We start from the raw sequence: 72,089 nt of genomic DNA on the forward strand, positions 1-72,089 counted from the left end.
TTTTTGTATGTGATTTCTACTTTTATAAACTTGTTTTAAAATAAAACACATTTTTATAAAAAAAAGAAAAGAAATAAATATGCTTACCATCATCTGAACAATACACAATGTATACATATATCAAAACATTTATGGCATAGCACGAATACATACAAAAATTTTATGTGTAAATTAAATAAGTGATAAAGAAATTATGAACAAAGATTTAACTGCATTTCTCATTAATCTTACTAGAAAAATAAATTCCAAATGTACTGCAAAAATCAACACAAAAATGAAACCATGAACCCACCAGGAAATATATACCTTGAGAAAGAAAAGGAAAAGATTTGCTATAAAAGTCCACAAACTGTCAACAAGGAGAATAGAGACAAGAGTTGTGACTATATAAAAAAAAATTGTGTTTTTAGGAAAAGGAAACATTATGAACAGGAAAAAATTAGGAAAATGTAGTTGTGCCAGTATGTTTGCAAAAACCTTTCCCAAGATTTTGAAGATCAACAAGACAATAAAACCAAGATAAAAACTACATTCTAACTGAAACATGGTCAAACAAAGACCATCACATCTATATTCATAAAGAAACAGCAATTCCAAAAGGAAAGGGTGTGTGTGAAGAATTTGGAAATGAAAATGTCATATTCAGTTAATAACAAAGATCATTCCCATCATGCATCCTCTCCTGAGGATATTTCTCAGAGCTCCTTTCATATCCCGATTCCTCAGACTGTAGATCAAGGGATTCAGCATGGGGGTGACCACAGTGTACAACACAGACACAACGACATCCTCGTCTTTACTGTTATTGGATGAGGGGACAAAGTAGAGTGCAATAATTGCTCCATAGTACAGGGAAACCACAGAGAGGTGGGAGCCACATGTGGACAAGGCTTTGCAGATCCCCTGGATGGAGGGTCTTCTCAGGATGGTGGCCCCAATGTGGCCATAAGAGACCAGAACACATAAGAACAGCAGGATAATGACCACAGTTCCTAGTGTGGGGATCACCAGCTGGTTGATGGTGGTGTCTGAGCTGAACAGCTTAAGTAAGGCAGAGAGGTCACAGAAGAAGTGGGGCAGAGTGTTGCCTCTAAGGAAAGAGAGCCGGGCTAGGAGGAGGGTGTGCACAAGGGCAATGGCAGAGGACAAGACCCAGGACACCACCACTAGCAGGAAACAGAGGCTCTGTCTCATCATTTGTGGTATAGTGCAGGGGGTGACAGATGGCCACATACCTGTCATAGGCCATGGAGGTCAGAAGGAAGCTGTCAAGAGTACCCAAACAATAGGAAAAAGTATGCCTGGAGAAATGCAGCCAGCATATGAGATGGACTGAGTCTGCGTCAGCATGTTCCATGAGCATCTTTGGAGCTGTGACTGAGGAGAAGCAGATGTCAGTGAGGGCCAAGTGGCTGAGGAAGAAGTACATGGGGGTGTGGAGGCGAGAGTCCAGCCTGATGAGCAGGATGATGAGCAGGTTCCCCAGCACCGTGGTCAGGTACATGGCCAGAAACGGCGTAGTACATGCCTTGCTGCTCTGGCTGGATGGGCAGCCCCAGGAGGAGGAACTCGGACACGCTGCTCTGGTTCCCCCTCCTCATGCTCTTCTTTTCTTTTGCCGGAGATGAAAAATATAGGAAAATGTTAAAGAATGAGAAGTGATTGTGACTATTTATGTAATAAAGATTGGTTTTCGACTGGTTAGTGTGTGCATTGTAATTGAATATGGCAAAATTTTGACACACTATCAACTAGTAATGGCTCAGATAAAAGGATATTATTTGTATACCTAGAAACCAACACAATATATTTTTAAGAAGAATGAAGTATCTGAATATCATCAAATCTCACCAACTTGAGGAGTTCATGATGGAAATGTGAGATTAGGGTTAGTTTCAAGGCCAGGTCAGTAACTAGTTAATAGAAAATTGTAGATAAACTCCAATAGTTTGTTGACCTTTCTTAATCTTCTCCATTCCTCTTAAACATATGTTAGCTAATGCTTTAATTCCAGGTATCAGATCAAATAAAGAGAATCCAATCTGCTGCTTTGGATCTCTAAGTTATCAGGAACTGCATAGCTGCTGGATTTATCATCTGTAGCAAGTCCAGGCAAGAGCTTTAAGGACATGAATCCCTCTCAATAACATTAAATGTCTGGTGACATTCCTTATAACAAACCCATCAGTTCTGCCTTTAAGAAAATTCTTTCCCACTCGACATTTTGATTCTATAGGAATTTTCATGGAATAAGGACAAAAACTTCCAAATTCCCATTGTGTGTTCCCTTAGCTCAAAAGGAGATCATTCTTATTTTAAGTACTCAGAACACCAGGAAGTATTTAACTTTTCCAGTCACATCTAGGATTTGTCAGTGAGGAAGTTCTTTTTAAATGTCTATCTAGAATAAGAAAATAAAACCTTCTTCCTTTATTTCATTCCTAAACATTCATATGAAAGATTCTTGATTTTATATTTCTTCTCATAATTCTAACATTTCTTATCTTATTTCTTATACTTTTCTGCTACTTCATCTCTCTTTCTCCTTCAAGTCAGTTTGTTTTACACCTATTCATTTGAACAATCATAACATAATAGGAAAACCAAACAGGATGTGCTACTAAATATAGAATCTCTCACTGTGAGCATCTTTTGTCTTTGAGAGCTGGAGAGATGTCTCAAGATGAGACTCATCACTCGTTTGAGTGGTTAACTAAACTTTGCATTAATGTACCAATTCTCTCAACTTGATTGAAATTCTTTAAAGTTTCTACATTCTTCAGCACAGTAGGTTAAAATTTTTGTTAATAGGCTATTGTTACCTGAAATTAATTATACATTGAGTTATGTGACTGATTACCATGTTAGTAACTATAAGTTTATCACAACCAAAATCACAATGAGCTATTGGATGGACATGTAGGTTGTTTCTAATATTTTTGCCTCTTCTAACAATACTGATATAAATAACATTGTTCATATGAAATTGTAACAATTAGCATATATATCCACAGGATAATTTACTAGAAATAAAATTAGAGGGAATGTAGAGTCATGACATTGAAAGACATTGAATTACAAGAGGCCAAGCAAACTAGGAAGTGGAATCCTATGTGTACTTTAAAAGGAGTTCTTAATAGAAAAAAAGGCACATAACATATATAAAAATGGGCACTTCCAGTTATGTATTTGGAAATGAAAGAGCAAGAACCCTTGATGGGCCATGAAAGGATTATGTCAAGATTATGGTCATCCTGGAAAAGTTATGAAGTGGGGAACCATTCAGAACTAGTTATAAGGCTTCTTCTGCTAAAATAGAATGTTCCAATTCCATTCTCAGGGAACTAGCTCACACAACATAAGGTTTAAGAAAAGCAATGAAAACTTTTAAGTAACTGGCTGTCTAATGGTTAGAGATCAGACGACAGCAAGGTAAGAGGATCAACAGGAATCTGAATAGGAAGTTCTGGCTGCAGTTTAGACACAAAATGAAACCTGGATGGTGGCAGAGGATATGAGTAAGATTACAGGGATTTGGTATAAAATTTCAAAGAAAATCCCAAAAGACCTAATGACAAAAGGAGAACTGTTTTTAAAATATGCTTTCAAAAATGAAATATAAGGGCTGGGGAGATAGCTCAGTTGGTAGAGTGCTTGTCTTGCAAGCACAAGGCCCTGGGTTCGACACCCCAGCACTGCAAAAAAAGAAATATAAAATCAGTTAGAGATGAACTGTTCTGCATGGAGACTTGATTTTGCCTTACCTTTTCAAAATTTAGATAGATACTTAATTCAAGATAAATTATTCCACAAGGAACTGTATATAATACTCTGTGTGAGGCTCGGTGGAGTCTAGAAATCAGTTTTACTCACTGACACGGATGCACACACACAGATAGAAAAACACATTTATTCCATCAAGATAGAGGAAAGATTAGTAGATGAAGAGGGTTGAGGAGGAGGGAAAGGGGTCAGGAAAAGGGAAGAGCAGTGTAACTAATCTGACTGAATTTTCATAGGTACATGTATGGATGTGGCACTCTGGGCCCCAGTATTGGGTGTATCCACAGCACACTCTTTAAAAAAAAAAAAAAGTAAACTGTAAATGGATTGAATAGAGGTTGTTGGAGTGGAAGGAGAGGAGCAAGGGTTTAGGGGGAGTTGTGGGTATTGAGTGGGTTGAGTTCCTTATCTATGTGACAATGTCAGGGAATATTCTGTTGTTGTATACAACTAAAAAGAATTAAAAGAAAGAAACAGAGGCCACATCAGTTCTCTGGCCATTAACATAATCAAACATTTCTCATAAAGACAATAGGCCCTGACTACTTTATCTCACACACACACACACACACACACACACACACACACACACACGGGACGAGTTATGGGAACGTCCTTCCATTTCCCTCTAAAAGTCATGAGATGCAGTGAAGGAAGTGGAGTCTCCAAAGGGCTCAAAGTTCCGTAGCAACATGCAGAAGAGTCACCCCTTCAGAGTGAACCAACATAGTCATAGAGATAAACACCGGTCACAGTTCTGAGAAATTAGTGCGATGATTTTACAAACCATGGACGGGTCCTGCAGGCAGTGCCTCCATCCCCAGCTCCAAATTAGAGACAAACAGGATTTAACAGCTTCATTTCCTTTGCTTCCCTTGGGAGAAGAACTTCCTAATGAAGTAGGCCTAAGAGAGTTCACCTGCTGACCAACAATGGCAATAGCCACAGAAAAGCCGTTAGGAACCTAAGGATCCAAAGAGCCTTCTCAGCTTGGTCTGGGGGTCATCATAAAGCAGGATAGAGGTTGAATGTGACAATACAAGCGTCTTGGTTCTGAATCCCATGTATTTTAAAAACACTTGGAAAACTCTATCACCTTTATTCTCTGATGAAAAGAATAATGGAAAAAATATATAATGGTGACCACTGGGTCCTGGGAAATGAAATACAGTTTCTACAAATCCCTCTTGTCAAAACCTACCGTGTCAGTATTCCACGGGTACAAGATTCTTACAATACCACAAAATAACAGCTTTCAGTTTTCATTCAGTATCACCATTCAATATCAGCTTTCTACCAAGCTCCTTTCAGAATTCTTTGCAAATTCATTCCACACATCAACAACTCCATTTCTTCATTGTCCAGTGAAAATAAATATCATGTGCTAATTATTCAAGGGTTAAAGATATATGAATTTTATATATATTATTATTTGGTTCTGTTTATATTAAATTAAACCTATAATTGAAACTGGTATTTGAGTGAAGGAGTCCGATAATGTATTTAGACTCCAGGAATGGCTTCTCAGTCCTTTAGATCGTGGCTGACTATCTGTCTCCATGGTGATAATGCTCCAACCAACCTGCCTGTTTTCCTAGAAGCAAAGGGTTGATAACATTTCCTTCTCAAACCAAAGACATCATTACATCTCCCTCTTTCCTTATATCTATAATGATTAAAAGTAAATCTATGACTGCAGGATTTCTTGTTTGATTCACAATATAGGAAAAAATATCTCATTGAATTAACAAATGTCATTACTATTTTCTCAGGTACCAGATATCATTTACCAAAAAAGACTGCTCTGTATCTTCTTCCACATCAAGCTTCTCTGGTTCTTTTGAGTCCTGGAAAATTTTTCTTGCATAGTACCCCATAATCATGTGGGTTATTATACAAGGGATGCAAAGTTGGTTCATATTCAAATCACTAAATGTGATTCTTCACATAAGTAGAATTAAAGATGGACAAGAATCATATGATCATCCAAACAAATGTACAAAAGGCATTTGATAAAATCCATCATCCATTTATGTTAAAAATGCTAGAGAAACTAAGAAAAGAAGGACTGACATCAACATTATGAAGGCTATAATTAACAACTTCAAAGATAACATCCTACTGAATGGAGAAAACAAAATGAAAGCATTTCCTCTAAAATCAGGAAAAAGACAAGGATGTTCACTCTCACCACTTCTATTCAATATCATTCTTGAAACTCTTGTCAGAGCAATCAGGCAAGAGAGAAAATTAAAGGGATATAAATAGAAAATAAGAAGTCCAATTAATGTACAATGAATCAAAACGCAGTCTGTAAAAACTAAAAAAATTAATAAATAATAAAAAATAAACAACTTAAAAACTAAACAAAATAAATGAAGAAACTGCTTTAAAAAAAGAAGTCAAATAATTTCTGTTTGCTGATAACATGATCCTATGTCTAGAAGACTCCAAAAATACTACACAAGAAGACTTCCAGAAGTGATAAATAAATTCAGCAAAGTTGTAGGGTACAAGATCAACATTCATAAATCAATAACATTCCTATGCTCCAACAGTGATTATGCTGAGAAAGAAATCAGGAAAATGATCCTATTTACAGTAACCTCAAACAAATTGGGAATAAATCTAACCAAAAAGGATAAGGACCTTGGCCATGAAAACTGCAGAACATTGAAGAAAGAAATCGATGAAGACCTTAGAACATGGAAAGACCTCCCATGTTCTTGGATAGGCAGAATCAGTATTGCCAACACACACTACCAAAAGCAACATACAGATCCCATGCAATCCCCATCAAGTACCAATGACATTCTTCACATAACTAGAAAAAAACACAGCTCTAAAATGCTCAAAGCAACCCTGAATGCTCAAAGCAACCCTGAAGAAGAAGAGTAATGCTGGAGGTATCACAAGACCTGTTCTCGAGTTACGCTACAGAGCATAGCAACAAAAGCAGCAAGGTGTAGGCACCAGACAGACACGAGACCACCACAACAGAATCAGAGGCACAGAGACAGACCCACACAGTGACAGTCACCTACATGGAACAAAAGTACCAAGAATATATGTTGGAGAAATGGCAGACTTTTCAACAAAGCCTACTGGGAAAATTTGATATTCACACACAGAAGAATCAGACTAAACCCCTATCCCTCACCCTGCACAAAAGTCTCATAAAAGTGGATCAAAGACTTAGGAATTAGAACAGAAACTTTCCAGAACCTTTACATGGAAACATACAGTCAACACTCCAACATGTTGACACAGGCACCAACTTCATTAATAAGAACCCTGAAGTTCAAGAAATAGGACCAAGAATCAGTAAGTGAGAGAACAACAAATTAAAATCTTTTGTACAGCAAAGGAAATGATTAAGAGCACGAATAGATGAATTTTACTGTCATGTATAACAAAAAAATTACAACAAAAAAGCATGAATAGAGAGCTTATAGAACGGGAGAGCATCTTTGCCAACTACTCCTCTGACAGGGGATAAATAAACACAATATATAAAGAATTAAAAAGCTTAACACAAACACACACGCATGTGCAGGCATGCACACACACACACACACACACACACACACACACATGCACACACCAGTCAATAAATGGGCAAAAGAACTAAACAGACACTTTTCAAATGAACTACAAGTGGCCAACAACTATATTCACTCCATAAATCTTGAAGGCATTAAGCAACAAATGGAAGCCATTCTCCTGCGAAGCCTTCACAAGTCCAGAGTAGCACCTTAATCTATAGCTATGGGAAAACGTACCACCTCCTCTCTGGACGTCATGAGTAGGTCTTATTTTCCCATTGGCACTATTCAACCAAAAGGTAAAATATAGCCTACTCCAAACCCACATGCAGCTGCACACACACCACTGAAATTTTCAGCACAAAACTTTACACCAAAAATACAAAGAACCCAATCAATAAATGGGCCAAGGAACTGGACAGACATTTTACAAAAGAATACATACAGGCAATTAATAAATATATGAAAAAATGTTCAACATCTCTAGTAATTAGAAAAATGCAAATTTAAACAACTCTAAGATTTCATCTTACTCCAATTGGCATGGCTATTATCAAGAACACAAACAATAGAAGTTGGCGTGGATGTGGGGAAAAAGGCACTTTTACTTTGCTGGTGGAGTTGTAAATTGGTGCAGCCACTCTTGAAAGCAGTGTGGAGAATCCTCAGAAAACTTGGATTGAACCCACCTTTTGACCCAGTTTTCCCACTCCTTGTTTTATATCCAAAGGACTTAAATTAGCATACTACAGAAACGCAGCCACATCAATGTTTATAGCAGCTCAATTCACGATAACTAGATTGTGGAACCAACCTAGATGCCCTTCAACAGATGAATGGAATATTTTCAGCCATAAAGAATAATATTATGGCATTTGCAGATAAATGGATGGAATTGGAGAATACCATGCTATGTGAAATAAGCCAATCCCAAAAACCAAACACCAAAGGTTTTCCCTGATAAGTGGATGATGATATATAATGGGGGAGTGGGGTGGAGTGAGAGAAGAATGGAGGAACTTTCGATTACATAGAGGGAAATGAGAGCAAGGAGGGGGCGGGGGTATGAAAAATGGTGGAATGAGACCGACATCATTACCCTATGTACATGTATGATTACACAAATGGTATGAATCTCATCGTGCACAACCACAGAAATGAAAAGATGTACCCCATTTGAGTACAATGAATCAAAATGCAGTCTGTAAAATAAATAAATAAATAAATAAATAAATAAGAAATAAATCTTCAGCAGCTGTTAGAGGAGCTTGCTCATTTCACTGTCTTGGTTTAGGAAAGGGTAGGACAATGCACACCACTGCGGTCAGCCTGACTTAAACTTCAAAAAAGATGCTTCCCTTGGACTCATATCTGGCCCATCTATTCTATACCATTGGTCTATGGGTCTATTTTTATGCCAATACCATGCTTCTGTCAACATGATAACTTTGTAGTGTACTTGAAGTAATATATTGGGGTACCTTCAGCTTTTTTCCTTTTGCTTTGGTTTCTATTGGTATTTTGTGGTTTTATACACACTATAGCAATTTTTTCCTTTTTATGTGAAGAATATAATGAGTACTTTGGTAGGAACTGCATTGTCTGCAAGTTGTTGGGGGTAGATTGAACAGACAATTTAACAATATTAATTCTTCCAATCCATGAACATGGGTATTTTTTTTTTATTTCTACAGACTGCATTTTGATTCATTGTACACAAATGGAGGTGCATTTCATGTCTATGGTTGTGCACGATGTAGATTCACACCATTCATGTAATCATATGTGTACATAGGGTAATGACGTCTGTCTCATTAAAAAATGGTGGAATGGGTATCTTTCTATTGTGTCCTCTTCAATTTTTTCATCAGTGTTCTGTAACTTTCATTGGAAATGCCATGAGTTTCCATAGTTAAATTGATTCTGAGGTCATTGATCATGTTTCATTTTTGAAGCTAATGTAAATAAGATTGTTCTATTTCTTTCTCAACAATTTCATTATTGGTGTACAAAACAGTTACTGGCTTTTAGTTTTGAATTCTGTATACTGCTACCTTACTAAATTTGTTCATCAGTTCTAATTTTTTTAAATAAGAAGTATTATGATGTTGTGCAGGTTGCTCTCAAACTCCAGACTCAGGTGATTCTCCTTCCTCAACCTCCCAAGTAGCTGGGACGACAGGTATGTAAAACTGAACCCAGATTTAATAGCTTTTTTATGGAGTCTCTAGGCTTTTCTATATATAAGACCATTTTGACTGAAAACAAGGATAATTTGATCCTCCTCTCTATTTGGCTGCCCTCTGTTCTTTTTTCTTGTCTTGCTTTTCTAGCTAAGCTTTCTTACACTACATTGAAAAGGAATATTAAAGTGTGCATATTTGTCTTGTTGCTGGTCTCAGAGAAAATTATTTCAGCTCTCTCCATTCTCAGTGATATAAGGTGTGGGCTTATCATATGCAGCCCTTTTTGTGATGAGGTACATTAATTTTGTGTCTAAATTTTTGAGATTTTTAAATAATAAAGCAATGTTGAATGTTGAATGTTTTTCTTCATCTATTGATTTGACCATGTGATCTCTCTATTATGTTATGTGATGTATTGTGCTTATGATTTGTGGGTACTGAACCACCCGGCATCTCTGCGGCAAAGGTGTGTAACCTTTCTTCACATACTCTTGGGTTTCATTTGCTAGTGTTTTATTGAGATTTTTGCATCTAAGTTCTCTAGGGAGACTGTCTGTAGTTTCCTTTTTTGTTGTTTTATTGTCATTGTTGTTGTTGTGTCCTCGTCTGATTTTGATATCACACTAATGCTGGTCTCATAGAATGAATGTAAAACATTTCATCCCTTTCAATATGTTGGAGTCATTTGAGAGGAATTGGTGTTAGTTCTTTAACATTTTGGAAAATTCCACCATATGACCCACCTATCCCACTCTTTGGTATTTATCCACAAGAACCAAAATCAACATACTATAGTGATACAGGCACAATGATGTTTATAATAACATAATTCACAATAGCCAAGACATGAAACCAGCCCAGATGCCTATCAAGATGAATGAATAAAGCTAATGAGTAAATAATAAGTATATACATTCATACACACACAATGGGGTCTTACTCAGCTACAAAGAAGAATGAAATTTTGACATTTGCTGGAAAATGGATGGAACTGGAGAATGCCATGCCAGATGAAATAAACCAGTCTCAGAAAGTCAAAGGTCAAATGCTTTCTCTCATATGGAGAAGCTTGAGCAAAATTGGAAAAGGTAAGTGGGGACACCATGAAAATGGAAGTAGATCAGTGGAACAGAAGAAAGGGGTAGGGAGAGGGAGAGATGGGAAAGGGGAGGAACAGAGAGTAATGGGGACCAAATTGTGTTCTATGTGTGAATGTACTATGGTGAAGTCCACCTTTGTATCAACCTATGAAGAACCGATTTATAAAAACACTATATAGATGGTGGAAAGCCAGTGGAATAGTGGAGGGTATGGAGAGGAGAAGACGAAGAAGGGAGGAGGTACCGGGACTGAGATGGAGCATATGTACTCCCTGCATATGGGATTATGTCAAAATGAGCTATTACATATAGTTATGATTTACTAATGAAAATATTTTCAAATTTTGTTGAAATTCAACTGCAAAGTCATCTGATGCTGGGCTTTCTACATTAGAAAACTTTATATTATTAATAAAATCTTTTAACTCATTATTGATCTGCTCTTGTTTTCCCTGCCCTTAAAGTTCAATCTGGGTAGGTTATGAGTGTCCAGAATTTTGTCTATTTCTTCCAGATTTTTCAATTTTGTGCCATGCACTCATTCATAATAATCACTAATGACCTTTTTTTCCTGTGTGATCATTTTTAAATTCTCCTTTTTCATCTCTTATTTTATTTATTTGGATCTTTTTTTAGGCTACTTTGAGATGTATCGGTTTTGTTTATAATTTCAAAAACAAAATACTTGATTTTGTTGATATTTGATTTTATTTACACTCTACTTCATTTATTTCACCTCTGATTCTGGTATATTTTTTCCTCCTAATGATTTGGGGTTTAATTTGTTTTTGAGCTTCTTGTTCATTGAGTTATAAAACTAGGATGTTTATCTGAAATCTGCCTACTTTTTATGAAGGCAATTATTGGTTTAAATTTCCACTTTAGTATTAACTTTGCTATATGTCATAGGTTTTGGTATTTTTTTGGCCATTTTCATCTGTCCTCCCAAATTATTTTATTTTCCTTTTGTTTTTTGTTTATATATTGGTCATTCAAGAAAATGTTGTTTACTTTCTATGCATTTATAAAATTTATAAAGTTCCTATCATCTAATTCCTGGTTTTATTCCATTGTGGTCAGAGAATTACACATTATTTCATTTTAAAAATTTCTTGAGAGCTGTTTTGCACACTAACATATGGTCCTCCGCATGCCCCCCAAGATTGTTCCATGTACTGATGATGGAAGAGTATTCTTCTACTCTTGGATTCAGTAAAGGTCTGTTAGTTCCTTTTCTCTATAGCATATTATATCAGATTTTCATGCTATCCATAACTCTTGAATATGTTAGAGATTAAATTTTACCTCATTTAAATATCTCATCACTAATTATAACCACAAATTCTATTAATGCTGTGATTTCTTTTTGGTAAGTGTATTACATAAAGGATTATTAATTAATTACACATTTCCTGACTATATTCATTGAGGTATAACTTCTACTTTTTCAGCACATAAATTTTAAATTTCCATGTCTTAACTTTTTCATTTGTACACCTGTGATGATTAATCTGGATTGCCAACTTGACTGAAGATGCCTAGTATTGAGGTTTAGACATGAAGCATGCCCCAAAGCTCATGTATGAGACAGTGCAAGGATGTTCAGAGGGGAAATAATTAGGTTTGAGAAGCATGAACTAATCAAAGGCTTAATACACCCATACGGATTAACTGGGTAGTAACTGCAGGCAGGTAGGGTGTGGCTGAAGAAGGTGGGTCCCTGGGGACAAGCCTTTGGGGTGTATATTTTGATCCTCCTAAGTAGAGGACTTTCTCTTTCTCTCCCTCTCCCTCTCCCTCTCTCTTTCTCTTGCTGTCCATATCCCTCCCCCTTCTCCTCCTCCTCCTCCTCCCCCTTCTCCTCATCCTTCTGCTCCCCCTTCTCCTCCTCCTCCTTCCCCTTCTGCTCCTCCTCCTCCAACTCCAACTCCTCCTTCTCTCCCTCTCACTCACCTTTTTTCCATGTTCTGCCTCACCTCAGGCCCAGAGCAATAGAGTTGGCCATTCATTGGCTGAAACCATGAGCCCCAAATAAACTTTTCCTCCTCTAAATTGTTCTGTCAGATCTTTTGATCCCTGTGGTTATAAAGATGCTTAGGACTAAGATTTCTGGGTGTGTCTGTCGGCATGTAGAACAGCAAACCCCGGGGGAGGGACCTCCCTGAGTGTGGGTGGCATTGTCCAAGAGGCTGGGGGCCCAGATGGAATGAGGTGGAAGGAGGGAGCCAAGGTGGATGCGAGCGGATTCCTGCTGCATGGGCGCTCTGCCGGCTTGCTCCGCCCCTGGGACGTCCTGCTCTGCCCCTGGGACGTCCTGCTCTGACTGCGTCACTCCTCATACGTGGACCTGAGCAGCGATTCCCTGGGGACTCCAGGCTTTCAGTCTCGCACTGGGGCTGCAGAATTGGTTCCTCGTGTTCTGAGGCTCCAGCCACTTGCCCCGAGCATCTGCAGGTTCCTCCAGCTCTGCAGTATGCGACAGCCACGGTGGGACTATCTGGCTTTGATAATGCAAATCTTTCTAACAAGTCCCCTTTTATCACCAAACGCACACAGATCCGACTGGTCCTTTCCTCTAGCTAAACCTGACTAAGGTAACACACTCAGGAAACGATCACTCAGGACAAGATATCATTTCCAGCATCACAGAAAGCGTCCTTCTCACAGTCAGTGCCTTCCCAAGGCAAATGGTCTCCTGATGTCTAGCATCACTGATGAATTTTGCAGTTTTCAACGTCATCTAATAGAATCATTCATTAGTTACACATAAGGGTTTCCACTCAACCTTGTGAAAGTAATAAATCTCTATTTTAAATATCAGAGGTTGATTCTTTTCTGTGTTATTCGATATTATTCCACAGAAGGAACTTATGACAACCTAGTTACTCTTCCCCAGCCAATACATCTTCAGATTATTTCTAGTTCTTGTTTATCAAAAATAAAGTTAAACTGGGTATGGTGACGCATGCTCATACTCTCAGCAACCTGGAGTCTGACAGGAAGATTGGGATTTTGAGGCCAATCTCAGCAACTTAATGAGACCCTGTTTCAAAATAAAGATAAAAAAACTAAAGTAAAAGGCGCTGGGGATGTATTTCAGTTGTAAAGTGCCCCTGGGTTAAATACCTAGGGCCAAAAAATAATGATAAATTTGGAGGATGACTGAATAGAGGCACCCAGGCCTCACCTGCTCCTCCACAAAGAAAAACCAAAGCAACAAGCGTAGAGCTGCTTATTGAGGTGAGTGATCATGCTAGAAGACCCAGAATCAACAGGAGAGAAGTGAAAACGTGAAAATCAGATACCTGTGATAGCAGCGTAGTAAGGAAAAGAAAATATGTTAGCAGCTGAAGAAGAAAATAAAATAAGTAAAGGAAACAAAGTATCCCAGTACCCAGAAAACTTCCAGGGTGCTACAGCCAGGAACCATCTTGGGTAGAACCTTTCTGGCTAAATTTGGACTGCTCCAGGGGTCAAAACCCCTGAATATTCCCATTTCTGAGACCCCACAGATAATCCACTGCCCTGGCTCAGCGGGTAGCCGTGAGATGAACAAAATTCAGCTCTGTAGAGTAATGGCACAAACCCACTGAGAGTACTACACTCAGCAGGTGTCATGTCACAGGTGGGACAGAGGGTGCCGCCCACAGCAACCAGAGGATCAGGAGCCTGCCCTGCAAGACAAGAGGCATGGTCAGTGACGTGGGGTTTCATGCATGTGCCAGGACTGAAGGAAGCTACACGCAGCTCTCAACGCCCTGCTCTCAGAAATTCAGATGGTACCTGTCTTAACAAGGCAGAGAAAGAACTGGGTGGTTTCCCTGATCCCCAGTCCCCAGGGGCCTCCTGGGCAGTCTTGAGCACAGCCCCACCTGTGGCTGTCAACCTGTCCACAGGGCACCCAGCTTAAAAGGTCTAGAGAGAAACTGCCTGGTACTAATGTGTTCCTCTCCTGGCTGCTCCTGCAACTACGTCAGCTGGGAGAATTCTGCCTGGCTACAGCCACAATCTATTTCTGCTTGATCCCTATCAGGTCTACAACTGAAAGAATCAAGAAATAAAAGCCCCCAACCACGTCCCATTAGAAATCAACCACAACAGAAGTTTTAGATTTGTGCAAATACATGGATAATAAACAAGACACTTCTGAGTAAACAGTGGGTCACTGAGGAAGTCACATGGGAAAATTTAAAATTCCTTTAAACAAAAGAAAATAAAACAGAATATACCAAAACCTGTAAGACACAGCAAGGCAGTAATCAGAGGAAAGGTTATAGCAATGAGTGGCTACATCAAGAAAAAAGAAGGATTTTGAATGAGCAATGCGATGATGCATCTCAGGGAACTTAGAAGAAGAAAATAATTCAGAATTATTAATAGGAAATAAATACTAAAGAGCAGAGCAGAAAAAATAAAATACAATGAATCAAAGAAACAAAGACTTGGGTCTTTGAAAATATAAAATTGTAAAATTTGCCAGGTGCCATGACCACACCTGTAATCTCAGAGCTTAAGAGACCGAAGCTGGAGGATCACAAGTTAAAAGCCTGCCTTAGCAACTTAGTAAGGCCCTAAACAACTTACCAAGATCCTGTCTCAGAAGAAAAAATACAATGTGTTAGAGATGTAGTTCAGTGGTTAAGCATCCTTGGGTTCAATCCCTGTTAAAAAAAAGAATTTTTTTTGACAAGCTTTAACTAAACCAACAAAAAAGGGAAAGAAAACCCAAATAAACAAAAATAGAGGTGAAAAAGGAGACATTAAAACTAATAACAAAGAAATTCAATGAATTAGGGATTTTGAAAAAATGTGTGCTGAAAAACTGGAAAATCTGGAAGAATTTGACAGATTTCTGGATATATATAACTTACCAAAATTAAACCAAGAGCATATAATAACCTAATAGACCAATAATAGTTAATAATAAAAATCAATAATTTGAAGTTTTTCTTTGGAACATCACAATGATACATACTAGTGGGATTTATTCTGCCTTATTTGCACATACACATAACATAATTTCATCAGTCTCATTTCCCACTACCTTCCAAAGGCTCCCAACAAAGAAAATCCAAGCACTAGAGGCTTCACTGCAGACTTTTACCAACGCTTTGAAGAAGAACTATTACCAGTGCTTCCCAAAATATTCCATAGAATTAAAATAACCCTTCTAAATTTGCACCGAGGTGAGCATTACTGTTACCAAATCCTGAAAAAGACAACAAAATAAGATGAATATTCTTGATGAACATATATGGAAAAATCCTGAACAGAGTACTAGGAAACTGAACGTAACAGCACATCAAAAAGATCACACACCATGATCACGTTGGTTTCATCCCAGGCATGAAGCATGGCTCAATAAACACAGAAAAAGTAATGCACCATATGAATAGAAAGAAAGATAAAAATCATATGATCATCTCAACAGATGCAGAGTAACCACGTGATAGGATTCAACACCAATTCTTGATAAGAGACCTTATTATGATGGGAACAGAAGGGTCACACCTCAACAGAATGAGGCCTGTGTACGACAAACCTTAGCCAGCCGCACACTGAGTAGAGAAATACCGAAAACACTTCCTCCAAGAACAGGAGCAAGACAAAAGTGCCCACACTCACTACATTTTCCACGCTCACTACTAATTGCAAGAGCAATTAGGAATGAGAAATAAATGAAAGTCATGCCAATCCTGTTTGAAGATGATGTGATTCTGTACATAGAAAAGCCTGAAGACTCCACCAAAAGACTATTTAAGCTAATAAATAAATGCACTAACGTAGCAGGATATGAAATTGACATAGGAAAACTATATATACCAACAATAGAGGTACTGATAAAGATATTATGAAAGTGATCCCATTCACAATAGTCACAAAACAACGTAATAAAACACCAAGGAATAAACTCAACTAAGGAGATGAAAGAGCTCCACAGTGACAATTCCAAAACACTGAGAAAGTTGAGAAACACTAAAAGGTGGAAAGGTCTCCCATGTTTATGGATAGGAAGAGTGGACACAGTTATTGTCCAACTTTACACGCAATCAGAGATTCAATGCCGTCTCCAGCAAACACCAATGGCATTCCTCACAGAACCAGAAAAAAAAAAAAGAATACTAAAATTCGTGTGGAAATACAAAAAAGCCTGATAGCCCAAGCATCCTTGAAGGCAAAAAAAAAAAAAAAAAAAAAAAAAATCACAGTAGCTCATTTCAAGACATACTATAGAGCAGTACTAAAGTCATCCAATGTGTTATTGGCACAAAGACAGACACATACACCAAGGAGACAGAACTCAGAAGTAAACCCATGTGTCTAAGTCAACTGAGTTGCAACAAAGGTGCCAAAACATGGCACTGGAGAAAGGACAGCCTCTGCAATAGGAAGTGCTAGGAAACCTGCATCCTTGTGAACACACACGTACACAGGACAAGACAGCATCACACACATACATGGGACAAGACTGCATCACACACGTACACATTTATTTAAACTGTGTATCTTATATACATTATTTTGTTTACATATAATAACACGGGTTAAAATGTTGCTTATGTTTGAAAAGCATTCAAGTGACTTATAGGTCTCAGAATTGGGTCATGCACACATGCAATTGTTTAAATTCCACTCCCACCAAATATTTGTTAGCATAGCAGCACTTGGCTAGTTATTACATCTTTCTTAAATCAGAATTTCCTCCTTCACACCAAACAGTAAAGTCAGGGAAATAATAAATCCAAAAAAATTCTGTCACTGTGATCAATTTATAGCAATGAAGTGTATCACCTTTACTTTGAGCAGAGGCAGTTTCTCAAGACCTAAAGACAAAACCTTACCATTTCATATGGAAACATAGGATAGTACATTTATGTACTTGGCCAAGGAAAGTATCTTTTTAAATAAAATATAGTTGGATTAAACTGAAATGAAGACATGCTTGAACTCATTTCAGGTTTCCTAGAGTTCCTGCATCCTGCCTGGCCATTCTCCAGTCCACACCCAGAAAGGTTGAGCCGTAAGAATGGACTGCCTGTGCAAATCACATCACCCCCTAGATGGACCTTTAAAAGTCTCTCATTGCTGTATCACATGTCCAGATGACCTTCCGAGGATCTGGACAGCTCCCCTCACCGTTTTGTTCACTGCTGGGGAAATGGGTCTCTTCTGTCTGGACCGTTGTCTTGGCCTTTTCCAGGAAGACAAATCATTTCAATTTGTGCCTGGGTCCTCTCAAAAAGAAAAAGTTATCATCATCTAACACAACAACAAAAAGAATTAGACAATGGATAAGATAGTAGGAACTGCTTGGGAGCATAAGTCAGACAGGGATGGGGAAATGTTGGTTAATGGATACCAAGTTATAGCTATATAGGAGAAATAAGTTCTTAAGTTCTAATGCACAGCAGAGTTACTACAAGTAAAAATAAAGTTATAAATATTTCAAAAAAACTAGAAGAAACTATTCAGAACAATTTTATAGAAAGAAGGCATATATATTAGAAGAAATTTGTATGCTTTTCTATATTTCAACATTATGCAATTCTAAATGTTAAAGTAAATGTCACATGGTTCCATACATATGTATATATATATATGTAACATTTTATGTGTGCACTAAAAATAAATGCAAATAAATAAAAATGCATAAAAACAAAAGTAAAATCAGGTTTCTAACTAAGGTCACTCACAAAAACAAATTTGACATTTATTACAAAATTATACACAAAAATAAAATCATGAACCCACCAGAAGATATATTTTTGTTATCTTGAGAGAGGAAAAAAAATTGATTTGAATGTCTATGGCTACACACCATCCAGTGATAAAAATGACAAATGTATAAAGATTTAAAGTCTACAGGAAAAGGGTACTATGGGAAAAAAAATGTGCAAGTTGATTTGTTGAGAACTTTCCCATGATTCTCATGACCAATAAGACAAACACAGACAGAAACTATATCCAAGATGAAATAAACGCTGAGGGGAAAGAGCCACATCAAGATTCACAAACAGCAGTTCAGAGAGAAAAGAAAGTATGTGCAAAAATGAGGTCCTGTGCCCAATTTATAAAAAAAGACAAATTACATCATGCTGAAAAGCCTCCTCTCCTGAGGATGTTTCTCAGAGCTCTGTTCATATCCCGATTCCTCAGACTGTAGATGAAGGGATTCAGCATGGGGGTGACCAGAGTGTACAAAACAGACACAATGACATCTTTGTCTTTAGTGTTTTTGGATGAGGGGAAAAGGTAGAGTCCAATAATTGCTCCATAGTACAGAGAAACCACAGAGAGGTGGGAGCCACATGTGGACAAGGCTTTGCAGATCCCCTGGATGGAGGGTCTTCTCAGGATGGTGGCCCCAATGTGACCATAAGAGACCAGAATGCAGATGAATGGCACAGCAATGACCACTGATCCTACAGTGAGGATGACCAGCTGGTTGATGGTGGTGTCTGAGCTGGACAGTTTGACTAAGGCAGAGAGGTCACAGAAGAAGTGATGCAGAGTGTTGTCTCTAAGGAAAGAGAGGCGGGCTAGGAGAAGAGTTTGCACAAGGGCATTGGCAGAGGATAAAACCCAAGACACAATTACTAACAGAAAGCAGAGGTTCTGACTCATGATTCTGGGATAATGCAGTGGGTGACAGATGGCCACATACCTGTCATAGGCCATTGAGGTCAGAAGAAAGCTGTCGAGATCCCCAAAAAATACAAAAAAAAATTCCTGGGAAATGCACCCAGCATATGAGATGGACTGAGTCTGCATCAACATGTCCATGAGCATCTTTGGAGCTGTGACTGAGGAGAAGGAGATGTCAGTGAGGGCCAAGTGGCTGAGGAAGAAGTACATGGGGGTGTGGAGGCGAGAGTCCAGCCTGATGAGCAGGATGATGAGCAGGTTCCCCAGCACTGTGGTCAGGTACATGGCCAGGAACAGGGTGTAGAACATGCCTTGCTCCTCTGGCTGGATGGGCAGCCCCAGGAGGAGGAACTCAGACACACTGCTCTGGTTCTCCCTCCTCATGCTCTTGTTATCTATTTCTGGAGACAAAAAATAGATGGAAATGGGAAAGAATGAGAAGTCACTGGGAATATTTTACAACAAAATCATGGTTTTGGACTAGTCAGTAAGTGCATTTGAACCTGAATATCTTGAGCTTTTGGTCACTCTAATTGTCTAGCGATGGTCTGGACAAAAGATTTCATTTGTCTCCCTACGAAACAACTGAGCATCCTTTGGAGAAACCATGAGACATCTGAATGATTGTCAGATCCTACCAGGTTCAGCTTGAGGAGTAATGATGAAAATTTGAGATCGAGGTGGAAGACCATGTTAGTAATAGCTAATAGAAAGACTAGTAGATGATCTCTATGGTTCGTTGGCCTCATAACCTTCCCCATACCTCTGCAACACACTTTCACTTTTGTTTTCAAGCCTTTGATCAAGATAAGAGAACACAGTGGGCTGCTTTGGATTTTCAAGAGAGCAGGATCTGGAGAACTGGGGCAAGAGTCATCTGCGGTGGTCAAAACAAGGAGTCAGGAGCATGAATGGCAGCCAATAACAAAATATCTAGTGACAAATTTCACAGTGCACCCGTTGCTCATTCCTTTAAGAAAAGACTTCCCCAGTAAACATTTTCAATGCCCTGTCATCCTTTCTCTGGGAATTTTCATTGAATGTGCAGTAATAATAGGTTCTCTTTCAAATCCTACTTCCTATATTCCCTCAACTTAAAGCAGGTCATTTTTATGGAAGTCATCAGAACACTGGGAAATACTTAACCTGCCGAGCCATGTCTTGTACCTGTGAAAGAATTACTGTGTCTGTCTAACAAAAGCCAATGATATTTTCTCCTTTCTCACATTTCCTAGCCTAGGTTTTATGCCAAAGATTCTTAGCCTGTATTTATTGGTCAGGTTTCTAACATTTCTTCTATGTTGCTTATACTATCATTCCTTTTCCTCTCCTTCAGACCAGACCTATCCATGAAAGCAGTCACAAAGAATAGGAAAACAGAACATGATAACCTGGCTACTAAGGAATAGAGTCCATATTCTATGTAAGGACTCCTTAAAAGGAAATTGTTCTTTGAGAGCTAAGATGTCTTACTATCTCACTCACCCCTCCTTTGGGTGATCAACTAAAATTTGTATCAACATACTAATTCTCCCAACTTGATTGAAATCATTTTTAAAACTCCTACATGAACCTATGTTTAAAATCCTATTAATGTGAAATAATAACCTAGATGGATTATACATTCAGCTATGTTACTGATTACCATGTTGGTAACAATTAGTTTATCACAAGGAAAATGATAATTACCTGTTGGTCATAAAGGTTGTTTCTATAATTTTTCTATTTCCAGAAATATTGTAATAAACCAAATTTTTCTTGTGCATTTTGCTTACTAGCAAATATATGTGTAGGGCAAAGTCTCAGAAATGAAATTGGAGGTATCACTATTTTGATAGCCTGTGAAATTACAAGAGACATGGATGAGAAAACCAATTGTTTATGTGTTCACCAAAAGGAGTCCTTAATAGAAGAACATACTGTAGGAAGATTATGATAATAGGCACTTTTATTGGGAGTCTGGAGAGGACAGGGGTAGGGCATCTGAGGAACAGAGAAAACTCCACACCATGGTAAGCCTGGGAAATTTATGATTTGGAGAATTATCAAGAAACCCAGTATGCAAGGCCTTTTCTGTTATCAGGTATAGAACAATAGTAAAATAAACACAAACAAGGATTAAGTAAGGAGGTGCCTAATAATTTCACAAGGCTTCCTTTCTACTCAGTAGAGATCAAATTATAACAAGGTGAAGAATGTCAGCAAGAATTTGAATAGTAGGCTATTCCAGTAATTTAGCTACCAAGTATATTTGTTGCACCTGGATGGGGCAGTAGAGATGGACAAAATTATAGAAATATGTAAGAAAACCCAACAACACAAAATGGGGCTAAAGATAAGGAAAGGAGGTTTAATTTTTGTATCTTCCTCTCAAAAATTTGATGTAGAATCAGTGTGAGACAAATGATGCTACATGGAGTTTTATTTTATTTTATTTTCTTGCCCTGTCCTCACAATTTGGATAGATACTTATTCAAGATAAATTACTGTATATTGAGCTGTCTGCCATAGTATGATGTGATGAGGGGTAGAATCTAGAGATTATGTGATGAGGAGTAAAATCTAGGGAATGGTAGGACAACCTGTACACACACACACACACACACACACACACACACACACACACACACTTGTGCACATGAACACAAAAACATACAATCATACTACTTAATATGAATTCAAACCCTGCTCTGTCATGGCCATTGGATGATAAGCAGAGACACCTTCAGCTACAAGTCATGCAAAGGTTCTTCTGTTTCTCTCTAGAAGTTAAAAAAATACAGTGAAGCAAGTGAAGTCTCTAAGGCACTCAAAGTTCCATAGCAACAGACAGAAAAGCTGTCCATACAGAAACAAAGAAGGTAGATACATACAGTTGGTTCACAGGTCTTGAGAAATCTGTGTGAGTTTCAGTGTTATAAGCCATGGAGAAGACCTGGGGGCAATCCTCCATCTGAGCTCTAAATTAAAACAAACCAGATATAATTACTTCATCACCTTTGGCTCCCTTGGGTGAAGAACCACTTGTTGAAGCAGGCATAAGAGAGTTTGCCCTTGAAGGAATAATAATAATCAGAAGGCTGCAATTAGGAACTTGATGATTCACCAGAGTTTTTGTCTTCTCAGGTGACCTTGGGGAAAGTACAATTCAGGTTCTATAATAAGCCAAGCTGGAGTTGGATGTGGTAACCAAAGTCTCTTGCTTTTGACCCCATTTGGACCCCACTGGTGTCAAGAATACCAAGTGGACTGGGGATGTAGCTCAGTGGTAAAGCACTTGCCTAGAACACATGCCAAGCCCTTCACTCCAAAGAAAAGAACCCCAGAAACAGTCTAACACCCCAATCTCTGAACAAGAGTACATGTGGATATATTTCTAAAATCATGCTATATAGCTACATGCAACACAAATTTCAGATACTAATGAACTAGTGACTTAATTTGGTAAATTTGTATCAATGCATAATACTCTAACAAGATTCCAGAGAGGTCCCTGGTGCACCTAGTAAGATCACCCAGAAGTGACCACTAATCTTTTATTTTAACAGTGTGGTCATACAGTTCTACAGGAGACTGTATTGCTGGCACGGGAGCTGGAATTTCCACTGGAGCTATCTCTGCCACCATAACTAGTGTGAGCCTGCGGCTGTGAAGGCTCTAGTTTGAAACTGGTGCTACCTCCAGTTCGATCTGCAATATTGGATACAGATCTAGCTAGAGAGCTGGTGGTAGAGCTGATACTAGAGAACCCACCAATTCTGTAGTTGACTCTACCTCTGGTGCTGACGCTAGAGCTAGAATGGACCTGACTCTACTCCTGAACTGGTCATATAGCAATCACTTCAGCATTGCACAGCATTGTAGAGAACCCCCAGTCACGAATCCCACCTCCAGAAAACCTTCTAAGACAACTGTGCACCCAAATGAACGGTCTTAGGCAATTTCCTCATAGTGCAGCCTGGCCCATCTTCTTACATTTTCACATGCATACACCCCAGTTCTCCTAAGCCTCTGGCTCTTCCTTAGTGGGCTCCAGGTGCTACTGCTCATTCAGGAGATGGTGGACACGGTGCCTGTCTGCAGCCTTCAAGGATAGATGTGCCACATTCCTGTCATCTCTTCCTTCCTGGGGTATCCATTGCATCCATTGCAGCTTTAGTGTCACAATCACAACTTCATGCATCACCTTCTAAACACTGCCCATGGGAATTTCAAACTTGCCAGAGATTTCCTGGGATCCCAGGCCTTCCTTTGAAACCTCAGTGGAAGCCCCCCTGACCTTGTTATCCTTGCATTCTTCATACCTGCAAAACCAGAGCTACATTGATGATGCCAAGGCCTGCAAGCAGAATGAGCAGAATCCAGACCCACTTGAAACACAGCTACAGGGACTCTTAGTGTCTGGACAGCTGATCACAGTGAAATGAATCCTGGGTTTTCCATGTGACTTGAAGGAGTAGGGCATGCTGCCTCTTCAAAGTAAAGTTTTGCCCAAAATGCAAGTTGTTCAAATCTCTCTGCTTTGCTTTTTGCTCCTGATTATCAAAATAAACTCAGTTAACTCCTACCAGTAATCTACATGCCACTTCTCGAATATTATACTGCTGAGAAATTTCTTCCACCAAATTAAGAAGTCCATCACATTTAAAATCAATCTTACAGAAAATCTCAGGACATGGGCAAAATGGAGACAACTTCTTAGCCAGAACATAACACAAATGCTTTTAGTCCAACTTCCAATAGAGTTTTCTTCCTCTTCTGAAACTTTGTGAGCCTAGTCTTTACTGTCCACAGTCCTGTTGGTATCCTTGTCTTCTGAACTCCCACAAGAATTGCCCATTAAGGTCCAGTGATAACATTCTAAAACTTTTCTAGTTCTCATCACTAAACTTTTCCAAATTCCTCCCATAATTTCCAAAAATCTCCGAAACTTTCTTAACCATGCAGTCATGTTAGTCACAGAAATGATCCAAATCTCAGTTTTAGTCATCTGTTTCACCACCATGACCAAAAGACCTGATAAGAACAAATTTAGATGAGGAAAAGTTTATTTGGAGCTCACAGTTTCAGAAGTCTCAGTCCATAAACAGCCAATTTTATTTGCTCTGGTCCCAAGGTGTGGCAGAACATCATGACAGAAGTGGGCTGGAGGTAAATAGGTAAGGACATGGCACCAGGAAGCAGAGAGAGGGAGAGAGAGACACTATCCCTTCACCATAGACAAAATACAAACCCTGAAGGCATGGCCCCTGGGGACCTACCTCCTTCATCCACACCCTACCTGCCTACATTACCACCTAGTTAGTCCCTAACAGGGGATTGATATACTTATTAGGTTGAGACACTCATAACCCAATCATTTCATCTCTAAACTTTCTTGCATGGTCTCCACATGAGCTTTCATGGGGGGACACCTAATATCTAAACCACAACAAAGAAGAGAGGGAGAGGTAGAAGGTGAGGGAAAGAGGAGGTACTGGGGACTGAAGTGGAGTGAATTATAATCTATGCATGTATCATTTTCTCAAAATGAACCCCACTATTATGTATAACTATAATTCACTAATAAAAACATTTGAAAACTTTTACAAAGGATATAAAAAGTTAACCACCTGGAAAGGTATTCAACATTAGCTATTAGGGAAATGTAAAGTAAAGCCATGTGAGATACTATAAAACATCTTTTAGAATGTCCAAAATAAATAACACTGGCAAAACTTAGGATTGGCAAGGATGTAAACTAACTGAAACTCTCATACTTTGCTGGTGGAAGTATGAGACAGTAGTTCTACCCTTCTGGAAAGCAGTTTGAGGATTTCTTTTTTTTTTTTATTGTAAACAAATGGGATACATGTTGTTTCTGTTTGTACATGGAGTAACAGCATACCATTTGCATAGTCATACATTTACATATGGTAATGATGTTTGATTCATTGTTATTTTTTCCTTCCCCCCCACCCATCCCACCCTCTTTTCCCTCTATACAGTCCCTCCATCCTCCATTCGTGCCCCCGCATCACCCTCCATTATGTGTCATCATCCACTGATCAGCGAGATAATTCGCCTTTTGGATTTTTGAGATTGGTTTATCTCACTTAGCATGATATTCTCCATTTTCATTCATTTGCCTGCAAATGCCATAATTTTATTATTCTTTATAGCTGAGTAATATTCCATTGTATATATATATACCACAGTTTCTTTATCCATTCATCAATTGAAGGACATCTAGGTTGGTTCCACAGTCTGGCTACTGTGAATTGAGCAGCTATGAATATTGATGTGGCTGCATCTCTGTAGTATGCTGATTTTAAGTCCTTTGGGTATAGGCCGAGGAGTGGGATAGCTGGGTCAAATTGTAGGTCCATTCCAAGTTTTCTAAGGAATCTCCATACTGCTTTCCAGAGTGACTGCACTAATTTGCAACCCCACCAGCAATGAATGAGTGTACCTTTTTCCCCACATCCTCTCCAACACCTATTGTTGCTTGCATTCTTGATAATCACCATTCTATTTGGGGTGAGATGGAATCTTAGTGAAGTTTTGATTTGCATTTCTCTTATTACTAAAGATGGTGAACATTTTTTCATACGTTTATTGGTTGCTTGTAGATCTACTTCTGTGAAGTGTCTGTTCATATCCTTAGCCCATTTGTTGATTGGGTTATTTCTATTCTTTGTGTAGAGTTTTTTGAGTTCTTTATAGATTCTGGAAATTAGTGCTCTATCTGAAGTATGAGTGGCAAAGATATTCTCCCACTCTGTAGGCTCTCTCTTCGCATTGCTGATATTTTCCTTTGCTGAGAGAAAGATTTTTAGTTTAAATCTATCCCAGTTGTTGATTTTTGCTTTTATTTTTGTGTTATGGGAGTCCTGTTAAGAAAGTCTGATCCGAAGCCAACGAGGTGAAGATTTTGACCTACTTTTTCTTCTATAAGATGCAAGGTCTCTGGTCTCATTTTGAGGTCCTTGATCCATTGTGAGTTGATTTTTGTGCAGGGTGAGAGATAGGGGTTTATTTTCATTCTGTTGCATATGGATTTCCAGTTTTCCCAGCACCACTTGTTGAAGAGGCTATCTTTTCTCCATTGCATATTTTTGATACCTTTGTCTAGTGTTAGAAAATTGTATTTTTTGGGTTTGTGTCCGTGTCCTCTATTCTGTACCATTGATCTACCTGTCTATTTTGGTACCAATACCATGTCGTATTTGTTACTATTGCTTTGTAATATAGTTGAAGTTCTGGTATTGAGATACCCCCTGCTTGATTCTTCCTACTAAGGATTGTTTTCGCTTCTGGGTTTCTCATTCTTCCAGATGAATTTCATGATTGCTTGCTCTATTTCTGTAAGGTACATCATTGGGATTTTAATTGGAATTGCATTGAATCTGCTTAGCACTTTTGGTAGTATGGCCATTTTGACAATACTGATTCTGTCTATCCAAGAACATGGGAGATCTTTCCATCTTCTAAGGTCTTCCTCAATATCTTTCTTCAATATTTTGTAGTTTTCATTGTAGAGATCTTTTACATCTTTCGTTTCATGATTCCCAAGTATTTTATTGTTTTTGAGGCTATTACAAATGGAGCTGTTTTCCTCATTTCCCTTTCTGATATTTCGTCTCTTGCATATAAAAATGCTTCAGATTTATGCGTGTTGATTTTATAGCCTGCTATTTTGTTGAATTCATTGATGAGGTGTAGAAGTTTTCTGGAGGAGTTATTTGGATCCTCTAAATATAGAATCATGTCATCAGCAAATAGTGACAGCTAAAGTTCCTATTTTCCTATTCATATCCCTTTAATTTCGTTAGTCTGCCTAATTTTTCTGGCTAGAGTTTCGAGGACAATGTTGAATAAAAGTGATGAAAGAGGACATCCCTGTCTTGTTCCCGTTTTTAAAGGGAATGGTTTTAGTTTTTCTCCATTAAGAATGATGTTGGTCATGGGCTTAGCATAAATAGCCTTTACAATGTTCAGGTATGTTCCTTCTATCCCTGTATTTTCTAGTGTTTTGAGCATGAAGGGGTGTTGTATTTTGTTGAACGCTTTTTCTGCGCCAATTGAAATAACCATATGATTCTTATCCTTAAGTCTATTGACATGATGGATTATGTTTATTGATTTATGGATGTTAAACCATCCTTGCATTCCAGGGATGAACCCCACTTGATCGTGTTACACGATTTTCTTAATATGCTTTTGGATACGATTTGCCAATATTTTGTTAAGGATCTTTGCATCTATATTCATCAAGGATATTGGTCTAAAATTTTCTTTCCTTGATGTGTCTTCCTGGTTTGGGTATGAGGGTGACATTAGCTTCATAGAATGAGTTTGGTAGCTTACCCTCTTTTTCTATTTCCTGGAATACTTTGAGAAGTATTGGAATGAGATCTTCTTTGAAGGTCTTGTAGAACTCGGCTGAGAATCCATCTGCTCCTAGGCTTTTCTTGGATGGTAGGTTTTTAATGGCTTCTTCTATTTCATTGCTTGATATTGATCTGTTTAAATTGTATATGTCCTCCTGGTTCAGTTTGGGAGGAGCATATGTCTCTAGAAAATTGTCAATGTCTTTGGTAGTTTCTATTTTTTTGGAATACAGATTTTCATAGTAGCTTCTAACTATGTCATGTATCTCAGTGGTGTCTGTCGTGATATTTCCGTTTTCATCACGAATTTTAGTAATTTGAGTCTTCTCTCTCCTTCTCTTTGTTAGTGTGGCTAAGGGTTTGTCTATTTTGTTTACTTTCTCAAAGAACCACCTTTTTGTTTTGTCAATTTTTTGAATAGTTTCTTTTGTTTCAATTTTATTGATTTCAGCTCTGATTTTAATTATTCCCTGTCTTCTACTACTTTTGCTGTTATTCTGTTCTTCTTTTTCTAGGGCTTTGAGCTGTAATGTTAGGTCATTTAGTTATTGACTTTTCATTCTTTTCTGGAATGCACTCCATGCAATGAATTTTCCTCTTAGAACTGCTTTCATAGTGTCCCAGAGATTTTGATATGTTGTATCATCATTCTCATTGACCTCGGAATTTTTTTTATCTCCTCCCTGATGTTTCTGTTATCCATGTTTCATTCAAGAGCATATTATTTATTCTCCAGGTGTTGGAGTAATTTCTGTTTTTTATTTTGTCATTGATTTCTACCCTCAGTCCATTATGATCTGATAGAACACAAGGCAGTATCTCTATTTTTTTGGATTTCCTAAGGGCTGCTTTGTGGCATAACATATGGTCCATTTTTGAGAAGGTTCCACGTGCTTCTGAGAGGAAAGTGAATCCACTCATTGATGGATGGAATATTCTATTTATGTCTATTTAGTGTAAGTTATTTATTGTGTTATTGAGTTCTATGGTTTCTTTGTTCAATTTTTGGTTGGAAGATCTATCTAGTGGTGACAGCGGTGCATTAAAGTCACCCAGAATTATTGTGTGATGGTCTATGTGATTCCTGAAATTGAGAAGGATTTGTTTGATATACAGGGATGCACCATTGTTTGGGGCATAAATATTTTCTATCATTATGTCTTCCGAATTTATGGTTCCCTTAAGCAGTATGAAATGTCATTCTTTATCCCTTCTGACTAACTTTGGCTTGAACAGTTTATCTGATATAAGGATGGAAACCCCTGCTTTTTTACTGAGTCCATGTGCATGGTAGGTTTTTTTCTATCCTTTCACCTTTAATCTGTGGATGTCTTTTTCTATGAGATGAGTCTCTTGCAGGCAGCACATTGTTGGGTCTTTCTTTTTAATCCATTCTGCCAGTCTATGACTTTTGATTGATGAGTTTAGGCCATTAACGTTCAGGGTTATTATTGAGATATGATTTGTATTCCCAGTAATTTGGCTTATTTTTGGTTTTTAAGTTGGCTTGGTTTCTCCTTCGGGTGCTTTTCTCTAAGGTATTTTCTCCCTTTGCTGACCTCCATTGTTGTTTTTCATTTCTTCCTCATAGAATATTTGGTTGAGAATGTTCTGTAGTGCAGGCTTTCTATTTGTAAGTTCTTTTAACTTTTGTTTCTCATGGAAGGATTTTATTTCATCTTCAAATCTCAATGTTAGTTTTACTGGTTATAGGATTCTTGGTTGACAACCATGTTCTTTCAGAGCTTGAAATATGTTGTTCCAGGCCCTTCTAGCTTTTAGAGTCTGGGTTGAGAAGTCGGCTGCTATCTGTGTAGGTCTCCCCCTATATGTAATCTGATGCTTTTCCATCGCAGCCTTCAAAATCCTATTTTTATTTTGTATGTTAGACATTTTCATTATATTGTGCCTTGGTGTGGATCTGTTGTGATTCTGTGCATTTTTGTTCTGTAAGCCTCTTGTATTTGATTTTCCATTTCATTCTTCAGGTTTGGGAAATTTTCTGATATTATTTCATTGAATAGGTTGTTTATTCCTTTGGTTTGTATCTCTGTGCCTTCCTCAATCCCAATAATTCTTAAATTTGGTCTTTTCAAGATGTCCCATAGTTCTTGGAGATTCTGTTCATGATTTCTTACCATCTTCTCTGTTTGGGCAACTTTATTTTCAAGATTCAATATTTTGTCTTCATTGTCTGTCTTCCAAGTGGTCTATTCTTTTGGTGATGCTTTCCATTGAGTTTTTTATTTGGTTTATTGTCTCCTTCATTTCAAGGATTTCCATTTGGTTTTTTTTGAGAATCTCTATCTCTTTGTTGAAATGATCTTTTGCTTCCTGCAGGTGTTCTTTCAGCTTATTGGCATTATCCTTAATTGCCTGCATTTGCTCTCTTATCTCATCCTTTGCTTCATGAATCATCTTAATCATGTATTATCTGAAGTCTTTTTCTGACATTTCTTCTAACATACTGTCGTTGGATTCTATTAATATAGAATCTAGATTTGTCTGGATCATTTTCTTCCCTTGTTTTTTCATGTTGTTCATGTATCTTCCCCTCTAGCAGTGCAGGTCTGGGGAATTGCAGATTTCCCCTATAGGTTTATAGTAGCCCTATAGGTTTCTAAAACCTTTTCTTTAAGGGGAAATCAATATTAGCAGTACCCAAATCAGACACTATGCAATCCTAGACCAAATAGCCCCTATGAGGACAATAACAAAATTGTCATCACAACAGAATGATTTAAAATACTATCTTCAATAAAACAATAGATTTGCAATAAGGTCTGCAGTTTCTAATGGAGGACAAAGAGGATGCAGAGGGATGTAGAATGTGGCTGTTAATGGGATAAGAAAAGATTATACAGAAGTCCTAGATAATAGAAAGGTGAGAGTGTAATCAAAAGAAATGGATGTTAGCATGCAAAAAAGGGAGAAAGAGACTCTGAGGGTACGGGTAAACAAAAGGAAAAGAGAGTAAGAAAAGTAAAGAAATAAAAACTTAAATTTTTTCTATAAGGAGAAAAAAAGAAAATCTACAGTATAACAGTCATATAGTAATGAAACTTCCCAGTCTTCAGTAGCCTGATGTATGAGAGGTACCTGACAATGAGCTTCAAGTCTCCCACAGGTGTCTCGGGATGGGATTTGCCCCAGCTAATGATCAGAGGTACGACTTCCAGGATTATCCAAGATGGCCACTCTGGTTTCAAAATGTGCTGGCAAATGGGGAGCTGCAACTCAGGGTGTGGACGTGTTCAGCTGGAAGTCCTGGAGACGGGATGCATTTGGTCAGGCAGGGGTCCTGGAGGTTCAGTGTGTTTGGTGTGGTTGTGTGATCCTGGAGGCTGGGTGCAATCAGTGGGTCTGTGGTCCCAGTGATAGGGCGCAGTCAGTTGGTCTTGGGGTTCTAGCGGCAGGGAGCAGTCAGTTGATGTGAGGTCCCCAGAGGCAGGGAGTGATTGGTCAGGATGAAAGATCCTGGAGATGGGGCTCAGTCAGTCCGGCCAGGGGTCCTACGGGGCCTGATTGTTGTCCAAGGGTTTCTTACAATGTTAAATATATACTTATTATATGATCCCACATTCTAACTCCTATGAATTTATCCTAAAGAAACAAAAGCTCAGATTCACACACAAATAAATACATGAATATTCATAGAAGCTTTATTCATAATAACTAAAAATTGGAAACTGACATATCCTTCAACTGATGAGCAGATGAAGGCTGTTATATCCATAAAATGGAATGTGACTCAGCAATAGAAAGGAATGAAGTAATCACACGACAAAAAAAAAAATTCCTATACACTTACTGACTTCACAGTCTACTAATTACACACCAAAAAAGGTATATTTTGTTATATATCAGTTTCAAAAAAAAATATAAATGTAGAGTACAAATAGCAGTAAATGCTGGCAAGAACGTAGGTGGAAAAGGAGCTCTTTTATACTATGGTGGGAATGTAAATAATACAGACACAATGGAAATCAGTATAGCAGTTCCTCAAATCACTAAAAAACAGAACTATCATATGATTCAGCTATACCATTCCTTGGTGTTTATTCAAAATGTTGAAGTCGGCTACTTTAGAGATGCATGGTTACCCATGTTTATGATAGCAAATGGCACAATATCCAGGTTTCAGAGACAGCCTAGGTGTCCATCAACAAATTAAAGTATAAAGAAAATGGACATATTCAGTCCTTTCAGGAAGTGGATGGAATAGGAGAGCATCATGTACTAGAAAAGACAGACCAACACTAGCATGGAAAGTTTCCTCTCATGTGTGGAAGCCAGAAGGGTGAAAAAATGAAAAGGCTGTCATGAAAGTCAAAGGGAGACGGCTAGGGCAGAGCCAGAGGCTCAAGGAGAGGAGGGGAGAGCAAGCACAGGTATTTGGAGCAAGTCTTATTAAACTGTGCCATGTGCATGTACAGTTGTGACACAATGAAATCAATTGTTCTCTATGATTAATAAGCACCAATAAAAATAAGTGGATGTGCTTAAAACATGAAGCACCTTAGATTCAGGCATTGGTAAATTGTGAAAATCTGTGAATGATGGGAGACATTTGCAAAATAAGCAACGGACAAAGGATTAACTTACAGATTGTATGAAGACTGTATACAATGACATAAGTAAGAGAATAAAACCCCAACTTAAAAAAAAAACCCACAGGAAAAAGACATGATTTGCATTTTACATCATAGCAATCAGGATAACAATGGTTGTTCTAATGGTCCAGTGTGGGTCTCCAACTGGGTAGAAGGCTTTTCCCTATATGGTAATTCAGGAGCCAGGCCCAATCCTCTCTGAAAGCAAGAGTGGTCTACTTCCATCCCAGAGTCGAGGAGATCCACATGCTTTTTAAATCCCAGAAAAAAGCACATATTTTCCTCTACTGGGGACAACATGTCACCTAGAACCACCTGGATCTGAAGACAATGTAGCAGCTCCCTCCCAGTGACAACCTCACAGATCAGGAAGTGTGGGTGCATAGTCAGCCATCTCAGTCACAAATAGCCAGTAACATGTGCTACAATGTTTCATTTCATGAATGATCAAGGAAATAGAGAATAAAAGCACAATGGGATGTCATTCCCTGTTCACTGCACTGGCAAAATGTTTCAAACTCTGTCATCACCAAGTGTTGTTTAAGAAGCAAAGGAGAAAAGATATTCAAATTACTATAGCTTTCTCCAGAGTGGTTGTAGGTATACTGAAACACTGAGACAAAAATTTCCTACTAATAATTTTTACCTACCTGCCAATGTTTTCCCTGGTAACAGCTTGCATTGTTATAATACAGTTGCTAGAATGGACCGAATACTGATCCATTATTATTAATGAAAGTCCATAATCCACATTGCAGTTTATGATTTGTGTTGAACAGAGGTAATTTCTTTGGGTGTGTTTGGGTTTTTATTTTTTTTGAAAAATAGATACTGATGTATCAAATTTACAACACCATCCAGAATAACATTTCTGCCCTAAAAATTCCTTTTGCTCTATTAACCATCCTTCCCTCTCCCACACCCAAAACCCTTAGCAACCACTGATTATTTCATTATCTCTGTATTTTTGCACTTTTGAGGATGTCATATAGTTGGAATCATATAGTCTGTAGCCTTTTTAGACTGACTTCTTAGTGTAACAATTTTATAGAAGAGTTTAGCAATGATAGTTAAATTGGACCTGCATACCCCACAATCCAGCAATAGTACTTATGAATATATGGTTTACAGAACCTCTTGTATATACATACACGATGCATGCACAAAAATATTTCTACCTCCATTGTTTGTATTAGCAAAATGCTTAATGATAAAATGGATACTATTAATACACTAGATAAATGTGCTGTAGTGTTACAGAGGAATATAAAAATGCATAGATACGTTTCAGAAAGGCACTAGTAGACAACACAAGCAAAATGTAGCAGAATAAATATAGTCATTTCATTTATATGCAATATTCAACAGTCAATATTGAAAGATCAAAATAGAAGTGACATATGCATTTATGGACTTGTCAAATGACCCCACTATTATGCATAATGATAATGCATTAAAAATATTTAATAATTCAAATGAAAAATAAAGGGTTATTTAAAATAGCAAAGATGCTGGGTGTCTCCAAGAGAAAGAAAAAACAATTGAGAAGGACTATAGAAACTTCAGTAATATTGCTAATTTTCCACATTTTAAGCCTAGACATTGTTAAATAATTTTTTTTTCTGGTACTAGGAATCGAACTCAGGGGTACTAGACTAATGAGTCAGCCTTATTTTCATTTTATTTAGAGATAATGTTTCACCGAGTTTCTTAGCACTTCACTTTTGCTGAGGTTGGATTTGAATTCAGAAGAATTCAAATAACTGAGGTTTCAAAAGTATCTTTAGAAACTACAAGATTCCAAGTAAATATTTTTGTACCATTTGGGACCTACATAACCATTCTGTTTAGATCATGGCCTGGTCCTTTAAGAAAGCCATCTATTTTGTTATCAGGCCCGATCTTTAAAAGGGGGCTTATGGGGAATGTGTGTGGCTGTGTGTGTGTGTGTGTGTGTGTGTGTGTGTGTGTGTATGTATGTAAAGTGACACCCTAAGAAAATGAAAAATATAGGAAAAGACAGTAATGCACGCATGTTTATAAAAACCATTAGTAAAATCTTAATATCAAAGTAATCAAACAGAAAAATCATCCAAGCTAAAATGCAGACAGAAAAAAAAAAAGAGTGCCACATCATGATTCATGAAAAACAACAATTCAGAGAGGACATGAAAAACATGTGGGATTGAGAAGATCCCATAAATATAGTAAGACCATTTCCATCATCCTGAAAATGCTGCTCTCCTCAGGATGTTTCCCAGAGCTCCTTTCATATCCCGATTCCTAAGACTGTAGATGAAGGGATTCAGCATGGGGGTGACCAGAGTGTACAACACAGACACAATGACATTCTTGTCTTTATTGCTATTGGATGAGGGGAAAAAGTAGAGTGCAATAATTGCTCCATAGTACAGAGAAACCACAGAGTGGTGGGAGCCACATGTGGACAAAGTTTTGCAGATCCCCTTGATGGAGGGTCTTCTCAGGACACTGGCCCCAATGTGGCCATAAGAGACCAGAATACACATGAATGGCAGGGTAATGCCCACAAATCCTACAGTGAGAATGACCAACTGATTGATGGTGGTGTCAGAGCTGGACAGCTTAAGTAAGGCAGAGAGGTCACAGAAGAAGTGGTGGAGAGTGTTACCTCTAAGGAAAGAGAGCCGGGCTAGGAGGAGGGTGTGCACAAGGGCAATGGCAGAGGACAAGACCCAGGACACAACCACTAGCAGGAAACAGAGGCTCTGTCTCATCATTGTGGTGTAGTGCAAGGGGTGACAGATGGCCACATACCTGTCATAGGCCATTGAGGTCAGAAGGAAGCTGTCAAGAGCCCCAAACAATATGAAAAAATATGCCTGGGAAATGCACCCAGCATATGAGATGGACTGAGTCTGCATCAGCATGTTCATGAGCATCTTTGGAGCTGTGACTGAGGAGAAGCAGATGTCAGTGAGGGCCAAGTGGCTGAGGAAGAAGTACATGGGGGTGTGGAGGTGAGAGTCCAGCCTGATGAGCAGGATGATGAGCAGGTTCCCCAGCACTGTGGTCAGGTACATGGCCAGGAACATGGTGTAGAACATGCCTTGCTCCTCTGGCTGGATGGGCAGCCCCAGGAGGAGGAACTCAGACACGCTGCTCTGGTTCTCCCTCCTCATGCTCTTTTTGCTATCTATTTCTGGAGACAAAAAAGAGATGGAAAAGTATAATAATGAGAAGTCACTGGGAATATTATACAAGAAAACCGTCATTTTGAACTAGTCAGTAGGTGCATTTTAAGTGGAATCACACAAACTTTTTGCCACACTAATGTTCTATTGATCATCTGAAAAAAGAATGTTATTTGTCCACCTAGGAACCAACATAGTGTCTTTTGGATAAACCATAAAATATCATCTAAATGATCATCAGATGAGACCAGGAACCAGTTTGAGAAATCCAGGATTTATGATGAAAATCTGAGATCAGGGAATTAAAGTTTGCATGTTCACAACTTTGACAGACTGTCCAATTACATGAGACCACAGTTTGAGGAAGCAATTTCTCTCATGTTCTTTAAAGGGAATCATGGATATAAAAGTCTGTCATATGAAGATCAAGATAAGAGCACTGTAGTTAGTTGTTTAGAAGGGACAGGTGCAGGGTATCGAAGGGATAGAGAAATTTAAAAGCATGATCACCCTGGGAAGGACGTGGAGAACTTGCTGACATGATAGAGAGTTTTTAAGCTATTCTCAAAGCAAAGGTGGACACAAGAAAAAGCTTGAGTAAACATGTGACTGAAAGTTTTAAGTAACTTCCTGTCTACTGGTAGAGGAGCACACTTTGGCAAGGCAAGAGAGTCAGCAGGAATCTGAATAGGAGATTAAGGCAGTAATTTAGATGATTACAATTATCAGGAGATGATTAAAATTACAGGGATATGTTATAAAATTTGGAATAATTTCCAAAAGGACTTAATGCAGATAAAGATAAACAAAAGAAGGAATCATATCTTCTTACAATCTCATATCTTCTTAAAATTAGACATAGACTACAGTTGAGAAAATAATTCAACACGGAGATATGGTTTTTCCCTATCCTCTCAAAATTCAGGAAGATACTCACTATAATATAAATTTCTTTACATGGTACTGTTTGTCATAGTGTAGGGTGAGTGTGGCAAGATCTAGGCTCAATAGCATATGCTAGATGCAAACATACACAAAAACACAATCAAATTATTTAACATAAATTCTACTTAAGCCCTGACAAGTTTTCTTACATGATAAGCACACGTACCTTCAGTGATAGGCCATGAGAAGGTTCTCCCATTTTTCACGAGCAGGTTCAAAATTAGGTAAAAGAGGTGGTTAAACTATACAGGTCTCAGTGTTCCACTGTGATAGGCAGAAGACTCACAAGTTCACAACAATTCAAGATGCATATATGGTTACATTTTGTTCACAGATCCTAAGAAATCAGAGTGAGGTCTAAGTTAACAAACCATGGAGATGACCTATGGGTCAATCATGTTAACCCCAAGTCAATTAGAGACAAACAGAATATAATTGCTTCATCTTTGGCTCCCTTAGGGGACGAACTACTTGTAGAAGCAGGCCTAAGAGAATTCACCCTTTAAGGAATCATGATGATAACCATTAGGAACATGGTGATCCACAAAGTTGCCTGCCTTCTGTTTACATTGGGAAAATGTGCCTCAGAATCCATAATAAACCAAGCTTGAAATTGAGAGTGATACCCAAGTTTCTGTTTCTGACCACATGCTGAATCAGTAACACCAGAAACACTCTAATCCCATCGCTCTCTGAACACGAGTCAGGGGCTTATAATTCACCATCCTTCCTGGACCCAGAAAATGCAACACAGTTTCTTCAAATCTCACTCTCTTGCTCAAAAGCTGTGCTGTCTGCATTCTACTGATGCACATTACTCACAAAACCATAAAATAGACATTCGATGCATGCTTTCCATTTAACCCCATACAACAACGATTCCAAATCATTACAGATATGTTTTAGTCAGCTTTTTCATTACTGTGACTAAAAGGTCTGACAAGAACAATTGTGGAGGAGGAAAGGTTTATTTGGGGGCTCACAGTTTCAGAGGTCTTAGTTCATGGACACTTGGCTCCATTCCTTGAGGCTCAAGGTGAGGCTGAACATCATGGATAAATAGTGTGGTGGACGGAAGTGGCTCATGTAATGATCAGGAAGCAGAGAGGGAGATTCCACTTGCCAGATACAAAATACATGCCCCAAAGTTACACTCTCAATACCACCTCTTCCAACCATAACCTACCTGCCGTCAATTACAACTATGTTAATCCCATCAGGGAATTAACTTGCTGATTGGGATAAGGCTATCATAACCCAGTAATTTATCCTCTAAACCTTCTTGCATTTTCTCACATGTGAGCTTTTGAGAGACACCTCACACCCAAACCATAACAATATGTCTCTACCTCCATTTCTTCTATGCCTGGTAGATAATGAACACCATGTGCTCATTATTAAAGGAGAAGATGTATGAATATTTATGCTACTAATTGGCTCAGTTCAAGTTAGGAATCAACCTGTACATAGAACTGCTATTTGAGTGAAGCAATCTTGTAAGAGATTTAGGCCTCTGGAGTGGTTCTGGGTGCTATGGGTCATGGTTGGCCATATGTTTCCTTGATGATAATGCTCCAGTTGGCCTGCCTGTTTCCTAGAAGCCAAGGGTTAAAAATCTTTCCTTCTCAAACCAGAACTTCATTGCCACCTCCCCCTTTCCCTGCATTAATGGAGATTAAAAAAAATCAATGACTTCCTATGATTTCTCAACTAATTAAGCAGTATGAGGACTCTGGGAAGATGATGGAAGAGAGAGGTCAGTTCCCTGGCTCCTCTGTGGCATGAAACCAATGAAACAGACAAGCAGCTTTTCAGCAAGATGGGTGATTGAACAGAAACTAACTGGAATTTAATATTTGACCCTCAAAACAGATCATTTCAATGAAATAACAAAAAATCCCCAAACCTAAAGAAGGAAATGGAAAGTCAAATACAGGAGACTTACAGGAACCAAATTATAAAAAAATTACAACAGACCCACACCAACACGCATTACTATGAAAATGCCTAACATGGAAAATAAGGATAGAATTTTAAAGACTGCCAGAGAAAAATATCAGATTACTTTTAGAGGGAAACCAATTCAGATCTCAGCTGAATTCTCAATCCCCAAAGCTAGCAGGTCATGGAATAATATATACCAATCTCTAAAGGAAAATGGGTGCCAATTAAGAGTACTGTACCCTACAAATTTTAAACTTCAGATTTGAAGATGAAAGTAAAACCATTCATGATAAACACAAGTTAAAGTAATTCACAACAAGAAAGCCTCCACTACAGAACATTCTCAGCAAAAGATTTCATGAGGATAAAATGAAAAACAAAAGTGAAAACCAGCACAAGGAAGAACTACACTAAAGGAATAGACAATCAAAGGAGAAACAAATTCAAATTAAATACCAGAAATAAACTAAAATGACTGGGAATGCAAATGATATCTCAATAATAACTTTGAACAGAAATGGCCTAAATTAATCAATGAAAAGACATAGAATGGCAGATTGAATTGAAAAACAAGATCCAACAATATGCTTTCTCCAAAAGTCTCACCTCATAGGCAAAGACATCCACAGACTGAAGATGAAAGGATGGGGGAAAAAGATATCACTCACATGAATCTCATAAACAGACAGGGGTTTCTATTCCCATATCAGATTAAGTGGTCTTCAAGTCAAAGTTAATCAGAATGGACAAAGAAGGTCATTTCATACTACTTGCGGGAATTATACAATAAAAGACATAACAATCATAAATATTTATGCCTCAAACAATGGATCATCTACATACATCGAACAAACCCTCCACAATTTCAATATTCAAATAGATCACAACACAATAATACTGGACAACATTAACACAAATTCTCTCTCCAATAGATAGATCCTCCAAACAAAAACCTACCAAAGAAATTATCGAACTAAATAATACAATCAATAATTTAGACTTAACAGACATACATAGAGTATTTCATCCATCAATGATCAAATAAACTTTCTCCTCATCACCACACACATCCTTCTCTAATAGAGACCATATCTTAGGACACAAAGCAACTCTTAGTAACTGCAAAAAAATAGAGACAATACCCTGCATTCCATCAGTTCATAATGGAATAAAATAGAAATCAACAACAAAAAAATAGAAGTTACTCTAACACCTGGAGACTAAATAATATGCTACCGAATGACAAATGGATAGCAGAAGAAATCAGAAAGGAGACAAAAAAAATATTAGAGATAAATAAAAAGAGCAACACACCATATAAAATCTCTGGGACATTGTGAAGGCAGTTCTAATAGAAAAGTTCTTGGCATTGAGCTCATTCATTAAAAGAATAGAAAATAGCCAAATAAATAATCTAACATTACATATCAAAGCCCTAGAAAAAGAAAGACAAATCAACCCAAAAGCAGAAGACAGGAAATAATTAAAATCAGAGCTGAAATCAGTGAAATTGAAACAAAGAAACAATTCAAAAAATTGACAAAATGAAAAGTCAGTTTTTTAAAGAAAGAAATAAAACTGATAAACCCCTAGGCAACCAATGAAGAGAGAGAAAACTCATATTACTAAAATTGGCCAAGAAAAAGGAAATATCACAGCAGACATTACAGAAATACAGACAACAATCAGAAACTATTTTGAAAATTTCTACTCTAATAAAATAGAAAATTTTGAAGACATTGACAAATTTTAGAGACATATGACATACACAAACTGAAGCAGGAGGACACACACAATTTAAACAGATCAATTTCAAGCCATGAAATAGAAGCCACCATCAAAAGCCCAAAAACTAAGAAAAGCCCTGGACTAGACAGTTTCTCAGCCAAGTTTCACAAGACCTTCAAAGAAGAATTAACACCAATATTCCTCAATTTATTTCATGAAATAGAAAATGAGGGAACCCCTCCAAACTCATTCTATGAAGCTAGTATCACCCTGATACTAAAACCAGACAAAGATACATCAAGGAAAGAAAACTGGACCAATATCCCCAATGAACACAGATACGAAAATACTCAATAAAATTCTGCCAAATCACATACAAAAATATTAAAAAGTTAGTTCACCACTATCAAGTGGGGTTCATCCTAAGGATGCAAGTTTGGCTCAACATATGGAAATTAATAAATGTAATTCTTCACAACAATAGACTTAAAGACAAGAATCAGATGGTTATCTCAATGCATTCAGAGGAAGCATTTGACGAGATACAGCACCCCCTTGTGCTCGAAACACTAGGAAAACTAGGGATAGTAGGAACATATCTCAACATTGTAGAAGCTCTCTATGCTAAACCCAAGGCCAACATCATTCTAAATGGAGAAAAGTTGAAAGTATTGCCTCTAAAAAGAGGGATAAGATAAGAATGTCCTCTTTCACCACTTTTACTTAACACCATCCTTGAAACTCTAGCCAGAGCAATTACACAGAAGAAAGAAATTAAAGGGATATAAAGAGGAAAAAAAGAACTCAAACTATCCCTATTTGCCAATGACATGATTTTATATTTAGAAGACCAAATGAAATTCCACCAGAAAACTTCTAGAACTAATAAGTGAATTCAGCAAAGTAGCAGGATATAAAATTAACATCCATAAATCAAATGTATTCCTATACATCAGTGACAAATCTGTTGAAAGAGAAATTTTTAAAACTACCCCATCCACAATAGCCTCAAAAAAAAAAAAAAAAAAAAACTTGGGAATTCATCTAACAAAACAGGTGAAAGACCTCTACAGTGAAAAGTACAGAATACTAAAGAAAGAAATTGAAGAAGATCTTCAAAGATAGAAAGATCTCCCATGCTCTTGGATACGCAGAATTAACATTACAAAGTGGCCATACTACTAAAAGCACTAAATAGATATAATTCAATTCCTATTAAAATTCCAATGACATTCTTCAGAGAAATAGGAAAAACAGTCATGAAATTCATTTTGAAAAATAAGAGATCCAGAATAGCCAAAGCAATCCTTAATGAGAAAAATAAACCAGGAGGCATGACAATACCAGACCTTGAATTATACGACAGAGTTATAGTAACAAAGGTGGCATGGTGTTGGCACCGAGACAGATGCATGGACCAATGGTACAGAATAGAAGACACAGAGACAAACCCACATAAATATGGTTCTCTTATTAGATAAAGTTCTCATAAACACACATTGAAGAAAAGATAGCTTCTTCAACAAATGGTGCTGGGAAAACTGAAAATCCATTTGTAATAAAACAGAATTGAACTCCTACCTCTCACCCTGCACAAATCTCAACTCTAAGTGGATCAAGGACTTAGGCATTAGACCAGAAGCCTGCATCTACTAGAGGTAAAAGTGGCCCAAATCTCTAACATGCTGACTTAGGAACTGATCTCTTCAACAAGACTCCTAAAGCACAAGAAGTAAAATCAAGGATCAACAAATGGGAAGAAATCAAGCTAAAAAGCTTCTTTTCAGCTAAAGAAACAGTCAATGTGAAGAGAGAGACTTCAGAATTGGAGAAAAATCTTTGCCACCCACACTTCAGATAAAGTACTAATCTCCAGGATATAGAAAGAACTCAAAAAACTTAATGCCACAAAACAAATAACCCAATTGATAAATGGACTAAGGAACTGAACAGACACTTCACAGAAGAAGAAATATGAATGGTCAACAAATATATAAAAAAAATCACTAGCTTGTAGAGAAATGCAAATCAAAACCACACTGAGGTTTTTCAAGATGGCGGACTAGAGGGAGACTGCATTTCACGTTGCTCCAGGACGCAGGATTCAAAAGAGGAGATAGTGAGAGGCTTGGGACCAACTCAAAACCGCCGGGTGAGTCTCTCCCATTGGGGAGGCGTCCCGGATGGGGCGGTAGCCCCAGAACGCTGGGAACTTTGTGAAGTAGAGTTGCTCGGCGAGACGCCCCGTCCCCCACAGGAGCGTAAACACAGACAACTGGGATCATCGTAGAGGAGGAGGCTTAGCACAGCGCTTGCACTCGGAGCAACCACTGGGGCTCCGGGTGGCTGCCTGAGGAGGCGAGCTATTTGAACTCGGAACGACCGCTTCTGAACACCAGGGGGTTGCCCGGAGGAAGAGGAGAAGCGCGGCGGGTTGCTTGGTCTAGGAGTGACTGCATCAGAGCCACAGGCGGTTGCCAGAGGAGGAGCTGCGTGGTGAGCTGTTTGAACTCAGAACCACTGCTCCAGAACACCGGTGGCCTGCCTGGAGGAGGAGCGCAGTGGGTCACTTGGTCTCAGAGCCACCACTCCTGAACACCTGGGGGGCTACCCCGAGGAGGAGGAGGAGGAACAGGGCGGGTCACTTGGACTCAGAGTGACTGCCTAGGGCTACGGGCGATGGTGGGAGGAGGAGATGCGAAGTGAGTTGCTTGGACTCCTAGTGACTGCGTCAGAAACCAGGCCGCTCTCCGGAGGAGGAGGTGTGTGGCGGGTCTCTGGGTCTTGGAGCTATTGTACGGGGCTCCAGGTGGCGGCTCAGAGGAGGGGCCGCATAGCCAGGCGATTAGGTGCAGAGCATGGTCCCAGGAGCTAGGTGGCTTCTTGCTGGAAGAGCCGCACAGAGACACGCCTAGGGGCGGAGCGAAGTTTCCAGGACTGCGGGCAGATTCTCTGGGAGAGGCAGCCTAAGGAGACTCGCCTGCGGAGGGTGAGGCTCCCAGGCCCAGGAGGTAGGTCCGGGCCCCTGGGAACGTTGCAGAGGAAGACAGCTCAGCCCAGGCGGTAGTTGTAGATTGAGGGGAACCTCTAGGAGGGGAACTGACCAGCGAGATGTCCCCACTGGGTGAGTCTTCCCTGCTGGGTGAGGTTTTCCCACAGGGCTGTAAAACCAGAGACACAGGCACAAACAGGCCTTGCCTCAGCCTGCAGCATAGTTCCCCATTGGATGACCATTGGTCAACAAGTGGAGGCACCTCTGCCCACTAGTAGGGAATATACGCCACCTGAGGGTCACCACCCCTAGAGACGCAACTTCTTCGTGGAGCTCTGCATTATCAACTTCCTCCAAGACTTCAGGCTACTGAAGGATAAGAGGGGATATACTAGCAATCTTCAGGGACATTATAAGTCGATAGAGGAAATCTGCAATATCTTAATGACCCACTGATTCCTGAATAATATGAGAAAACAAGGGAAGAAAATGCCCCAAACAAATCTAAATGTTACATCAATAAAATCCAACGACAGCATGGCAGAAGAAATGACAGAAAGGGAGTTCAGAATGTACATAATTAAAATGATTAGGGAAGCAAACGATGAGATGAAAGAGCAAATGCAGGCATTGAATGATGAGATGAAAGAGCAAATGCAGGCATTGAATGATAGCACCAATTGACAGTTAACAGAGCAAATTCAGGAAGTAAAAGATCATTTCAATAAAGAGTTAGAGATATTGAAAAGAAACCAAACAGAAATCCTTGAAATGAAGGAAACAATAAACCAAATTAAGAGCTCCATAGAAAGCATAACCAATAGGATAGAACACCTGGAAGACAGAACCTCAGATATTGAAGACAAAATATTTAACCTCGAAAACAAAGTTGAACAAACAGAGAAGATGGTAAGAAATCGTGAACAGAATCTCCAAGAACTATGGGATATCATGAAAAGGCCAAATTTGAGAATTATTGGGATTGAGGAAGGCTTAGAGAAACAAACCAAAGGAATGAACAATCTATTCAATGAAATAATATCAGAAAATTTCCCAAATCTGAAAAATGAAATGGAAAATCAAGTCCAAGAGGCTCATAGGACTCCAAATACACAAAATTACAACAGACCCACACCAAGGCACATTATAATGAAAATACCTAACATACAAAATAAAGACAGAATTTTGAAGGCTGTGAGAGAAAAGAACCAAATTACATTCAGGGGGAAACCAATACGGATATCAGCAGATTTTTCAATCCACACCCTAAAAGCTAGAAGGGCCTAGAACAACATTTTTCAAGCTCTGAAAGAAAATGGATGCCAACCAAGAATCTTATACCCAGCAAAACTTACCTTCAAATTTGATGATGAAATAAAATCATTCCAGGATAAACAAAAGCTAAAAGAATTTACAAAAAGAAAGCCAGCATTACAGAACATTCTCAGCAAAATATTTCATGAGGAAGAGATAAAAAACAAAGAAGCAAATCAGCAAAGGGAGGAATTATCCTAAAGGAACTGTCAAATAAAGGAGGAACCAAGATGTGTCAAAAATTTTAAATATGAACCAAATGACCAGGAATACAAATCATATCTCAATAATAACCCTGAATGTTAATGGTCTGAATTCATCAATCAAAAGACATAGACTGGCAGATTGGATTAAAAAGAAAGATCCAACAATATGTTGCCTGCAAGAGACTCACCTCATAGAAAGAGATATCCATAGACCAAAGGTGAAAGGATGGGGAAAAACATACCATGCACATGGACTCAGCAAAAAAGCTGGAGTAACCATCCTCATTTCAGATAATGTGGACTTCAAGCCAATGTTAGTCAGAAGGGATAAAGAAGGACATTTCATACTGCTTAAGGGAAGCATAAATCAGCAAGATATAACAATCATAAACATCTATGCCCCAAACAGTGGCTCATCCATGTATGTTAAACAAATCCTTCTCAATTTTAGAAACCAAATAGACCATAACACAATAATATTAGGTGATTTTAACATGCCTCTCTCACCACTGGACAGATATTCCAAACAAAAATTAAACAACGAAACCATAGAACTCAATAACACAATCAATAATTTAGACTTAACAGACATTTATAGAATATACCATCCAACCAAGAGTGAATACACTTTCTTCTCAGCAGCACATGGATCCTTCTCTAAAATAGACCATATATTATGCCACAAAGCTAATGTCAGCAAATATAAGAAGATAGAGACACTACCTTGTATTCTATCAGATCATAATGGATTGAAGTTAGAAATAAATGAAAGAGTAAAAAACAGAAACTACTCCAACACCTGGAGATTAAACAATATGCTATTATATGATGAATGGATAACAGAAGATACTAGGAAGGAAATTAAAAAATTCTTAGAGGTAAACGAGAACAAAGAAACATCATATCAAAATCTCTGGGACACTATGAAAGCAGTACTTAGAGGAAGATTTATTTCATGGAGCGCATTTAATAAAAGAAGTAAAACTCAAAAAATAAATGACCTAACACTACAGCTCAAAGCCCTAGAAAAAGAAGAACAGACCAACACCAAAAGTAGTAGAAGACAGGAAATAGTTAAACTCAGAGCTGAAATCAATGAAATTGAAACAAAAGAAACAATACAAAAAATTGACAATATAAATAGTTGGTTCTTCGAAAAAATAAACAAAATTGATAAACCTTTAGCCACACTAACAAAGAGAAGATGAGAGAAAACCCAAATCACTAAAATTCAGAATGAACAAGAAAATATCACAACAGACACGACGGAAATACAAAACATAATTAGAAGCTATTTTGAAAACCTATACTCCAACAAAATAGAAAATTTCGAAGACATCAACAGGTTTCTAGAGACATATGAATTGCTTAAACTGAACGAGGAGGACATACACAATTTAAATAGACCAATTTCAAGTAATGAAATAGAAGAAGTCATCAGAAGCCTACCAACAAAGAAAAGTCCAGGACCAGATGGGTTCTCAGGCGAGTTCTACAAAACCTTTAAAGAAGAGTTCATTCCAATACTTCTCAAAGTATTCCATAAAATAGAAGAGGAGGGAACCCTCCCAAACTCATTCTATGAAGCCAATATTACCCTGATACCTAAACCAGACAGAGACACATCGAGAAAAGAAAATTTCAGACCAATATCCTTAATGAACATCGACTCAAAAATTCTAAACAAAATTTTAGCAAATCGCATACAAATATATATTAAAAAGATAGTGCACCATGATCAAATGGGTTTCATCCCAGGGATGCAAGGTTGGTTCAACATCAGGAAATCAATAAATGTCATTCACCATATCAATAGACTTAAAGTCAAGAATCACATGATTATTTCGATAGATGCAGAAAAAGCATTTGATAAAATACAGCACCCCTTCATGCTCAAAACACTAGAAAAAATAGGGATAGTGGGAACATTCCTTAACATTGGAAAGGCCATCTACGCTAAGCCCATGGCTAATATCATTCTAAATGGTGAAAAACTGAAAGCATTCCCTCTAAAAACTGGAACAAGGCAGGGATGCCCTCTTTCACCACTTCTATTCAATATCGTCCTTGAAACTCTAGCCAGAGCAATTAGACAGACCAAAGAAATTAAAGGGATACGAATAGGAAAGAAGAACTCAAACTTTCCCTATTTGCTGATGATATGATTGTATACTTAGAGGAACCAGGAAATTCCACAAGAAAACTTTTAGATCTCATAAGTGAATTCAGTAAAGTAGCGGGATATAAGATCAATGCACATAAATCTAAGGCATTTTTATACATAAGCGATGAATCTGCAGAAAGAGAAATTAGGAAAACTACCCCATTCACAATAGCTTCGAAAAAAATAAAATACTTGGGAATCAATCTCACAAAAGAGGTGAAAGACCTCTACAATGAGAACTACAGAACACTAAAGAAAGAAATTCAAGAAAACCTTAGAAGATGGAAAGATCTCCCATGTTCTTGGATAGGAAGAATTAATATTGTCAAAATGGCCATACTACCAAAAGTGCTATACAGATTCAATGCAATTCCAATGAAAATCCCAATGATGTACCTTACAGAAATAGAGTAAGAAATTATGAAATTCATCTGGAAGACTAAAAAACCCAGAATAACTAAAGCAATCCTTGGCAGAAAGAGTGAAGCAGGGGTATCGCAATACCAGATCTTCAACTCTACTACAAAGCAAGAGTAACAAAAATGGCATGGTATTGGTACTAAAATAGAAAGGTGGATCAATGGTACAGAATAGAGGACACAGACACAAACCCAAGTAAATACAATTTTCTCATACTAGACAAAGGTGCCAAAAATATGCAATGGAGAAAAGATAGCCTCTTCAACAAATGGTGCTGGGAGAATTGGAAATCCATATGCAACAGAATGAAACTAAACCCATATCTCTCACCAAGCACGAAACTAAACTCAAAATGGATTAAGGATCTCGGAATCAGACCAGAGACCTTGCATCTTATAGAAGAAAAAGTAGGTCCAGAGCTTCAACATGTCGGCTTAGGACCAGACTTCCTCAACAGGACTCCCATAGCACAAGAAATAAAAGCAAGAATTAATAACTGGGATAGATTCAAACTAAAAAGCTTTCTCTCAGCAAAGGCAACTATCAGCAATGCGAAGAAAGAACCTACAGAGTGGGAGAAAATCTTTGCCAATCATACTTCAGATAGAGCATTAATCTCCAGAATCTATAAAGAACTCAAAAAACTCTACACCAAGAATGCAAATAATCCAATCGACAAATGGGCTAAGGAAATGAATAGACACTTCACAGAAGAAGATGTACAAGCAATCAACAAACATAAGGAAAAATGTTCAACATCTCTAGTAATAAGAGAAATGCAAATCAAAACCATCCTAAGATTCCATCTCACCCCAATTAGAATGGCGATTATCAAGAATACAAGCAACAACAGGTGTTGGCGAGGATGTGGGGAGAAAGGTACACTCATACATTGCTGGTGGGGCTGCAAATTAGTGCAGCCACTCTGGAAAGCAGTATGGAGACTCCTTAGAAAACTTGGAATGGAACCACCATTTGACCCAGCTATCCCACTCCTTGGCCTATACCCAAAGAACTTAAAATCAGCATATTACCGAGATACAGCCACATCAATGTTCATAGCTGCTCAGTTCACAATAGCCAGATTGTGGAATCAACCTAGATGTCCTTCAATTGATGAATGGATAAAGAAAATGTGGTTTATATATACAATGGAATATTACTCAGCCATAAAGAATGATAAAATTATGGCATTTGCAGGAAAATGGATGAAACTGGAGAATATCATGCTAAGTGAGATAAGCCAATCTCATAAAACCAAGGGAAGAATGATCTCGCTAATAAGTGGATGATGACACATAATGGGGGGTGGGAGGGGTTAGTGTTGGGGTTGGAGTTGGGTTTAGGGAGGGGGGCAGGAATGGAGGAAGGAAGGACTGTATAGAGGGAGGGGAGGTTAGGGAGGGGTGGGGGAGAAGGGGAAAAAATGGCAGAATGAATCAAACAACATTACCCTATGTAAATTTATGATTACACAAATGGTATGCCTTTACGCCATGTACAAACAGAGAAACAAGATGTATCCTATTTGTTTACAATAAAAAAATGTTTATATATGTAAATATAAAAAAAAAAAACCACACTGAGATTTCATCTCACTTCAGTCAGAATGTCAATTATCAAGAGTACAAGTAACAATGAGTGTTGGCGAGGATGTGGGGAAAAAGGTACTCTCATACATTGCTGGTGGGGCTGCAAATTGGTGCAACCACTCTGGAAAGCAGAATGGAGATTCCTCAGAAACCTTGGGATGGAACCACCATTTGACCCAGTTATCCCACTACTCAGTTTATACCCAAAGGACTTAAAATAACATACTACTGTGATGTTGTCACATCAATGTTTATAGCAGCTCAACTCACAATGGAACCAAACGACATACCCTTCAACAGATTAACAGATAAAGAAAATATTGTGTACATATACACAATGGAATATTATTCAGTCATAAAGAAGAATGAAATTATGGCATCTGCAGGTAAATGGATGGAACTGGAAAATATCATGCTAAATGAAATAAGCCAATCCCAAATAAAACAAAAGCCAATTGTTCTCTCTGATATGTAGATGCTAACTCACAATAAGAGGGGAGGGGTGTTGGTAGGAAAGAGTGAAAGTACTTTTGATTTGTCAAAGGGTAATTAAGGGAAGGGAGGGGTAAGAGGAATGGGAAAATAGTAGAATGAATCAGACATTACTATCTTATGTACATATACGATTACACAGCCAGTGTAATTATACTTCATGTACAACCAGAAGAATGAGAACTTATACTCCATATATGTATAATCTGTCAAAATACATTCTACTATCATGTATCACTAATAAGAACAAATAATTTTTTTAAAATTATTCAACAAGCACAAGGCCCTGGGTTCAATCCCCAGCACCAGAAAAAAAATTTTTTTAATTAAGCAATCTGAGAAAAAGTATCTCTTTCAATTAACAACTGACATTAGTACTTCCCCAGATACTGGGTACCTAGAGGACCTTCATCTGTATCATCTTCCACATCAAGTTTATTCCATCTTTGTCCTTCCTATTCATGTCTTTACCTCATAACATTTTATCATTTAATAGTAAACTACACTCATATAGACATACAGAAAATATTGAAATAGTAACACAAAATTCAGGCTACCCATTTCCTTCTGAGAGGAAAGAAGCCTGTGGGTAACTCAAAGGTAGACTCAAATGATGTTTTATTTGGAATAAATATTTGTTAATGGACATACAAACATAGGACTAAGCATACAGTAAGGGCACAATTTGATGAATAATCCCAGAGGAAATACGCCCATGTAGCCATCACTCAGATAAAGAAATAATCCTTCTTATTGCCCCTTTCAGTTCCTTCATTTAAGTGTTAACCTTATGAAAATTTTATTCTAATTAAACCAAGTATCTCTTTTGAAAATTCTTAACTTTTCACCTTGGTGTCAGTACCTTGAGCAAGAACCTAAAACTTAGATAGAATGCAGTATTACTGAATCCTCTCTAATCTTGGAACTAAAATTATTTCTCTTCTTAAAGGAAAAAACACATTTCTGATATAATATCATCCTTCAGAAGTAGGAGGTTCACATATTTTTACATCATAACAAGTCATTCTTATCTCTTCAGATTGATGAGACAGCATGTTTACAAGTATCACTCATACACTTGATGAAGATGAGGGTTAATCTGAATTTATCTGTCACTCAAGTTTTATACTGACCTTATAACCTGTGCAGTGTTATCATTGTTCTCGGAAAATGTGAATAACCCTAAATCTGAAAACGCTGAACAGTAAGACTTCCAGGAAAGACATTTGCTTGTGTGCTATAGGGTCCATTCCCTTACCAAATATCACTGCACAATTTACTTTCAGAGCCCTTTCCCCTTAGCAGGAGCAATCTGCAAACACACGAGGAGGTCATGAGAATAGTGTAATGACTTCCAGCTGTACTCCATTCAGCATGGCTTGGAAGGTTCTCACCCTGCATCCTCCAAATCAGTGATTGTCAAAGCAGGCACTTTTATCTGAGTCCCTACAAATGATTCTGGGGCGCAAAAAGCAATGTGGAAACACATGAATTTTCCCCACTGCTTTCTTTGGGCTTAGTCTCGATATTGAATGTAATTTTTAATTTAAAAACAGTTTAATAGGAGAGCATGATGTTTCCAGTAATTAAGAGTCAGGTAATAAATTTGAAGATCATGGTTTAAAGTTAAATATCTTTACCATTCATCACCTAAAAGATATATCTCCCAGTCTTCTCTTAGTCTCCCAGCTATACATTCAGACATTCATAATAACAAACTGTGACCTCTAAAGAATGGAGGAACTTATGTGATAACCAAAGTCTCTTGCTTTTGACCCCATTTGGACCCCACTGTTATCAAGAATACAAAGTGTCTGGGGATGTAGCTCAGTGGTAAAGCACTTGCCTAGCACACATGTGGCTCTGGGTTCAATCCCCAGCTCTCCCCTCCAAAGAAAACAACACCAGAAACACTCTAACACCTCACTCTCCGTACAAAAGAGTACATGTGGATATATTTTTTAAATCGTGCTATATAGCTACATGCAACACAAGGTACAGATTCTAATGAATTAGTGAATTCATTTGGTAAATTGTATCAAGGCATAAAGCTTTAACTTCATTCCAGTGAGGTACCTGGCACACCTAGTAAGATCACCCAGAAGTGACCACTAATCTTTTATTTTAATGGTGTGTTCGTACAGTTCTATAGGAGACTGCATTGCTAGCACTGGAGCTGGAATTTCCGCTGGAGCTATCTCTGCCACCATAACTAGTGCGAGCCTGGGGCTGTGATGGCTCTAGTTTGAAACTGGTGCTACCTCCAGTTGCATCTGCAATACTGGATCCTGATCTAGCTAGAGAGCTGGTGGTAGAACTGATACTACAGACCCCACCAATTCTGTAGTTGACTCTACCTCTGGTGCTGACGCTGGCACTAGAACTGGACCTGACTTTACTCCTGAACTGGTCATATAGCAATCACTTCAGCATTGCACTGCATTGTAGAGAACCCCCAGTCACGAATCCCAACTCCAGAAAGCCTTCTAAGACAACTGTGCACCCAAATGAACGGTCTTAGGCAATTTCCTCATAGTGCAGCCTGGCCCATCTTCTTACATTTTCACATGCATACACCCGGTTCTCCTAAGCCTCTGGCTCTGCCTTAGTGGGCTCCAGGTGCTACTGCTCATTCAGGAGATGGTGGACATGGCGCCTGACTGCAGCCTTCATGGAGAGATGTGCCACATTCCTGTCATCTCTTCCTTCCTGGGGTATCAATTGCAGCGTTAGTGTCATGATCTCAACTTCATGCATCACCTAACCACCGTGGTAACAGCTTGCATTGTTATAGTACAGTTGCTAGAGTGCAGCGAATACTGATCCATTATTATTAATGCAAGTCCATAATCCACATTGCAGTTTATGATTTGTGTTGTACAGAGGTAAATTCTTTGGGTGTGTTTGGGTTTTTTATTTGTTTGTAAAAATAGATACTGATGTATGAAAGTTACAACACCATACAGAATAACATTTCTGCCCTAAAAGTTCCTTTTGCTCTATTAAACATCCTTCCCTCTCCCACACCCAAAACCCTTAGCAACCACTGATTATATCATTATCTCCTTATTTTTGCACTTTTGAGGATGTCATATAGTTGGAATCATATAGTCTGTAGCCTTCTCAGACTGGCTTCTTAGTGCAACTCTTTTATGTAAGAGTTTAGCAGTGATAGTTAAATTGGACCTACATACCCCAAAATCCAGCAATAGTTCTTATGAATATATGGTTTACAGAACCTCTTGTATATACATACACGATGCAAGTACAAAAATATATCTACCTCCATTGTTTGTATTAGCAAAATGCTAAATGAAAAAATGTACACTACTAATAGACTAGATAAAAGTGCTGTAGTGTTACAGAAGAATATAAAAATGTATAGATACATTTCAGAAAGACACTAGTAGACAACACAAGCAAAATGTAACAGAATAAATATAGTCATTTCATTTATATGCAATATTCAACAGTCAATATTGAAAGATCAAAATAGAAGTGACATATGCATTTATGGACTTGTCAAATGACCCCACTATTATGCATAATGATAATGCATTAAAAATATTTAATAAGACAAATGAAAAGTAAAGGGTTATTTAAAATAGCAAAGATGCTGGGTGTCTCCAAGAGAAAGAAGAAACAATTGAGAAGGCCTATAGAAACTTCAAATTGCTAATTTTCCACTTTTTAAGCCTAGACATTGTTAAACTAATATTTTTTCTTGGTACCAGGAATTCAACTCAGGGGTACTAGACCACTGAGCCAGCCTTATTTAGTATTTTATTTAGAGACAGTGTTTCACCAAGTTTCTTAGCGCCTCACTTTTGCTGAGGCTGGATTTGAATTCAGAATCCTCCTGTCTTGGCCTCCAGAGCTGCTGGGATTACTGGTGTGTGCCACCATGCCCAGCTCAAAAGAATGTTTCTTTTAATATTATCATTTAAAACGCATCCAAGTCACATATATATGTACACACATATGTATACATACATTCTATGCAATGTTATGTATCCACATATAGATTTAAACTATATATATTTATATGATATATCATGTCATATATTGTTGTCATGTAATTTTGATATTTTTGTAAAGATGAAAATACAGTTTTTAGCAAAATGGGAGAAATATACCTGAGGTTTGAAAAGTATCTTTAGAAACTACAAGATTCCAAGTAAATATTTTTGTACCATTTGGACCTACATAACCATTCTGTTTGGATCATTGCCTGGTCCTTTAAGAAAGTCATCTATTTTGTTACCAGGCCCAATCATTAAAAGGGGGCATATGGAGAATGTGTGTGGCTGTGTGTGTATGTGTGTGTGTGTGTGTGTGTGTGTGTGTGTATGTAAATACATATATACATACACACTGATATAAATGAACACCCTAAGAAAGTGAAAAATATAGGAAAAGACAGTAATGCAGGCATGTTCATAAAAACCATTAGTAAAATCTTAATATCAAAGTAATCAAACAGAAAAAAAATGCAAGCTAAAATACAGACAAAAAAAAAAAAAGAGTGCCACATCAAGACTCATGTGAAACAACAATTCCGAGAGCACATGAAAGTAATGTGGGATTGAGAACATCTCATAGTAAGGCCATTTCCATCATCCTGAAAATGCTGCTCTCCTGAGGATGTTTCCCAGAGCTCCTTTCATATCCCGATTCCTCAGACTGTAGATGAAGGGATTCAGCATGGGGGTGACCACAGTGTACAACACAGACACAACGACATCCTTGTCTGTACTGCTATCAGATGAGGGGACAAAGTAGAGTCCAATAATTGCTCCATAGTACAGGGAAACCACAGAGAGGTGGGAGCCACATGTGGACAAGGCTTTGCAGATCCCCTCGATGGAGGGTCCTCTCAGTACACTGACCCCAATGTGGCCATAAGAGACCAGAATGCACATGAATGGCAGGGTAATGGCCACCACTCCTACAGTGAGAATGACCAGCTTATTGATGGTGGTGTCTGAGCTGGACAGCTTAAGTAAGGCAGAGAGGTCACAGAAGAAGTGGTGGAGAGTGTTGCCTCTAAGGAAAGAGAGCTGGGCTAGGAGGAGGGTGTGCACAAGGGCAATGGCAGAGGACAAGACCCAGGACACCACCACTAGCAGGAAACAGAGGCTCTGTCTCATCATTGTGGTATAGTGCAAGGGGTGACAGATGGCCACATACCTGTCATAGGCCATGGAGGTCAGAAGGAAGCTGTCAAGAGCCCCAAGCATTAAGAAAAAATATGCCTGGGAAATGCACCCAGCATATGAGATGGACTGAGTCTGCGTCAGCATGTTCATGAGCATCTTTGGAGCTGTGACTGAGGAGAAGGAGATGTCAGTGAGGGCCAAGTGGCTGAGGAAGAAGTACATGGGGGTGTGGAGGCGAGAGTCCAGCCTGATGAGCAGGATGATGAGCAGGTTCCCCAGCACTGTGGTCAGGTACATAGCCAGGAACAGGGCACAGTACATGCCTTGCTCCTCTGGCTGGATGGGCAGCCCCAGGAGGAGGAACTCAGACACAGTGCTCTGGTTATCTTTCCCCATGCTCTTCTTGTTATCTATTTCAGGAGACAAAAACGGGATGGAAAAGTGTAAGAATGAGAGGTCACTGGAATATTATACAACAAAACCATGGTTTTGGCCTAGTCATTATGTGCATTTTAAGTGGAATACCTCAATCTTTTTGCCACACTAATGTTCTATTTATTATCTGAACAAAGAATATTATTTTTCCACCTAGAATCCAACAGTGTCTTTTGGAGAAATCATGAAATATCATCTAAATGATCATCAGATGAGACCAGGAACCAGTTTGAGAAATCCAGGATTTATGATGAAAATCTGAGAACAGAGAATTAGTTTGTATGTTCACAACTTTGACAGACTGTCCTATTACATGAGACCACAGTTTGAGGAAGCAATTTCTCTCATGTTCTTCAAAGTGAATTGTGGATATAAAAGTCTGCCATATGAAGATCAAAATATGAGCACTGTAGTTAGGTGTTTAGTGGGGACAGGTGCAGGTTATGGAAGAGACAAATTTAAAAGCATGATCACGGTGGGAAGGATGTGGAGAACTTCCTCACATGATAGAAAGTTTCTATGCTATTCTCAAAACAAGGTAGACCCAAGAAAAAGCTTGAGTAAACATGTGACTGAAAGTTTAAGTAACTTCCGGTCTACTGGTGGAGGAGCACACTTTGGCAAGGCAAGAGAGTCAGCAGGAATCTGAATAGGAGTTAAGGCAGTAGTTTAGATACAAAATAACACCTGTTACACCTGGATTATGGCAGAGGAGTTGATTAAAATTACAGAGATATGCTATAAAATTTGGAATAATTTCCAAAAAGACTTAATGCAGATAAAGATAAACAAAAGAAGGAATGGTTTTCTCATATCTTCTTAAAAATAGATATAGACTACAGTTGAGTAAATAATTCAACACGGAGATATGGTTTTCCCTATCCTCTCAAAATTCAGGAAGATACTTAATATGAATTAATATGAATTTCATTTAATATGAATTTCGTTACATGGTGGTGTTTGTCATAGTGTAGGGTGAGTGTGGCAAAATCTAGACTCAATAGCATATGCTAGATGCAAACATACACACAAACATGATCAAATTATTTAATATAAATTCTACTTCAGCCCTGACAAGGTTCCTTACATGATAAGAACAGGTACCTTCAGTGATAGGCCATGAGAAGGTTCTCCCATTTCTCACGAGCATGTTCAAAATATGGTGAAAGAGGTGGTTAAACTATACAGGTCTCAGTGTTCCACTGTGATAGGCAGAAGACTCACAAGTTCACAACAATTCAAGATGCATATATGGTTACATTTTTGTTCACAGATCCTAAGAAATCAGAGTGAGGTCTAAGTTAACAAACCATGGAGATGACCTATGGGTCAATCATGTTAACCACAAGTCAATTAGAGACAAACAGAATATAATTGCTTCATTGCCTTTGGCTCCCTTCAGGGAAGAACTACTTGTTGAAGCAGGCCTAAGAGAATTCACCCTTGGAGGAATCAAGCTAATAACCATTAGAACATGGTGATCCACAAAGTTGCCTGCCTTCTGTTTACGTTGCAAAATGTGCCTCAGAATCCATAATAAACCAAGCTTGAAATTGAGAGTGATACCCAGGTTTCTGCTTCTGACCACATGCTAAATCAGTAACACCAGAAACACTCTAATCCCATCACTGTCTGAACACAAGTCAGGAACTTATAACTCACCATCATTCCTGGACCCAAGAAATGCAACACAGTTTCTTTAAATCACACTCTCTTGCTCAAAAGCTGTGCTGTCTGCATTATGCTGATGCACATTACTCACAAAACCATAAAATAGTCATTCAATGTATGCTTTCCATTTAACCCCTTACAACAATGATTCCAAATCCATTACAGATATGTTTTAGCCAGCTGTGACTAAAAGGTCTGAAAAGAACAACTGTGGAGGAGGAAAGGTTTATTTGGGGGTTCACAGTTTCAGAGGTCTTAGTTCATGGACAGTTGGCTCCATTCCTTGAGGCTCAAGGTGAGGCTGAACATTATGGCTAAAGAGTGTGGTGGACGGAAGTGGCTCATGTAATGATCAGGAAGCAGAGAGAAAGATTCCACTTGCCAGATACAAAATACATGCCCCAGAAATACACTCTCAATACCACCTCTTCCAACCATAACCTACCTGCCGTCAATTACAACTATGTTAATCCCACCAGGGAATTAATTCACTGACTGGGGTAAGGCTATCATAACCCAGTAATTTATCCTCTAAACCTTCTTGCATTTTCTCACATGCAAGCCTTGAGAGACACCTCACTCCCAAACCATAACAATATATCTCTACCTCCATTTCTTCTATGCCTGGTAGATAATGAACACCATGTTCTCATTATTAAAGGAGAAGATGTATGAATATTTATGCTACTAATTGGCTCAATTCAAGTTAGGAATCAATCTGTAAATAAAACTGCTATTTGAGTGAAGAAATCTTGTAAGAGATTTAGGCCTCTGGAGTGGTTCTGGGTCCTATGGGTCATGGTTGACTATCCATTTCCTTGATGATAATGCTCCAGTTGACCTGTCTGATTCCTAGAAGCCAAGGGTTCACAATCTTTCCTTCTCAAACCAGAACTTCATTGCCACCTACCCCTTTCCCTGCATTAATGGAGATTAAAAAAAATCAATGGCTTCCTGGGATTTCTCAACTAATTAAGCAATATGAGGACTCTGGGAAGATGATGGAAGAGAGAGGTCAGTTCCCTGGCTCCTCTGTGGCATGAAATCAATGAAAGCAGAGAGGTAGCTTTTCAGCAAGATGGGTGATTGAACAAAAATCAACTGAAATTTAATACTTGACGCTCAAAACAGATCATTTCAATGAAATACAAAAAAAAAAAAAAAAAAAAAAAAAAACTCAAACCTAAAGAAGGAAGTGGAAAGTCAAATACAGGAGACTTACAGGACCCCAAATATTAAAAAATTACAACACACCCACACCAACGCGCATTACTATGAAAATGCCTAACATGGAAAATAAGGATAGAATTTTAAAGACTGCCAGAGAAAAATGTCAGATTATATTTAGAGGGAAATCAATTCAGATCACACCTGAATTCTCAATCCTCAAAGCTAGCTGGTCATGGAATAATATATACCAATCTCTAAAAGAAAATGGGTGCTAATTAAGAGTACTGTACCCTACAAATTTTAAACTTCAGATTTGAAGATAAAAGAAAAACAAACCATGATAAACAAAAGTTAAAATAATTCACAAGAAAGCCTACACTACAGAACATTCTCAGCAAAAGATTTCATGAGGATAAAATGAAAAACAAAAGTGAAAACCAGCACAAGGAAAAACTACACTAAAGGAATAATCAATCAAAGGAGAAACAAATTCAAATTGAAAACCAGAAATAAACTAAAATGACTGGGAATGCAAATGATATCTCAATAATAACTTTGAACAGAAATGGCCTAAATTAATCAATGAGAAGACATAGAAAGGCAGATTGAATTGAAAAACAAGATCCAACAATATGCTTTCTCCAAAAGACTCACCTCACAGGCAAAGACATCCACAGACTGAATGAAAGGTTGAGGGAAAAAAAAAAAAAAACATATCACTCACCTGAATCTCATAAACAAACTGGGGTTTCTATTCTCATATCAGATTAAGTGGTCTTCAAACCAAAGTTAATCAGAATGGACAAAGAAAGTTGTTTCATACTACTGGAGGGAATTATACAATAAAAGACATAACAATCATAAATATTTATGCTTCAAACAATGGAGCATCTACATACATCGAACAAACCCTCCACAAATTCAAGAATCAAATAGACCACAACACAATAATACTTGGCAACTTTAACACAAATTCTCTCACCACTAGATAGATCTTCCAAACAAAAACTAAACAAAGATATTATCAAACTAAATAATACAATCAATAATTTAGACTTAACAGACATACATAGAGTATTTCATCCATCAAAGATCAAATAAACTTTCTCCTCAGCAGCACACAGAGCCTTCTCTAATAGAAACCATATCTTAGGACACAAAGGAACTCTTAGTAACTACAAAAAAATAGAGACAATACCCTGCATTCCATCAGTTCATAATGGAATAAAATAGAAATCAACAACAACAAAAAAAATAGAAGTTACTCTAACACCTGGAGACTAAATAATATGCTACCTAATGACAAATGGATAGCAGAAGAAATCAGAAAGGAGACAAAAAATATTTAGAGGTAAATAAAAAGAACAACACAACATATAAAATCTCTGGGACACAATGAAGGCGGTTCTAAGAGGAAAGTTGATGGAATTGAGCTCATTCATTAAAATAATAGGAAATACTCCCATAGCACAAGAAATAAAAGCAAGAATCAACAACTGGGATAGATTCAAACTAAATAGCTTTCTCTCAGCAAAGGAAACTATCAGTAATGTGAAGAGAGAGCCTACAGAGTGGGAGAAAATCTTTGCCACTCACTCTTCAGATAGAGCACTAAGTTCCAGAATATATAAAGATCTCAAAAACTCTACACCAAGAATACAAATAATCCAATCAACAAATGGGCTAAGGAAATGAACAGACACTTCACAGAGAAGGTGTTCAAGCAATCAACAGATACACGAAAAAATGTTCAACATCTCTAGTAATAAGAGAAATGCAAATCAAAACAACCCTAAGATTCCATCTCACCCCAATTAGAATGGCGTTTATCAAGAACACAAGCAACAATAGGTGTTGGCAAGGATGTGGGAAAAAGGTTCACTCATGCATTGCTGGTGGGGTTGCAAATTAGTGCAGCCACTCTGGAAAGTAGTACTGCTTTCATAGTGTCCCAGAGATTCTGATATGATGTGTCTTTGTTCTCGTTTACTTCTAAGAATATTTTCATTTCCCTCCTGATGTCTTCTGTTATCCATTCATCATATAATAGTGTATTATTTAATCTCCAGGTATTGGAGAAGTTTCTGTTTTTTATTCTGTCATTTATTTCTAATTTCAATCCATTATGATCTGATAGAGTACAAGGTAGTATCTCTATCTTCTTGTATTTGCTAACATTAGCTTTGTGGCATAGAATATGGTCTATTTTAGAGAAGGATCCATGTGCTGCTGAGAAGAAAGTGTATTCATTCTTTGTTGGATGGTATATTCTATAAATGTCTGTTAAGTCTAAATTGTTGATTGTGTTATTGAGATCTATGGTTTCTTTATTCAATTTTTGTTTGGAAGATCTATCCAGTGGTGAGAGAGGTGTGTTAAAATCGCCTAGTATTATTGTGTTGTGGTCTATTTGATTTCTGGAATTGAGAATGATCTGTTTGACATACATGGATGAGCCAATGTTCGGGGCATAGATATTTATGATTGTTATATCTTGCTGCTTTATGCTTCCCTTAAGCAGTATGTAATGTCCTTCTTTATCCCTTCTGACTAGTTTTGGCTCGAAGTCCACATTATCTGAATGAGGATGGATACTCCAGCTTTTTTGCTGTGTCCATGTGCATGGTATGTTTTTTCCCATCCTTTCACCTTTAGTCTATGGGTATCTCTTTCTATGAGATGAGCCTCTTGCAGGCAGCATATTGTTGGGTTTTTCTTTTTAATCCAATCTGCCAGTCTATGTCTTTTGATTGATGAGTTCAGGCCATTAACATTCAGGGTTATTATTGTGATATGATTTGTATTCCCATTCATTTGACTCATTTTTGTTTTTTGACATGATTTTGTTTCTCCTTTATTTGGCTATTCCTTTAGGCTAGTTCCTCCTGTTGCTGATTTGCATCGTTGTTTTTCATATCTTCCTCATGGAATATTTTGCTGAGAATGTTCTGTAATGCTGGCTTTCTTTTTGTAAATTCCTTTAGCTTTTGTTTATCATGGAAGGATCTTATTTTGTCATCAAATCCGTTTTCTTTCAGGGCTTGGTAAATGTTGTTCCAGGCCCTTCTAACTTTTAGGGTCTGGATTGAAAAATCTGCTGATATTCTTATTGGTTTCCCCCTGAATGTAATTTGATTCTTTTCTCTCGCAGCCTTTAAAATTCTGTCTTTATTTTGTATGCCAGGTATTTTCATAATAATGTGCCTTAGTGTGGGTCTGTTGTAATTTTGTATATTTGGAGTCCTATAAGCCTCGTGTACTTGGTTTTCCATTTCATTCTTCAGATTTGGGAAATTTTCTGATATTATTTCATTGAATAGATTGTTCATTCCTTTGGTTTGTTTCTCTAAGTCTTCCTCAATCCCAATAATTCTTAAATTTGGCCTTTTCATGATATCCCATATTTCTTGTACATTCTGTTTATGATTTCTTACCATCTCTGTTTGTTCAACTTGTTTTCAAGATTAAATATTTTGTCTTCAATATCTGAGGTTCTGTCTTCCAGGTGTTCTATCCTAGTGGTTATGCTTTCTATGGAGTTTTAAACTTGGTTTATTGTTTCCTTCATTTCAAGAATTTCTGTTTGTTTGTTTTTTCAGTATCTCTAACTCTTTATTGAAAAGATCTTTTGCTTCCCGTATTTGCTCTTTTAACTGCTGATTGGTGCGATCATTTAATGCCTGCCTTTGCTCTTTCATCTCCTCCTTCTATGCCTGCATTTGCTCTTTCATCTCCTCATTTGCTTCTCTGATTGTTTTAATTATGTACATTCTGAACTCCCTTTCTGACATTTCTTCTGCTGTTCTGTCATTGGGTTTTATTGATATAGTATCTAGGTTTATTTGGGACATTTTCTTCCCTTGTTTTCTCATATTGGTCAGATATCAGTGGGACTCTGAGATATTGCAGATTTCCTCCTTTGGTTTATAGTGTCCCTGTAGATTTCCAGTATATCACCTCTCAGCCTTCAGTAGCCTGAAGTCTTGGAGGAACTTGATAATGCAGTGCTTCTGAAGAAAGCTGCCCCTAACCTGCTACTGGTTCCCGGACTTGGAGCTGGCTCTGTGTGGAAAGGCTCTCACTGGGCTGTCTGCTCCGAGAAGCTGGCCGTGGAACGAGCCCGCCACCGGAGGGGGCAGGGCTGCCTGAGGAGGACTCTAGCTGGCCTGCCCTGCTCTGAGAAGCTGCCCCTGTCTGGGCCTGCCACCCAGGCCGAGCTTCACCCAGTGGGGGAGACTCACCCCTTGCCTCTATGTTAGTCTGAGTCTCTCAATGCCTTCCCTTCATGAATCCTGGGTTCTGGAGTGACAGGAGATGCAGTCACCCTCTACTCTGCCATCCTGGATCACCCCGTGGAAGGAGCCTGCCGCCAGAGGGACAGGGCTGCTTGGAGAAGTCTCTGGCTGCCCTGCCCTGGTCCCAGAGGCTGCCTGTGGGCCGTAGCTCACCGCTGGCTCCAGAACTTGGAGTTGGCTCTGTGCAGAAAGGCTCTCACTGGGCATCCTGCTCCAAGAAACTGGCCCATGAAAGAAGCCTGCCACCAGAGGGAGCAGTGCTGCTTTGGGAAGTCCCTGGCTGCCCTGCCCTGGTTCCTGAAGCTGCCTGTGGGCTGGAGCTCACCGCTGGTTCCGGGACTTGGATCTGGTTCTGAGCAGAAAGGCTCTTACTGGGTGCTTTGCTCCGAGAAGCTAGCCGAGGAAGGCGCCCACCACTGGGGGGAGCAGGGCTGCCTGGGAAAGACTCTAGCTGCCCTGCCCTGCTCTGAGAATCCACCCCTGTCCAGGCCTGCTGCCCGGGCCAAGCTTCACCCATGGCTCTATGTTAGTCCGAGTCTCTCAATGCCTCCCTTCTTGAATCCTGGGTTCTGGAGTGACAGGAGATGCAGTCACCCTCTAGTCTGCCATCTTGGATCTCCTCCAGAGGTTCACATATTTTTATATCATAACAATGATGAGACATGATGAGACAGCATGTTTACAAGTATCACTCTTACACTTGACGAAGATGAGGGTTAATCTGAATTTATCTGTCACTCAAGTTTTATACTGACCTTATAACATGTGCATTGTTATCATTGTTCTCAGAAAATGTTAATAACCCTAAATCTGCAAACGCTGAACAGTAAGACTTCCAAGAAAGACATTTGCTTGTGTGCTATAGGGTCCATTCCCTTACCAAATATCACTGCACAATTTACTTTCAGAGCCCTTTCCCCTTAGCAGGAGCAATCTGCAAACACACGAGGAGGTCATGAGAATAGTGTAGTGACTTTCAGCTGTACTCCATTCAGCATGGCATGAAATGTTCTCACCCTGCATACTCCAAATCAGTGATTGTCAAAGCAGGCACTTTTATCTGAGTCCCTACAAATTATTCTGGGGCATAAGAAGCAATGTGGAAACAGAGGGCTTTTCCCCACTGCTTTCCTTGGGTTTAGTCTCGATATTGAATGTAATTTTTAATTTAAAAACAGTATAATAGGAGAGCATGATGTTTCCAGTAATTAAGAGTCAGGTAATAAATTTGAAGATCATGGTTTGAAGTTAAATATCTTTACCCATTCATCACCTAAAAGATATATCTCCCAGTCTTCTCTTAGTCTCCCAGCTATACATTCAGACACTCATAATAACAAACTGTGACATCTAAAGAATGGAGGAACTTATGTGATAACCAAAGTCTCTTACTTTTGACCCCATTTGGACCCCTCTGGTATCAAGAATACAAAGTGTCTGGGGATGTAGCTCAGTGGTAAAGCACTTGCCTAGCACACATGCGGCTCTGGGTTCAATCCCCAGCCTTCCCCTCCAAAGAAAACAACACCAGAAACACTCTAACACCTCACTCTCTGTACAAAAGAGTACATGTGGATATATTTTTTAAATCATGCTATATAGCTACATGCAACACAAGGTACAGATTCTAATGAATTAGTGAATTCATTTGGTAAATTGTATCAAGGCATAAAGCTTTAGCTTCATTCCAGAGAGGTCCCTGGCACACCTAGTAAGATCACCCAGAAGTGACCACTAATCTTTTATTTTAATGGTGTGTTCATACAGTTCTATAGGAGACTGTATTGCTGACACTGGAGCTGGAATTTCCGCTGGAGCTATCTCTGCCACCATAATTAGTGCTAGCCTGGGGTTGTGATGTCTCTAGTTTGAAACTAGTGCTACTTCCAGTTGCATCTGCAATACTGGATCCAGATCTAGCTAGAGAGCTGGTGGTCGAGCTGATACTAAACACCCCACCAATTCTGTAGTTGAGTCTACCGCTGGTGCTGACGCTGGAGCTAGAACTGGACCTGACTTTACTCCTGAACTTGTCATATAGCAATCACTTCAGCATTGCACTGCATTATAGAGATCTCCCAGTCACAAGTTCCACCTCCAAAAAGTCTCCTAAGACAACTGTGCACCCAAAATGAATGGTCTTAGGCAATTTCCTCATAGTGTAGCCTGGCCCATCTTCTTACATTTTCACATGCATACACCCCAGTTCTCCTAAGCCTCTGGCTCTGCCTTAGTGGGTTCCAGGTGCTACTGCTCATTCAGGAGATGGTGGACATGGCGCCTGTCTGCAGCCTTCATGGAGACATGTGCCACATTCCTGTCATCTCTTCCTTCCTGGGGTATCCATTGCAGCTTTAGTGTCACATCACAACTTCGTGCTTCACCTTCTAAACACTGCCCATGGGAATTTCAAAACTGCCAGAGATTTCCTGGCATCCCAGGCCTCCTTCGAAACCACAGTGGAAGCCCCCATGACCTTGCAATCCTTGCATTCTTCATACCTGCAAAACCAGAGCCACATTGATGATGCCAAGGCCTGCAAGCAGATTGAGCAGAATCCAGACTCACTTGAAACATGGCTACAGGGACTCTTAGTGTGTGGACAACTGATCACAGTAAAATGAATCCTTGTCTTTCCATGTGACTTGATGGAGTAGGGCACCCTGCCTCTCTTCAAAGCAAAGTCTTTCAAAGGAGATTTCACTTCCAAACCCTTCAGTCTGGGGTGGGTGGTGTCTTGACAATTGCTAAGGTGCCCCAAGGCATCTTTTCAATGCTCCAGGTGCAAAGTACTTGGCTTCTTTATCATGGTGCTAGTCTTTTCAGCAACTGTACCTTCCATGGCCCCAATTTTACACTGACTTTTTTCCTGGCCAAACTGCAAGTGTTTGGAATCTTTCTTCTCTGCTTCCTATTGTAAACCTGTCTAACTGCTGCCAGCCATACCTACTGATAGCTCTAGTGCCTTGAAATTTCCTCTGCTGGTTTAATTTTCCCAAGACATTTAAATTCATCCTCACACAAATTCTCAGGTCAAGGACAACATGTAAATAAGCTCTTACCAGAAGGTAATGTGTATGATCACTAGTCCTGTTTCCAATAGTTTAAGTTTCCATCTGAAACTTAAGGAATACAGTCTCCACAGTCCATGTTCTTGTCAGCATTCCATTCTTATAAGCTCACATCAGAATCGTTCATTATAATATGCTTACAACCTTCTAGGACTTCTCTAGCCTGCAGCTCCAAACATGTACAAATTCATCTCAAACCAGTTACAAAGGCTTCTGAAACACATGGTCAGGAATAGTTACAGCAACAACCTCACTCTTGGTACCTATTTTCTGTGTGAGTCAGCTTTAGCATGTCTGTGGCAAAATAACTAAGAAAAACAGTTTAAAGAATGAAGGATTTATTTTGGATTACAAATGTAGAGGTTTGAGTTCATTGTGGATAACTTCATTGTGGATAACTTGTGTTACTTCTCCCCTCACAATGACAAAATATGAGCTCCAAAGGCACACCCCAATAACCAATACCCTTCAGCCACAACCTGCCTGCCTACATTTATCACCCAGTAAATTCATTCAAGTAGATTAATGCATGAATTGGATCGAGATGTTCATAATCTAATAATTTTATCTCTAAACCTTTTTGCATTGTCTCACACATGAGTTTTGGCAACATCTTATATCTAAACCATAACATTCTGCCCCTAGCCCCCAAAATCTCATTCCCATCTCTCAATGTAAAATACTTTTAATTTCCAAGAGTCTCCATAGTCTCAACACTTCTGAAATTATCCAAAAATCTGAGTCCAAAGTCTCTTCTGAAACTCAAGGCATGAGCCCCTGTAAAAATCAAAAGCAAATTACATATATCCAATATATAAAAGAACAGAATAAGAAATCACAATCCAAAATGAAGAACTAGGGGCATAGAAAGAAGGAATGGAACTAGAACTAGACAAAATCCAGCTGGGAAAACAAGTTCTATAACTCTGTGTCCAGTCAGCCTCTGGGGACATGGCCTTGTGATGTCCTCTCCAAAGGGCTTGTGCAACTCTGCCCCTATAGTTCTGCTGGTTGCAGTCCGCATGGCCTCCCTGTCGGCTTGTCTGCGCTCAATTCCTGCAGCTTTTCTTGCTGGATGGTCCACATTACTTGCATTTCTTAATCTCAGGGCAGCTTCAGCATCCTTCCTATATCTCCATGTATCGCGGTCTTTGGGTCTGCCCACAGATACTCCAATCCTGCTGCACTTTGCCTGGATTCCCAGGTTTTCCATTGAAATCTTGGTGGAAGCCTCCATGAACTCATAACTCCAACATCCTACAATCCTGCAGAACCAGTACTATGTGGTTGACACCAAGATATGCTACATCTCAAGAAGTAACTAAGCATCTAGGGAACAAGGCTTCAGTAGCCTATGACTGCCTGAGCATCTGATCAGTGTAAAACAACTTCATAGCCACGCCTCCTTTGCAAGAAGATCACTCCACTGGTCTCTGTTCAAATGAATTTTTACTTTTATACGCTGGAGCTTGAGATGGTTGTGGTCTTGCCAATTCCTGAGGCACTTCAATCTATCTTTATTCTTGGTGAAGTGTTAATATTTCTTTATTGCCTATAATATCCTTAACAACCACACTTTCCTTAGCCTCAGTTTTACCTGCAGTTTTCTGCCCAAAATGCAATTTTTTCAAATCTCTCTGCTTTGCTTTTTGCTCCTGATTATCAAAATAAACTCAGTTAACTGCTACCAGTAATCTACAGGCCACTTCTTGAATACTATACTGCTGAGAAATTTCTTCCACCAAATTAAGAAGTCCATCACATTTAAAATCAATCTTTCAGAAAATCTCAGGACATGGGCAAAATGGAGACAACTTCTTAGTCAGAACATAACACAAATGCTTTTAGTCCAATTTCCAGTAGAGTTTTCTTCCTCTTCTGAAACTTTGTGAGCCTAGTCTTTACTGTCCACAGTCCTGTTGGTATCCTTGTCTTCTGAACTCCCACAAGAATTGCCCATTAAGGTCCAGTGATAACATTCTAAAACTTTTCCAGTATTCATCACTAAATGTTTCCAAATTCCTCCCATAGTTTCCAAAAATCTCCAAAACCTTCTTAACCATGAAGTCATGTGAGTCACAGATATGACCCCAAATCTCAGTTTTAGTCATCTGTTTCACCACCGTGACCAAAAGATCTGATAAGAACAAATTTAGAGGAGGAAAAGTTTATTTGGAGCTCACAGTTTCAGAGGTCTCAGTCCATAAACAGCCAGTTTCATTTGCTCTGGTCCCAAGGTGTGGCAGAACATCATGGCAGAAGTGTGCTGGTGGTAAATAGGTCAGGACATGGCACCAGGAAGCAGAGGGAGTGTTGAGGGCTGACTTGGACAAGATGGTGCCTGGCAGTGAGCTAAAGGGAGCTAGCTGCAAAAATGAGGTAGTACCTAAAAAGGCTATTTGCTGTTACTAGTTCCTTGGAGACTTATGACGTGTTAATGCCAGGCTCAGGGATTGGCTATCTAAAATCATGCTGCTCATGAACAGCTCGTGATTTATATAGTGTTATGCTGGCATTCCCCTACATGCTCTCCTGCGTAAGAGAAAACTTTGCTATAATTGGCTGATAAGCTAGGAGTGAGGGAGAGGGGAGGAGAGGCAGGGAGTGAGAAGGAGAAAAGAAGGGAGGAGACAGAGAAACAGGGAGGACGCAATAAATCTCATCAAACTAAAGATTAGTGGTGTCTCCTTTCTCAGCACCAGTTCCGCTGGATGGAACAAGTGGTGGCCCGTATGGGGAACTTCTTTCTCCTTCTGCGTCCTCCCAGGTAAGTAACTTAAGGTAAGCTACAGGAAAACTAAGTAACTTAAGGTAAGCTACAGGAAAACTGTAGGATAACCTCCCAGGAATCTCTGGCCAGAGTGTATAAGAGGGAGGTCACATAACCCCAGTAAAGGGAGACCACATAACCCCAGTAAAGGGAGACCACATAACCCTGGTAAAGGGAGGTCTCATAACCCCAGTAAAGGAGGTCACATAACTCCAGAATGGGGTCACAAGTGTCAAAAAATCAAATGATAAGAATCATACAAGATGTACTTAAAGCTAATGGGACTACCATAAAATGATCTACTGTAACAGCATATGTAACCACACTGGCCAAGGTTAGTCCTTGGTTTTTGGACGAGGGAGTCCTAAATATTTCACAATGGGAACATCATAAATAGGATCTCATCAAAGCAGAAAAGCAATCCCGTAACCTAGAGATACATTTCCCATGTGGCAGCTCATTAAGGAATGTCTAACATCTGAGAAAGGCAGAATAAAAACTTTAGTATAAGAAGGAAATATGTGTCTGGAAGAGATAAAGAACAACTAAGTGTAACTTCTCATAAAGAGGAAGAAGAGGAGGGGCTTACCAGGGAGGAATTAGAAAGAGCATCAGGGACACGGTCACCCCCACCAATTATGTCAGGAAGGAACACCAAACCCTTCCTGGAGGCAGCAGCCTGCCCCCTATATCCCCCAAGGTACCCCTGGGAGAAGTTAGCTCGTGCTATAAATCAGATGGGTTTTTCACCGTGGGGAGAAGAAATACCCATTAAGGAAACCTTAGTAGTCCCACAATTCTTCCCTGTACTAGAGAACCAAAATAGACAAAGATTCCACCAATCTCTAGATTTCAAAACAGTAAAAAATTTTAAGGAAGCAATAGCTACGTATGGTCCACAGGCTCCATTTACAATTAGTATGTTGGAATTCCGTATTGGAACTAAATCTAGTGCCAGAGATTGGAAAAGGACTAGGCAAAAATTTACAAGGTGTTACCTGTCCCATTCAAGCCGAAGGACAAACAGGGACTAAGAGGCTGGGTTTTTCGGAGGGGCCACTGAACCATTAAAGATAACATGGAAATCAAATAATCCTTTCTGGGTCCCCCAGTGGCCCCTTTCTAAAGAAAAATAGAGACAGCCCAGGAAATAGTTAGTCAACAACTAAAGGAAAACCATATCATTCCTTCCACTTCCCCTTGGAATACACCCATTTTTGTCATAAAAAAGAAGTCTGGGAAATGGCGACTCTTGCAAGATCTGAGAGCCATAAATTCCAGTGTGCAGATTATGAGCTGTGCAACTGGGTCTCCCCTCATTAGCCACTATTCCAAAACATTATCATATCATCTCTATAGACATAAAAGATTGTTTCTTTTCCATTCCTGTTCATTCCAAGGATAGCCCTCGATTTGCCTTTTCCGATCCTTCTTTAAATAATGAAGGGCCTAATACTAGATACCAATGGGTAGTCCTTCCCCAGAGAATGGCAAACAGTCCCACTATGTGTAAAATACATGTTGGCAAGGCTATCACAGATTAGACAAAATTATAAAGAACTTTATTGTCTCCATTATATGGATGATATTCTTTTGGCTTATAGAGAGCAGGAGACTTTATTAAGGGTATTTGACAATATTATTGAAACCCTAGGAAAATGGGGATTACATGTGGCCCCAGAAAATGTGCAAACCCGCAGCCCTATTACCTTTCTAGGACATCAAATATTAGATACCTGTGTTAGGCCACAAAAAATTCAATTAGCCATGGAAAAGCTTAAGACTCTAAATGATTTCCAAAAATTATTAGGTGATATAAATTGGATAAGGCCAAATTTGGGAATCACCACTGGTCAACTTAAGCCTTTGTTTGATATTCTCCAAGGAGATTCAGACCCTACATCCCCCAGAAATTTAACTCCTGAAGGTAGAAAATCCCTAAAGTTAGTAGAACAAGCTTTAAACAATGCTCATAGTGATAGAGTTGATCTATCCTTGCCTTTTAGTCTTATAGTATTAGATTCTGAATATACTCCTACAGGTCTATTGTGGCAGACTGGACTCCTGATATGGATCCATTTGCCAGTGTCCCCAAAAATGTTGTTTCCCCTGTATCCTGTGATGGTGGCAAATCTAGATGCATTAGGACTTAAGACAGCCCTTCGAGTTTTTGGAGTTCATCCTCAGACAGTTATTGTCCTGTACACGGCAAAACAGATTGAAATACTAGTTAATAATAATGAAGATTGGGCAATTGTCTATTGTTCCACAATGGCCACATTTGATGATCACTTGCCAAGTTCACCTATTGTCAGCTTCTTCAAAAGACATCCTATTATTTTCCCTCAGGTTGTTAAGGCTCAACCTATCCCAGCAGCAAAAACAATCTTTACAGATGACTCCTCCTCCGGTACAGCTACAATAGTTTCTGATAAAGTACAGACTATTATTACTTCTCATAAGTCTGCTCAAAAAACTGAACTAGAAGCAATAGTAACTGCCTTACAAACATTTCCTGAGGAACCTTTAAATATTTATACTGACAGTCTCTATATTGCTCAGCTTGTGCCACAGCTTGAGACAGCTGGACCCATTAGTCCTCAATCTACCTTACAACAATTCTTTTATCAAGTACAAACCTTTATATATAGGCCATATCAGAGCACATTCAGGCTTACATGGGCCTTTAGCTCAAGGAAATTCTACTGCAGACTCAGCTACTTGAGATCCTCATGTGTTTAATATTGTACAACAAGCAATTAATTTCCATAAAGATTTTCATGTCAATGCTACTACTCTCAAAATAAAATATAACATTACAAAAGAACAAGCCAGAAATATAGTAAAATAGTGTCCTGCCTGTGCACCTCATTTATCTGTTCCTCATTTTGGAGTCAATCCTAGAGGACTCCTTCCAAACCATCTATGGCAAATGGATGCCACCCATATCCCTGAATTTGGTACTTTAAGATCTGTACATGTAACTGTAGATACCTACTCAGGATATATATTTGCTACCTCCCATACAGGGGAAAAAACAAAAGATGTAATCAGTCATTGCCTTCAAACCTTTGCTACTATGGGAAGGCAAAAATCATTTAAAACAGATAATGGTCCTGTGTATACCTCTTCTTCATTTCAACAGTTTTGTTCGAAGTTTAATATCTATCATTCTACAGGATTGCCTTACAATCCACAAGGACAAGCTATCATGGAAAGGGCTAATCAAACATTAAAAGTCTGCTTAACTAAACAAAAAGGGGGAATAGGGGCATTAGCCCCTCCCAAGAACATACTTAACCTTGCTTTATTCACCCTCAATTTTTTAAATTTGGGTGCTATGGGCTGTACTGCAGCTGATAGACATTTTAGGGGAAAGTCTGGTGGCCATCCACAAGCAATGTGGAAAGACATCTTGACTGGGTCCTGGAAAGGATCTGACCCAGTATCAATTCAGGGGCAAGGATCTGTTTGTGTTTTTCCTCAGGACCAACAACAACCTATCTGGGTCCCGGAGCGCTTGGTAAGAACTATCCATAAGAAAGAAAATGGCACCAAAACACAAAATGATGGTGATGGTGGTAAGCCTACTGTTGTTAGCTCTTCCTAAAACTTTTGGGGATATATTCTAGGGACTGCTATCCACATGGCCTATTCCCTTGCCTATCACTCATGATGCACAAGTTTTCCCTCAATTATTTCCTAGTACAGAACTTCTAAGTATCCCTTACCTACCAGCTGATTCCACTGGAAAGCCACTTAATACTAGTCTAAACTTCAAGTTAAGAGGTAGCCTTTGCTTCCTCTGGTTTGCTCAGAAACCGTCATGATACAGGGAGGCAATCTCTCTCTCATTCAACTAAGGTGCAGTCAAAAGCAAGCCTATATAGAGGGAAGTAATACACCTGTTTATGGTTATACAGGGTGCGAGGCCAATTTCACTTCCTTTAATCAATCTTCCCCCCTACTTCCGTATGTGTCATGTCTCCATTTCTGTTCATTCTGTCTAACAGTTCTAAGTTTAATATTAACATTACTAATAACAATGATAATGATACTGAGGTCCTTAACTGCACTAACCAAGAGTGTTATGTATGTTGGAATGCTTCATTATTTCCTCTGGCTGTGATTGCCAGGATTCCTAAATTTATTCCAGTGCCAGTGGCCTTAAATCATAGTGAGTGGAATTTCCTACCCATGAGAGCCAAAAGAGATTTTGGTATCTCAGCCATTATAGCCATTGCTGTTGCTGTGGTGGCTGCTGTGGCTGCTGCCACTGCTGCTGGACTTGCCCTAGGAACTG

At 38.7% G+C, this 72,089-nt stretch overlaps 2 protein-coding genes and 1 pseudogene across 2 annotated transcripts; all 3 read right to left on the reverse strand.

Moving 5' to 3' along the window:
• Positions 1 to 1,601, reverse strand: part of LOC124964404 (olfactory receptor 50-like) — a 29,102-nt pseudogene extending 27,501 nt beyond the window's left edge.
• Positions 1,602 to 18,705: 17,104 nt separating this feature from the next.
• LOC124964829 (olfactory receptor 50-like) lies at positions 18,706 to 35,406 on the reverse strand. Its single transcript, XM_047525495.1, has 3 exons — positions 34,918 to 35,406; positions 34,594 to 34,601; positions 18,706 to 19,645 (listed from the first exon to the last, which is right to left on the reverse strand). Exons 1-3 carry the CDS (start codon positions 35,404 to 35,406, stop codon positions 18,706 to 18,708), a joined length of 1,437 nt encoding a protein of 478 aa, XP_047381451.1.
• An 18,425-nt stretch (positions 35,407 to 53,831) lies between these two features.
• On the reverse strand, positions 53,832 to 55,816 carry LOC124964830 (olfactory receptor 50-like). Its single transcript, XM_047525496.1, has 2 exons — positions 55,807 to 55,816; positions 53,832 to 54,760 (listed from the first exon to the last, which is right to left on the reverse strand). The coding sequence occupies exons 1-2, from the start codon at positions 55,814 to 55,816 to the stop codon at positions 53,832 to 53,834; spliced, it is 939 nt and encodes a 312-aa protein (XP_047381452.1).
• Positions 55,817 to 72,089: the final 16,273 nt, after the last annotated feature.

This window comes from Sciurus carolinensis, chromosome 14 (genome assembly GCF_902686445.1).
Source record: "Sciurus carolinensis chromosome 14, mSciCar1.2, whole genome shotgun sequence".
Classification (NCBI taxonomy): Eukaryota; Metazoa; Chordata; class Mammalia; order Rodentia; family Sciuridae; genus Sciurus; species Sciurus carolinensis.

Coding starts and splice junctions, on each gene's coding strand:
- LOC124964829 (XM_047525495.1), bottom strand. CDS start 35,406: ATGAGGAGGGAGAACCAGAGCAGCGTGTCTGAGTTCCTCCTCCTGGGG.